Source organism: Synchiropus splendidus, chromosome 7, assembly GCF_027744825.2.
Source record: "Synchiropus splendidus isolate RoL2022-P1 chromosome 7, RoL_Sspl_1.0, whole genome shotgun sequence".
Lineage (NCBI taxonomy): Eukaryota > Metazoa > Chordata > Actinopteri > Syngnathiformes > Callionymidae > Synchiropus > Synchiropus splendidus.
In genome coordinates, this window is record NC_071340.1 from 7,099,708 (window position 1) to 7,169,503 (window position 69,796).

Below are 69,796 nucleotides of genomic sequence, written 5' to 3' on the forward strand. Positions count from 1 at the left end.
TTGAAACTTAATCTGGGTAAATGGTGCTTAAATGTTTAAATCACATTTACAGGCTGTCAACTGATCTGATGTTCTTCACATGGTCACCCTTCGTTTGAATGAAAATAAATTGATGGCAAATGAGAAAGAATTCTGCACGCGCACACAAAAAAAAGTTGAGCGCTGCAACTGGATTGTAGCGCCTCCAAGTGGCCAGTTTGTGTGGCTGCCTGACCAAACAATAAAAAAGACAGAAGCATTGCTGAGGCCATCAGGAGGATTAATGCACATAAGATCAGAAGAGGAATGATTTCCAGCCAATTGTCTTAGTGCGTCCGACGAAGGAAGGCGGTCAGATTTATATCAGGAAACAGTCTGAGTCGGCAGATTGAAGCTCTAACAGGCGCCAAAGATCATCTCTGCAGCAGATGCTTCCATATATCATCGTCCTCATCATCATTAACATCATTGCCATCATTAACATCATCATAATCAGGCAGAGGAGACGACTATGATGTTTTAACAGCGAGTGTTTGTGCACAAGCAAGGAAGCGAGGGCTTAAGATGGCACTGTTTGTTTTGTAGCCAAACTGTCCTAATGTTGCACATCATCTCCTCCAATTCTGAAGTGGTGTCACTGACCAGGTGGTTTTACTGACCACTGTGCGGATGACACCTGATGTTGAGACTGTAAACCACATGTCAGAGGGGCATTTTAACCCCAGAATGTTTTCATTTGAATGAATGTAGTTTTGACAGTGATTGTTTTTCTGATCTATTCATTGTCAGTTGTTGGGACACAGGGATAACAGTACCATCAAGGACAACTCCCTTTTCCCTGCCCTGCAGCCCTGGGATCCTGAAACATTATCAAGTCAGAGTGGAGAGGAAACCCATCGACATACACCTGCACATTGAAATTGTTTGGAAGACAAAGAATCTGCTGGAAAACTGAAGAGAATAGAGGCATGTTGGTGAGCAAACACAGCAGATTTTACATTCACACAGTGTAAGCATTTTGTCATGATCGCTTAATGGTGAAGGGAAAAGCATAGTATTATGCTTTTTAAAAAAAGACTTGTAATGAACATGTGGGGAAATGGAGGAGCCAGTGTGAATGCCTATATATGGCATACACGGAAGACTTGATGTAACTTCAAGAGTTGTATATATCTCGTTATTACAATGGAATCTAAGCATGTACTGATTCATTAATCGACATTGACTCATCTAAAAATTAAATTCATGAAAAGCAACAGAGGGGACAGACGTTTCTAAAGCTCACATGCAATTTGCAGAGAAAAACAAGAACAATGACCCCATCTAGTGCTCAATAGATGAAACTCCAACCCTAATGTAACCAAGCTGTTAATGTTGTTGTTGTTACAACATTGTTGTTACAGGCCTGTTAAGTAACTACTGGGAGGGATGCAGGGTTGTTTTTTAGCCAAAGATCGTGCCACAATGCAGGGGTTTTGTGGCACAATCTTTGGCCAAAGCCCACACAAGTTGGGGTCTGATCAGCCTCGGCTGGGTCACCTGGAGGAGGGTGTGTGCTGTTGAAAGACCTGAAACACCTAATGATACATCATTGAAGATGTGTCCAGATGCACCATTAGATGTATTCTCACAACAGTAATCTGTAATAGTGCACAACTATAAACAAAAATGTACGCCACATTGTTTAGTTGTGACATGAACTAATCATGTATTTTTTATGTGTGCATATGCAACCAGGATTACTGTATACTAACAGAAAACAAAAATGTATTAACCAGTGTTTCTTAATTAGAGATTGCTTTGCGAGGGAAAAAAAAAACATCAAACGGTGCATTTAAAAACCTATGTCATCGCCGTTTTGCATTCCAAACCTTCTGTCATAACTTGACTCTACACCTTGTTGCTTCCAAAGGCTGAGTTTTCACAGCAGCTCTAATATCATTCTTTACTTGAAAGAGGTGATGGTGTAATTTTAATTCTCTGCACCGGATACATTTGCTTTCAGATAACAGAACATAAGAGCATTTCAAAGTAACGTAAAATAAAGTTATTCTTATACATGTAGTTTGCCCAAAAGTATACAAATGTTAATATTTCTTTGGTCTAAATTGGAATCTATTAAGTTTACCAAGGTAAATTCGTGTTAGCATGTATTAACACATGTACTATTGTGCTTGGTGTATTTCTTCTCCATTCCGTTTGTGTACATTTCACCTCAGAGGTGTGTACTGTAAAGTTATCAGCAAGCATGTTTGCATATCACCCTGTCACCAGAGCTGTATACGGCAATACATACTGTATATATACCCATGTGACACAGTGACTAACAATTATGAGTGTAACAAAAGTCAACCTCAAGTTCCTCAGTTTCAGAGTGAAAGAATTCCACTCATCGTACACTTGAATAAACTAACGGTCCTTGAGTGTAAGCATCGTGCAAGCAAGTCGTACAACAACTGGCATCATCTCTGCTCCGTGAAGGTAAGCGTCGCTCACCTGACATGACGTCATGCTCTCCGCGGTGCTGAAGGCGTGATGTCAGAGTCCATCCTCATCCTTCTCCGTGCGCTGGCTGGGTGGCCCGGAGGAGAGAGCGGGATCTCCATCTGCAGGAGGCGGAGAAGACTGCAGGCTGCAGCGATCCTTCACCGGAGCACCGGGGAGCTCTTCCACGCAGGAAACCGCTATCCGTGAGGCTGTACCATGTCTGACTTTGACAGCAACCCTTTCGCAGACCCGGACTTCAGCAACCCATTCCAGGTAGCTGATGTGGACATGAACATAACGGGACGGCTCAGAGAGGCCAGTCATACATTAGCATCCTGCTGCCTTGCTGCTGCTGCTAAGAGTTAGCACTGGGAGCTAGCTAGCCGAATGGATCGACGCCTTCATCACATCTTAAACTGAATAATTAATGATGATTTTTTACCACTATTGATGGTTAAAATCGCCCCCGTTGTCAGAGGAAATGATGTTAGCCTGCTAGGTGCCAGCAGTGGCTGTTAACTGTTGTTTATTGCTGACTGCTGGACTGCTAACCTCCGTCTCTGACGCGGTGTGGATCTCTTGCTTTCACTTAGTATCAAGCTTCATGTGTTTTATTGAACAGTAGCTTGGCTTTAGTGGTGGCTTTAATAGACAGTCATTGACGATGTGCAGTTTGTGCACGACTGTCGCAGGGCGCACTTTTACACCGTCATTCTCCAGTCCATTCAATGCACAATGTTATTGTTTTTCTTTGTCGTGAATAGTACTACTGCCGAGTACTTATGGTGCAATGATCCGTTGGTTGGCCCCGTTATAGTCACCAAGTGCTTCATTCCATTCTGAAGGCGTCACCCTCTGTATGAACCTGTGTCATGATGCTTTCACAGTTCACCTCCCAGTCCTCCTGTGATCAGCCCCTACAGTATCTGCTCACTCCCTAGTCAACGCAAAAGTCTGAAGGACAGTAGGGAACCACACTTTATCACTAGCAGAAATGTTGTGACACACTACTACATCTGTTTGAAAACCAGTAAGGAATATGGAAATATGGTGACACACAGGCAATCAGAGGAACGTATATTGTACTATTCTCCATTTTTAATATAGATAAACAAACAATACGAGTGAGCAAAGGTGATCAATGATTCATTGATGTACTGTACTGTATTTTTCTCTCTTTATTACTGCGGTAATCAAAAATCAATTATGTTTACAGAACTTTGCCATATATGTCTACTGCTTAAATTACTGTGTCCGTGTACTGTAATACATACATGAATATACATACATACATACTGAATTTCCCTGGGAGTGGATGGAATCTTATGTCGGAAGCCTTTTGTGAAATGTTAATGTATATCTTTTTTTGTTCTTCTCTTCTCTGCAGGACCCTTCTGTAACACAGGTGACCCGTTCTGCCCCTCCTGGTGGCTTAGAGGAATATAACCCATTCACAGATGCCAGGACGGTAAGAACGTGATGGCGTTGTTGCATATGACCTCATTTGACCTATTACCTGACTTCTATGTTGCTCAGCAGCTCTGTCACTGATGATTTCACTCACAGGTTGTGGCCTGATTGCAGATAGTTTTTTAATCTATATTTTTTCCTGGTGTGCAGGCTGCTCCGGGAAATGCCCCCAAAACTGCCCCGCCACCAACCCAGAATACACAACCTGCCATCATGAAGCCAACAGAAGAGCCACCGGCCTACACACAACAACAGACTCAGGTACAGGTGATTCACAATCTGCAATTTATCACAGTTGTACTTCCTCCGGTGTTGGTTGAATATGTTGAACCAGGCAACTAGATGCTGCTATGGTGAAATGTCCTGCATCACGGAGGTATTTTCTAGATCACATACATTCTCCTGTATAAATGAATGTGTTCTTTGCAATATGCAAGGTTCATTTTTGTGGTTACTCGCAGATTGAACAAGTTCCCTCTCATAGTCTTTGCAGCCAAAGCCCCACCTCCTTGTCAGTCCAAGTGAGAGTCCAATTGCTGGTTATTCTAAAAAATGCTATTGACAGCATCTGTTTTGTTGGGTTGTTGTAGTAACAAATGTCTGCATGAGGAACACATTATTGGCTACTTATTGATAACATCTTCCCTTTGAGGTCCATTTATAGTAGATTCAAAAAGTGTGACTAATATGCCATTAGTCAGGAGTTAACTAATGCCACTCAATGGCATTATGTGATTTCAACTCTGTTATTCTCATTTCAACATGGAAGTTGTTGAGAACGACTTCTGAATATTATGCATGCTTACCATCGGCTCTTGATATATGTATTGTAATTCATGTACAGTAAATAGATTAAACATTCTAAATACAGTTACGGATATCAGTCCTTGTAAATGCATTAAAAGACTAGTAAAATGTATGGTAAGTAATAAGTAATATTTTAGAGTCTGATCATAATGTTCAGTTCTTCCGCTCCTAGTGTGTTCAGGATTCACATAATGTATACTTCCAAAGATATTGAACCAAAACAAACAAATCCATGTCATTTCTTGCTGATCAGTAGCCGTAGTTGGCATCCATCTCATCAAACCACGGCCATAGCTGGGCCTGTTAGCCTCGCTGTGATGGTTGTGGTCCTTCATGCTTCAGTATTGGTGCTTCCATTTCTTTATTTTCTCACAACATTGCTTTACAGAGACCGCAAAAGCTGAAATATTGTGTTGAAGAATCGCACTGTGAGCTACAAGAGGCTTGCATTTACTTTGAGCTCAGCTTGCTAAAAAACACGCCCCATCTCTATCGACCAATCAGCTAACAGCGATGTCACACACCTCCCTTCATCCTTTGTTCTAGAACTATGTTGGAGGACATACAGAAAATCAGGGCTATTGTCCCCGCTCCTCCTGGAAAAACTGATGTGTTTTCACTGTCACCTGGTTCTACCGGAGTGGAACTGGAAAAGCGTCATATGGCTGTCGTGCCATCAAAAAGATTCCATCAACTGCCCAAGTTTTTATTTTTACAGTTAAATAGATTAATAAAGATATGTTATTTATATCAGTGTATGCATCCATTCCAGAGGTCAGTTTTTGGGCCATTTTTCACCCGGTCCCTGTCAATATTTGTCCAATTGCGCCCTCTTGTGTTAGGGATATACCCTGCTGCTCATTCGTGGCTTTGGCAAAGTGTATGTAAAATATTCTGCCCTTTTATGTTTTTGTTAATTTATTCATCATTTTTCTGCTCATCTTATGTAATAAAACCATTCTGAATAAGTATAAATGTATCTTGTCCATTTTCCTCATTGAAGGTTTGCCAAGAAATTAATGTCTCCCCATTGTCATTTTCTTAATACCAAAGTCAAATATCGGCCCAGAATATCGGACTGATACAGGTTATCGGCTTTCCTAAGCCACCAGTATCCCTTAAAATATTATAGATCATTCTGCAGGCTTATAAGAAATGTATCATACTGAATCAATCAATTAACATTGCGACATATATCATATTGTGAGCTGAATAGTATATTGTATCATGAGATCAGTGTATTGCTACAGCCTCTTTTATGCTCAACTTTTTCCAACTTTCTATTAAACTTTTTTAATGTGTGCTTGCTGTGATGCGTCTCATTTTTTTGTTTGTAAGATCTTTGATCATTCTGCTGTTTTCTTTGTACTTTTTCATGGTTTTGTTTCATTCCACTGGCTTAACAGCGCCGGAGTCAGGTACTTCTTTTCACCTGTTACTGTTTCGCTCCTGCCCCTGCTAGCATCCTCTTTAACTCAGCCACTCTCCATATGAGTATGAACATTCTCCCCATCTAACACACGTTTGTAAACTTGAGTGGAAAGCTGTAAATAAGGACATTTTTCATGCAGTGTTTTGATCACTGGCATAATGTTAACATATTTGAATGTCACTGTGTTGCGATGGAGCTGCTAGTCAACGTAAACAGGCGAGACAAAGTGTGCTTTTCCTGCTAATGACCTTCATTTGTGGTTGTTGTAAGGAAAAACAAGTTTTGAACCTTTCAGCTCTGAGAGAGTTTCTGTGCTGCTATACAGGACCAGGCTCGCGCTCAGGCCGAGTTGTTGAGAAGGCAGGAGGAGCTGGAGAAGAAGGCAGCAGAGCTCGACCGCCGGGAGAGAGAGCTCCAGTCCCACAGTGTAGCAGGTACGGTGGAACGCATTGACTGTTGTCATTTAAAAGTGGAATCCTGAAGAAAGCAACTATCTGAGTATATTTCTGTCTGCGATGAGTTTGCTTCAAGCGATTATTTCTATTCATCTCATTCCCCTCTCAGGGCGCAAAAACAACTGGCCGCCTCTGCCGGAGAAATTCCCCGTGGGCCCATGTTTCTATCACGACATTGCAGTCGACATCCCAGTAGAGTTTCAGAAGACTGTGAAAATTATGTACAGTATCTGGATGTGTGAGTGGATCCTGCACATTACTGCCCCTATTGGAGATATTACAGATGAAGGACTGCAGATGAAACTTCAATCCGGTTGTTTCTTTTCCAGTTCACGCGGGCACGCTGTTCGTCAACATGTTTGGTTGCCTCGCCTGGTTCTTTGTGGACCCGAATCGCGGTGTAGATTTTGGCCTGGCGCTGCTGTGGTTCCTGCTGTTCACTCCCTGTTCCTTTGTCTGCTGGTACAGACCTTTATATGGAGCGTTCAGGTACAACTGCTTTTGTAACAGCACGTTGTGATTGAGACGGATTTAATGGTCCAGAAGAGGAGTGTTTTTTTTTTACCTTGTTTTCTTTCTCCCCTCCAGAAGCGACAGTTCATTCCGCTTCTTTGTCTTCTTCTTCGTCTATATTTGTCAGTTTGGCGTTCACGTACTACAAACGATCGGCATCATCGGCTGGGGAACCTGGTGAGTCAGTAGGAAAACCACAGATGGTGTTTTCTCTGAGATCTTCACTGACGCTGTCGTGGCTTATTGTCAGCGGTTGGATCGCAGCTTTGACTGGTCTGAACACCAGCATCCCCGTGGGCATCATCATGTTGCTTATCGCAGCTCTGTTCACTGCTCTGTCTGTGGGCTCGCTCATCATGTTTAAGAAGGTAACTCTCTTTTTTTTGTCTTCGGCATTCCACACTAATGACATGTTATGAATTATATATATCATAAATATTTGGGATTTTGGAGAAGAGTGTGACAGGTTTAGGCACCTTGTGGACGCACAAATGAATATTTAAAAACTCAAAGCATATCGAAAGTTATCCAGACAGACAGCGAGAGAGAAGTAAAAAAAAAACGTGGGTCTCCACTCTTACTTTTTCCCGACTGCCAGCATCACTGCCCTTACAGAAGCCCCAAGGTGACTAAAGGTGCACAGCAACTCAAAACTCAACACATACTCCCATCCACCTCACACCATTCAATTGATAAATGACAAACTAATCACAGAAAATACCCACAAACAGGCTCTTCAGTCTCTCCTTCCAAAATAATAAACGTATATTGTTGTAAATTTTACCTGTTTTTAAATGAACTTAAATTATTTATTAATCTTTTTAAACCAAAAAGAACTGCATTTAGGCTCCTACACCATGTTTTGTGTCTTGGTAAACCTTCTAATTCCGCCCCCTCTCTCTGCAGGTGCACGCGCTGTACCGCACCACTGGTGCCAGTTTCGAGAAGGCTCAGCAAGAGTTTGCAACTGGCGTCATGTCTAATAAGACGGTTCAGACCGCAGCTGCCAATGCCGCAGCCAACGCCGCCACCAACGCTGCCCGAGGAGCCTTCAAACCTCACCCATGATCGTGACCGCTCACTCAGACATCATGCCAAAGTAGGAGACGGACAACTATGGCAGCGCTGGTTCTGACAGACATCCAGACCCGGGGGAGGCGAGTCAAACACCTGCGTTCTCTCATGAGAAAATATCTGTTGTAGCCGTCATACTAACAATATCTACGCATATCTTGTTGAATAACAAGTTAAAGAATATTTTAAAAAGCTCTAAATAGAGATAACTACTTTTCAGTTTTAACTTTTTACTCGACCAATATCAAAAATAAGGAAATGCATACACAATAAATAAGCCTGAAATAAATATCTTTATATTTATTGTGCTGTTTAGTGCTAAATCAGTGATATTTCTTTGAAAAAAAATGACAGACTAATATCAATATGATTAAGCATTGTGCCTTGAGGACTGATAGTTTTAATCTATGAATTTGGCTATCAGCTTATTATTCATAAAACAATTAACCATTGAATAAAAATAAAATGTGATATAAACAATTACTCCCTCATTAAATTCCAAGAAAATGAATGATTAAAAGCATGGCACTAGAAACAGCAACAGATATTTTCATCCAAAAAGAGTGTGGACGTGTCCTCAGAGGATGTGCTGAACCTGCTGCTCCTGTAGAGGTGGATGGTTTCAGGGACCAGCGCGGCTGTACTTGTTCGTCTTCACTTCGCTTCATCCACCAACCCCCAGTGAGGTGACTGCTCTCATCATTCGTCTCGGTGACTCCGGGTTTGGTCCCATGTGTGTAAGATTCCTCTCTCCACCTCCATCTCTGTCCACCCCAGGAGTGAGTATTTCAAAGTGGTTGATGATCAGCATTAGTGAGATGGGAGCTCTCAAATATCTGCATGTCCCACCGGCTGTTTGGCTTGTCCATGGTTTTACTTCATTACGTCCTGAAAAATGCCTTTTCAGATCCTCGTGTGGCGACACAGACACGCTCGTATTTTCTACCAGGCTGTCTTGCTGTTTGTTTTTAATCATCTAATGCTGCTATCCATCCGACGACCACTCTCCTCGCTCGCTGACGTATTCGACTCAGTCATAAACTTGTACTGTGTGACAGGATGGACAAACCTAGACTAGAGTTCACCTTTTTTTTTTGGAGCAATATTTTCAAAGTTCTTGGTGAATGGATGAAATATTACGAGGGATTATAATCCTAGAAGTGAGCAAGTCTGTGGTTGGTTGCTGGTAGGTCTGGGATGGTAGCAACCTGGGACGTGTGGTCAGGAGAGGCAAGTGAGGCTGTAGCCCACTTGTTGTCATGCGCTGGAGAATGTAAAATGAAAAATGTAAGTGTATGTTTACCAGAAATTAGTTTCTATTTAACTTACAATAGTTTGGGATTTTTTTGTCTCGTACGTTAACAATCGTATGATGGCTGTGAAGTGAGACGTGCACTTCTCCTGCCTCATGCTAGGGGGCAGAATGAGTGATAGCAGATGATGACCTGTTAGCTGGTGTGCAGCCAAACATTCATCTGTTTCTGTCTGATGAAGTTGAGTCAATGAACCTGACCACATGTCACTGGGAACAACCATCTAGTCATTAAAGTGGATCCATGAAACACACTGGTGTGATCTGGAGGAGCCCATTGTAGCTCATGTATCATCATCATCATATCTATGACTGGTGTCGCACGTTCCAACTATCAGCTTACCTCATTTATTTTGAAGGCATCTGCCGAACAGTTGATCCCAAGATGGCACGGCCCTGAGCTGCTCCTGAGCAGGTCCGCCCACCTAGCGAAACACTCATTTCAGCTCAGCAAGTCATGTGACATTGAACCTGAGTAGCGTTGCTGCCAGGATCAACTTCGTCTGAGCACCGATACAGTACAAGTCTATGACCACAAACCAAGCTGCAGTTAGTTGGCGATGCCACTTGCCTTTTTTCTGACCTGGACAGTGAGGTCAAACCTCACTGGCTAAATGTCTGTTTACCGAAAAACAAGTGTTGTTTTCATGTTACACTGATGACATCACCAACACGAAACACATCCCACACGTGTTTAGATCCTGTGATTCATGGCATACTAGCACGCCGTTGCTGCTAACTATATGGACGTGTATGGCAATTGTTTTGAAGCGCCTCCTGGTGGTGAAATGCTGCGTGGAGACGTGCATGAGCGATGACCCGCGACGGCTACTTCTGTGATCATTACGGAGTGTTAGTCCTGCAAGTGTTACCAAGGTATTTATCTTCAAGGAATTAGGCCTAACAACAGTATTCTCATGTTATATTGCACATCTCCTGTTGATTTTGTGTTTCTATTTATGCTGTAAGTTAATTTCACTGTTTTGGTTTGTATTTTGGATATGAATGTAGCTGCAGTGTTTTAAAGGGGCCATGGAATGAAAATGGTTTGTTTAATATTGAGATTTGCTTCCTGTTTTTTTTTTGTATTGTTTTGTTTTGAACTGTTTTTTTTTTTCATGCCAATTCTTTTCATAAACTCGGTATGAATCAGGCAATTAAATATTTTGTTATACTAATTAAAATTATTATTTTTGGTTTTTCAAATAGTCAAATATTTTAGAATATTGAGCTTCACCTAAACATGTTTTGCTCCAATGCTCAAGGTCACGACGTGTTCTATGACCCCTTTAAACAGAAAGTGTTGGTTTGTGTGGACTGTGTGAATGAAAACTTCCTCAAGTGTTACTCTACTGTGCAGAAGCTGTGAGAAAGTTACCAAAAGTCTGTTGTAGATTCTCATCTTGCTTTGTGACGTGATCACCCACTGTTTTTTTTTTTGTTTTTTGTTTTTTTTTGTAACTTTCTTCATCTCTCAAACTCCTCTGACGGTTCCACGTAGCTTTAGTTGTGGACAGTTTGTTCTATAAAGCGAAAACCTTTGTTAGTAATCGCTTGGTGTTATCGACGAGCTAAACTGTCGCTATTTTTTTTTCTTCGGTTTATGATTGGTGACTGTGTTATTCCAGTGAATTAGAGACAGAATATCCACGCTTGTACATTTTGTAAAGAATTTGATCCCGAGTTATCAATCAAGTGTAAAAAGAGAAAACATGTACTGCACTCCTGTCTGGCCTTTGTCGCATGTGAAATAGTTTTGAGTTTTGTATATTTATGGTATTAACATGAAATAAAATTTGAGAGAAACTTTGGCATTTTTACATTCATTGGTCACTCAGTTCTGTTCCACAGTTGTCTAGTTCTTCTGTTTGCTGCAACAGGTTATCTGTGCAGAGCAGGGAGTTGATGGACAGCACCAGTTTGACAGAATTGTTTTATGAAATAAACCGCACAACCACCACCTGTAGTCCAAGCCAGAATGTTAAAATGGTTTTAATATCAAACACATACTTTCTCTCCACATACAGAACATGAACCGCGATGTGCCATGAACGCTGTTACTCTTGTTAATGTAACAAAAACAGCTAACTACAACAACTTACACCCATCAACATACTACAGCTCCACTATTGCACTTTATCTACAATGGCTGACAGAGGACACCTTTTTCATCTTAAAGATCAAAACTTTTAGCTCTAAATATTAAACACAACACGAACTTCTGTCTTTCTCGGTTTCTCTTTACACGTGTGGCAACAGAGAGAGGCTCTGAAAGTTATTAAGCTGCAACAACCTCTTTTACGAGAGGAATTCCCTTTGAAGCAAATCATCCCTAATGTGTCCCACATTTGGCGTTACCCCGAGCTGCTGGCCAACGATTTGTGTCATCACACGTGCGCGTGCGCCCGCTGATTTAGTGGGCACAGCTGCTGACGCTGAGGGGCTCCCGCGTGTTTACGGCCACAAACATTGACTTCGTAGCGACTTTTTAGCGTTTCATTCCGCAGGCCAGTTTTAAGGCAGGTAAGAAAACCGCTACAAGGAAACAAACCACAGACAACATTAGCATTGAGGCTTGTGAAAAAAAACCTGTTCAAAGAAATGACTTGTACTTCTACTGTGAGTTCTAAAGTCTACCCAAAACCTGTTTCAGTCCAGGTTGAAATTGTCTCTTGATGATGATGGACAGGCAAAATGTCAACTATGTTGAAGGCAAGCTGCAGGAAACCAAGTCCCTGGAACTGGCTTGAACAATGTGATGAACTCAGAGAAGGCAGATGAGACTCTTCCCCTCCTCTATCTCCTCCTGCACTTTGTCGCTGGAGGTGGCGATTTCGGCCTGGGCGGACAGTACGGCGCAGAGGAACGTGGCCAGAGTTCCTCCGATGGCCGTGTAGAAGGCCCAGCCCAGCGTGCACTGAGCTGGTCTGAATGGCGAGGCCTCCTTGCCGCAATAGCTGATGACCTTGTCTGACCCCCAGCCGCCCGGGTACAGCATGAGACCCACCATCAGCAGGAGACCTGGAGGAGGAACCGACAGGAGAGGTAAACATCTCAGCAGCTGGTGACTCAGGAGGGAACAGGCAGATCTGAAGTGGTGATGATAGAAGAAACCACTTTCCACCCCCTCACTAGTGAGGTCATGTAATCACATGCTACGTTGCAGACAACAAACCTGAATTGTTGGAGCATGACTCAGGTCCCAGCAGGATGGTGGGATGTTGCAATATTTTGTCAGTGGATGGAGAGATTTATGGACCATGTCTGCTTGTGAGTACACATTAGATGAGCAGGGCTTGCTCTCTCACCTGCGATGGCTTGCATCAGGCCGCAGATGTTGAATAAACTTTTCTTCAAGATGCTCTGGAAGCACAAGCTAAAGATGGAGATGCAGGCCACAATCCCCAGCACCAGGGTGCCCGCTGCAAGGAACAGCATGGCTGCCTGCCAGAAGCCGCTGGCCACTTCCGCAAAAGTCCCGGCGTAAGGTCCGCAGCTGACCCCGGCCGCCCTGCTGCCCACACGCAGGCAACGGCTGTAGAGGCCCAGAGACGGCCGGTACTCTCCCGGGTCCCCTCCTGTCCTGCTGGAACTGGAGTCGGGGCGCGGGGACCCCAGCAGCCAGTCGGGGCTCATGAAGGCGATGAGCTCAGCGAACGCCACGACGATGCTGAGCAGCGTCCAGAGCATGGAGCGGCACGTCACGATCACATGACACATGGTTGATGGTTCACCAAGGCTCTCCAGTCGACGTTTGGAGACAGCTACAACGCACCGAAACAGCTTCCCTCAGCCATGACCTCACCTGCAGACACACACGTTCAGGAGTTAGCTTTACACACTTTTGGAGACGCTTCACAAGAGCAACCCCCAATGAAGTGAACATGAGCAACACTCCATCAAGCAACAGCCCTGCGATGCCAACAATGATTCATGGGGGGAGACGCTGTGACGATGATGATGGTCCAGCCGCTAAACAACTCCAGCTTAAAGTCACTACAAGTCTCAGAATATCGACACTCACTCAGCAGTATGACCAACAACACACGCATAAGCAGCCTGTGTGGAGCTCAGACAGCAACTTCTCTCATAGCCTGCCGTTGTGTTTTCAACTATTTGTTATTTCTTTCGAGCACAAATGTGACAAGGCCGAACAAGGAGATGATGCTAGGTTAGAGGAACGTTAGCGTCATTAAACTTTGACTCATTCTGTCGAGTCATGATGGGTAACATGTTAGGAGCACTAGCATCAGCTGCATGCACCAGTGTTGGGACTAATAAAGGCGTCCTAACATCAGCTACAACTTTTAAAATCAAATGTCAAATGAGGTCACAGTTACCATGACATCCTAAAAGCTAAATGATCAAGGAAGGGTTTCTCAGAAATACTGCGATATCACAAGCCACTAGAATTACAGACACTGGATGGGAAGATGTAGCTCCTGTGTTCAGAGGTCAACATCATCTCCGTCTGCCTCGGAGAAGAATGAGCTCAGCACCAGAGGAGCTCGACAGTCACCCGGACGTCTGTCGTCTTTGAGGAAACAAGGGCTGCTGACATCTTTGTACTGTCACACATCTTGTGTGACAGTACAAAGATGTGCCTGGAATTATTCCATTTAATGAATGACAAACAACTATAAAAACAAATTAAAAGTAAAGTACTGTAATATTTTGACTTATTGACATTTAAGTACCCATTTTGTTGTGCAGCTAAATTAGTTTCAAGCTAACAAATAGTTAGCACGCTAGCTTCTAGGGTTGCTAGGAGGTTTAAGAGGCCAGATGACTAGAATAGTGTCAAACAGGTTTGCCAGCGTCAGGAGTGCTGTGGCTGACTGGGTGTCGCCACAGACTTCAGCTGGCGTCCCTTGAGCTGCGATTACACTTCACCAAGTCTCTGCTGTGATGTCCACAAATGAGCAGCTCTGACTCTTCAAACCACTGGCTGACTTTAAACACACCTTTGTCAGGACTGTCAGAAGAAAATGCATGTCATCTTCTTCGTCTCTTACTGGAAATCCTTTCTCCCAAACCTCACAGGGCTCAGAGTATGTTGTTACACTTGAAACAGTCAGTGTTAATTCAGGGAGTTGATTTAAAGAGATACTGTTTTCAAGTTTATGAGACTGATATTTACCCTCACGTGAGCCTGTTATTACAAGAAGAATGAAAGGAAAACTGAAGTTAAAGCGAAGGCTTTCTTGTTCCGGCTCTGGAAAAGGCTAAAAAGTAATTGCAACAACGATAAAGTGAAAGTCTGCCACCACACGTAGCATCGAATCACATGAACCAGCGCACAGGCCCATGATAATGGCTGTTAGAATAAGTCTCTGCAGATGTGTTTAAGAAAGGCGTTTTCAAAGTTCCAAGTCAGAGTGAATTAAGAGGAGATTGATGGAGCTGGTGAAGGAGGTGTTACTCCCGTCGAGGTTATGCAAGGACTCAAGTCGTTCTTTGGTTTTCACAAGCATTTATTTCCAATAATGCCGTCAGAACTACAAAAACACGTAGAACCGACATTAACACACAAAACTGAAAACAGTCTCATGACGTACAGACAACACCAACAAAACCAAAAAAAAAACCTCATTGGCCTCATGAAACACTCAACAGGGTAAAGCACTTTTGCAGTCATCCACACAGGTCTTCGCTGTCCTCGTGTTTCACTGACTCTGCGGTGTTCACTCTCTCTCAGTCCCCCCCCCCGCAACGCGACCAAGCAGAACAGAAAAAACATAGGAAGTCAGAAAATATTTTAAAAATACATTAAAACTTCCTGCTTTTCTAATGGCAGCTTCAGGAGGTTTGAAGGTTTGAGGGAAGAGGAAGCAGAGGACAGGGTGAGATGGAGGAAGATGATCCACCCCTGAAGGGAGAAGCCGAAAGGAAAAGAAGAAGAGCCCTGGATGATAAGCCAATCAGGCGGCTCTGTCGAAGCTCAATCCCATCTTGCTCTGGCACCCACTAAAGCTGTGGCACAGTGGGTCATCAGCAACGCAGGTGCCTCGCTCTGCTGCAGGCTTCTCTTGAGACTAGCATTAGGATGACGGTGACGTTGGTACAGGTCTGTCTGATCCAGGACCAGAACGCATTGCGATTGTCTGCATGGGTCATCTCGAACTGCCGTTGCCTAGCTGCATGCAGTTTGTTCAGCACTGTTTATACATGACTAAACATGGATAAATATTTGTGTTAAAAATGCAACTGAAACATGAAGTCAGGATGGCAGAGCCTCAAAGAAGACTATAGCAGTCTCTTCCAGGCTCTTTTAGGATGACAGAACTTCCTGTTTGATATCTGCAAAACAATAAATCCCAAGGCAAATACTTCCACTTAATCTTACAATTTTAAAGCTTCTCGTTCATAAAGTGAAGATCAAAGAGAGGACACTGTTCTCCCTCTTTGCTGCTGTTGTCAGAGGTGTACCAGATCTTTGTTTGTGGAGGTGTCCAGATAAACTCGCTTCATTGCACACCGTGCGACATCACAGACCCGAGCGCCAGAGTGTCTGTGATGCTGCAGGAGATTTCCTAGAAGATGATATTTATCTTGGTCTAGCATTTAATCTCAACCTGCTCGTGCCCACACTCCTTGGGCTTCAGTTTAGGGTTACATGTGGGAGCTGCAGCTCTGACGCTCCAACACAAACACTGCACTGAATCAAAGAGTCTGACAAGGAAAGCAGCCGACCACATCAACCATAAAACAGGCAGAGGTAAGGCACATTTCCCAAAGTGGCCCTGCGGGAATCTGGGGGCTTCTTTGATACCACACCTGCACATAGGTGAGGCTGATATCATGTTGGAAATCATTTATAAAAATCATTAATAAAGAGCAAAGCAGCAAGTCACGGAATGGCTTTGGATGGCCAGATCTTTATTTATAAAGCAGCTTTGCATGAAAACAGAACCAAGGCCAAAGCAAGTGATGACGCAGAGAGCAGCACAGGCCTGAGTGGAGTGAAACCAAGAGCCCCTCGTCTGCCACAAATAAGATGTTCAAAGATAAAAGCAATAGTAAGATGAGACACACTCAAAATGAGTCAGAGTCAGACTAAGAAGATGAGTCTCAAGTCAAAGAAAAACAAATCTTCCAGACCACTGCTTCCACCAAATAAAGCCTTTGATAGCAGGACGAAGCTTCACCACAAGTTTGGTTTGGGACGATAAAAGCCAACTGACCATCGAAAGGATTTGATCAGAGAAACAAAAAAGACTACGAGCTTTCTAATCCAATGAAAGCATATTCATCAAATTCCTAACAAAAGGAAGTACTGAGGAACATGTTCTTTCTGCTCTTACACATTCATCTGAACTGAAAAATGGCATGGTATAAATTAGGTGCGGCCACAGATGTGAACCACAACATCGTGACTGATCTGCTCGCGCTCAGCTGCAGCTGTGGTCCATGAAACCAGCCACAGAACTGGTGATGAGACACCACCCACCAGCACCACCCTCACCACACCATTACATAAGCGACTTCAGCTGAAGTACTGAGTCCAAATAAACCTGACACCAAGTCATCCCTCCCCGGTGGTGGTGGTTCCACCTGATGGGGTTCCTTCACGCGCCTTGAGACTCCAAGCCAGGAAGCACATTACACACTGTTGCTTCAGAGAAAGTAGCCAAGCTTTCCTTGAGAATATGTGAAGAGCTGTGATGCTTCTAAATGGTGTGTGACGGTAGCAGTCAGAACTGGGCAGGACAAAACCTATCCCGCTTTTCATTAAAGAATGTGGGCAGCTGGAGGGGATGAGAGTCAGGAAATAAAGCAGCACAGCATGGATACAAAACACACACACATTTCTGGGAAATGACATCACAGGCCCTAACTTTTCTTTTTTTCTGGCCAACCTCTTATCAATGACAAAAAAAGTGTCCTGTAAATTTCTGCTGATTCTTTGAGGTGAAATTCTGCCCGACGACGCCAGCAGAAGAGCAGCTTAAAACAGGAAAGAAGAAACATAGGAAGACAAACGTGTGTGTGCCTGTGTGTGTACCTTTATCGTACTTTGTGGGGATCTATTCTTGACAAAACACTATCCTTGTGGGGACAACAGGTTGGATCCCAACCTCAATTTAAGGGTGAAATGGTTCAGAGTCCAGGTTCATGTTAGCCATTTGTTTTGGATGGTTAGGTTTTGGGGGAGAGGCTGGGGAAACGGTTATGGCAATGGACACAAGGATAGAAATACAAGTGTGTGTTTGTCTGAGCGTGCTTGTTTAGCTATACCTGTGGGGACCAATTTTTAGAAACACACCTCCTTGTTGGGACTGAATGCTATTTTTGGGGCCTTTTTGCGGGGTGCCAAAACGGGGCTAGATATACTTAGTGTATGGTGAATATAGTTTTTCAATGAATTCATCGCCAGTGAAAATGACTTGCTCATGTTCTAGCACAGTTATGGACTTCTGCTGTGTGTCGTATTGTGCTGTCGAAGCGTACAGTGAAGATATAGCTGGCCAAAGTGATTAGCCACAATGCTAATAATTGCGCTAGTCATGTTAGCCAACATATTGTAGCAAAACACAGTGTTTGTACCAGACTTGTAAGGTAATCTTTGTGTTTACTGTTGGTCTTGGGTGTTATCAAATGCACTTATTTTTGAGGTGCTAACAAACGCATAAGTGTCCATTACTCATTTTATTGTGTTGTATCACAGTATAGTGTAGATATAGCCAGCAAAACGCATTAGCTCTCACATTAGCTAATGGACGCTAGCATTTATCACACAGAAATAATAGTTGTATATGTCATTAGCAGTGTTTATGGTCCTTCTGGTTTGGACAAATGTAACATGCTATACCTCATGTTCTATCTGTAGATCCTGCCTCGCCTCACTGGCCGCATGACAGAGTTCCATCTCTGATGTTGAATGATACAGTAGATGCTTCTAGTGTCCCTTTGCAAGTATAAGCTGGACAGTGTTGTGTATATTGCCACCTGTGATGACATTTTTCGCTGTTTCACTTCGGTCTTTCCTCATAAACAAACATGGGATGGGGGGTGAGACCGGAGACCCAGCTTTACGACAGCTTGCAATTACACTCATTAACCAGCGGCGCCACCAAAAGCAAATATTATCAAACTACACACAGCCGCTTTAAGGTTTGGTTCAGAGTCCTGGTTAACGGTAGCCACTTGTTTTTCACGGTTAGGTTTATGGTGAGAGGCTGGGGAAAAGTCAATGAAATGTCCCTCAAAACACAAAAACATGATGCGTGTGTGTGTGTGTGTTTCCTTCCTTCCTGTACGTGCAGTGGTGAGTTTCCGTTCGAGAGTTGTTTGGTGTTGATATGGAGGTGCACGTCCATGCATCAGTGAAGTGTATAAGGGTGGAGTAGTTAGTGAACAAACATGTGCTTCGCTGTTAGTGTGTCTGTGCGATGTGTGTATGAATTTGGTGTTTTGACCCATTGGTGGAGAATAGAACCACATCATCTGCAAACGCTATAATGAGTTGGGTTAAGAGCTGCATCCAACTGTCATTTTTGACCCAATGAGTCTTTATCAACAGCTAACTCAGGAGAAACGCACACATTGATTCTGCCGGAATAGTAGACACAAAGATATTCAGCATCTCATCACCTCTGAATGTCCCACCTCTGAGGCCTGGAGTAGATCATGTGACACTCCAGTGATTCATCGTTGTCACAAAGAACCACACAGCATCTGAAGACTCCGCAGCACAAACATGTGAGTCATGACAGAATGACTCTTTGCCACAAGTTGGGTCTCATAAATGCTACAACAGGCTGATTGATGGCAGCTGTCCTGTGTGTGTGTGTTCATACATACTGACGCGCCTATAGAACGTGCTTCTCCTTTGATGTTGTTGGCTGAACTTCCATGTTCATAAACAGTATGTCTGTTTTCCTCCAATGGTGGTGGCATCACTGCCTGAACCAGTCATCAATGATCCACACTTAGTGCAGCACTAACACGGTGTTTAAGTCCAACAAACACAAAGCAAACAGGTAGGAGGACTCACTCACCCACAAAGTAATAGCATCAAAACGCATGACTTCCCTAGAGAGGGAGGTATGAGCCAAGCTCGTTTGTGTTTTCCGCGGGCCCTTGCCAAAAAAAAGCCCAAATTAAATGGGCCCACCTCATCTGCCGCGACCGAGCTCAACAAAAGAAACACAAAGGGAGCCGACACTGGCCCCTCGCTCACTTGTGGGCTCTCAAAGGACCAGCTACCGCGGGGCTCAGAATGTTCTCCTTCACTCTCAAAGACGGGCCGCCGTGGCCCCTATCCAGTGTGTGCAGCAGCCCGGCCCCTCTCTGACTCAGAGGCGGCCCCCTCACTTTCTGACGCACAAAGCCCCCCAGTGACCCTCACATTTCACTTACACAAAGACAAACACGACAAGAGCACGCTGTACTCTCTCCAACTTCTTCAGCCCTTCTGAGAGTCTTTTCTCTCCAAGGATTCCAGGAGGGCCTCCTCACCAGTCGAGAACCAGGCTTGTGTTCTTGTTGGGTGGAGGAGGAATTCATTTGGAGTTAGTCACGATAGAGTGCTGCATCCAAAATCTCTCCCAATTACTTCTACCGTGAAGTCTTTATGAGGCGAACTTGAGCATTAGAAAGTTGTCAGGGAGCAGCAGATGTGGGCCAATAAACAAGGCCTGAATATGATTCACTTGTCAGCGTTTGTTCCCAGAATGGAACTTCCATTTTATAACGCTACAATTGCTACAATCTAATGCAGCAAAAAAAAAATGCTGAGTAACTCTCACACCACATCTTTCATTCAAGTTGGTCTGATTCTATGGACTAAAAACATGATTCAAAAGAAAACCTCAGACATTGAAAAGCTCAAGTACCAGGCGCCAATCTCAACCGCAGTATGGAGGTGATGAACAACCAATAATGAATTGGATGCTGATTATAAGCATAATTCTCCGCCACTTCATAAGAGACACTCGAAGCACAAACACGCAACAGTAGGGCCGCACAGATCGATCAGCCGGTCGATTAATCGGCATTCGGCCGATACAGGCATTTATGACGTCATCATGATGGGCCTATAAAATGGCAAATATAAGCCAATTTTGTTTTTATTTATTTAATTCATTATGTAATAACATTACCCATCATACATGATAAAGGCCATCTCATCGAACTTGTTGCAACGCTGCAGTCCCACCTGCAGAGTAGTCATGCAGCTGCAGACATTAGAGCCAGCCAGCCACGATGGCAGTTGTTTGGCAATCCTTCTCCATCAAGAAAAATTATGACATGATCAACGTGTGCACTCACGGATTCAGGCGCAGCGTTATAAACAAGCCACTTGGCCACAAATCACTGCGCCAAATTCGAGTGCTATCAAGAGGCTAACGGACAAATGCTAACCGGAGCTAACTCCAGGCAAAACCAACACTAACAGAGTTTATTATATTGGAGAGCAGCAGCTCTGTTGTTGAAGACTGGAGCGTTACCAGCAACTAATAGCGCACCTCAGACACTCCCATGTAGTCGAAGAAAAGAGGAGAAGCCTGTCAGGTTATAATGCAACACTCCGGGATTTAGCAAGTGAAGTTTACATAGTAGGTTTGATCTGGGTTTGAAACATATTTATTTTGTATGAAGCACTTCACTTTTTTTATTTGTTTGTTCTTAATTTGCTTAAAAAGTTGCAATATTTTTATTACAGCGTTGTTTAGTATTATTGTTATTTAGTTTGTTCATGTAATTAATCTTAAAAAAAGACCTATGTGTGTGATTTAGTTGAGGAGAAAAAAAGTTTTTTAAAAAATCAGTAAAAATCAGCATCGGCCTGTTGCGACTTTCCAAAAAATCGGCAGGCGATATCGGCCAAAAAAGTGCTGATTGGTGCAGCCCCACACGACAGCCTGTGGAGCAGCGCTGCTTGAACATTGTGATGCAGTGGTTTTGGCTGCATTCTAATGAATGATACTTTGAGCCGACTTCATGAACTTAACACTCCTTCTGGCTGCGATAAATGACTTGGCAGGCCAGGCCTGGCCCCTGGGCCCTGAGTTGGACACACACCTTGCAAAACATCTCAGCTGAAGAAGGACTGCTGATGTCACCAAGCGTCTGCTGTCGAACCGTACTCCTGGAGCAACAGGTTAACACTCGCTCACAGGCAGGTTGTCAGATGTGATTCAGGGAGACAGGTCAGGGCAATCGCTCCGCAGTCGCCATGAAATATTTCCTGGAATCCCTCTGAGCGTTGAAGATACTGATTTGTGGTCAGACATTCTCGGAGGATTCTGATGGATGGATGTTGACTTCTTCCTTTCATCAGTGGGACACAGTCTGCCCTTGAACTCGGGAGAGAATAAACACTGAATCCTTCCCAGGTTTTGTTTAGTTTGTGATGAAGTACCACTTCCCCCCTCACACGAGCAGAGCTGCCTGGGTGGTTCGGGTGGAGGGGCCTCCTCCCTGCGCTCCAAGGACTTGGAGCAGCACAGGAGTGTGGTGTGGCTGCAAATAGGCATATTCAAACCTTTACCTCAATGTGATAAATAACAGCTGCAGTTATTTGCTGTAACACTGCAGTGCCATTATGCATGTTATTAGCAGCAACGCAGCTTTAACATGTCCAATTTGATCAAGTTCTCACTATTATTATCCAGTCTTATAGCTGCAGTAATTGTTTCAGCGCCACCTGTCACTGAGATTCACACCTTCATCTGCTCACTTCCTCCACCGCAGGGGTTCGACATGCAACCCAGAAGCAACACTGACAGTCAAGTGAATCATGGCTCTTCTGTGACAGCAGACTCGACAGCGCGTTTATGAGTCATACGGCCAACAATAACTAACGGGTTAACTAACGGTTTGATGCAGCACACGCGCGCTCTGGGAGAATTCTGAACAAATGCATCTTAAAATGACGTCACTGGCATATGTCGTGTTTTTATAAACAAATGACGGGATGTTTACATTCATTTATTTCTATTTTCAACATTATGACGACAAATGCGACACATGTTTTCCTGACCTCTACAACAATCTGTTTACTGGACGCCACTTTCAAATAAGTTGAATGACTTGAAACACCTGCACGTGCTTTTGTTGGCGAGTTACTTGCGACAATGAATGACTCGTGCGCGGCGGCGAGGTAAATATTGAAGTTTACTCACATCAGCGCCGACGCTCCTCTCGGCTCCTCGTCTCAGAAGAGCGCTTCTTCTCTGGAGCTCATTCACTCCAGAAGTTGTCACTCCTTCCCTTCCCTCCACTTACACTTCCCACTTGCAGCTGACGTCTCTTTTCTCCTCCCCCTCGCCCCCCTCTCCCAGCCCCCACTGCCACTGCCGAACGCACGGGGAAATTAACACCAGTTAACATCTGTATTTTACATTAATTCGTCCAGTTCAGGGAGCTTAAAAGCTGAATATCAGCCACTGGGACACACAATATTAGCATCCAGCAATCCATAATATTTGTCGCTTAAAAATAGAAAACTAATAAATACTTTAGTTTCACTGCCATGCCTGACTATTATTAACTCTTATTAGCAGTTGCAATTGCATGACCTAAATGTAAGCCCCAGAGAAGTTATTGAATGCCATAACGTTCACACAAAACTCGAACTTCGTTATTGTAGCAATTTTAACGGAAAATGGACGACATATGTTTGAGAAGTCGAAATACCTGCAAATGCTGCCCTCTGTTGAGCAAAATATCGAATTGCATAACATTTATTTATTTATTTCAATCGTCAGGAGTGAATAAATCGCGGGCAGGAAAATCATTAACCTTTGTAGTGATATATATGGTATAATGGATTCAGAATTAATGACATTTTTTCTATAGACTGCGACATCGTAGAACTCGCCTGCGTTGTTTCCAAGAGCCGTCGTTGTTTGTTTACTCATGAACCCAATAATGTGCGCTTTAAACCATCGTGGCTACAGTTCGCATAAACCGACACTAGATGGAGGCAGAGAGTCAATCTCGGAATTCAACACGGTTCCGTTTTCTTTTTAATAGTCATGATACATATCGTATTCGGGTTTTAATGACTGCACCTTAACTCATACAAAAAATAACGGCATTTGTCACTATGCCTGGTCAGCATAAGTAGTCGTTAGTCGCTTGATGCAGCAAATAAAATAATAAATAAATAATACAATAAAAATAAAGAGGCGTTATTTCAAGCCCATACAACTATACTATTTCAGTGTAGTTTGAGGCATGGAATATTAGCGGAGATAAGATTAATTCTGATGATTTCTGCTCTTTTAATGTTTTTTGTTTTTTTTTTTTCTTTCAGATTGTCTGTATTAGGTTTATGATACAGTCCTATACAATACTTCCTTGAAGATTGTAAGTGACAGTAAGCTCTCAGTCATAACACCTGATGTTAATAAGAAGCTGAATGGTGAAATTATCAGCGAACTTTGGTGCAGACAATTGAACAACTGACTGAAATGTGATTTTTCATCGTTTTCTGCCTTCAATATCCAAACATCACAAGCATGATGAGTTTCAGGACCCACAAAACACAGCTCTCCCAGCCCTGAACCCAAAATGTAAACTTTCCCAAATGTGGCAGTAAGAAGAGCTCAGTGGAGTGGAAACTTCAGCGTCACCGCGTCGTCCTCTTATCTCCACTTCTCAAACTCTCGTACATCATTCTGACAGGGGACCACTTATGTGGGTTTATTGGCTCTGAAAAGAGGTTGTTTGTTTCGGCAAGTAGTGAACACACTCTCTGAGGAGGGAGGAACGTGATCGTGTTTGTGAACGTCCAGCAGCCAGTGAGTGGCTCAATCCAAAACACATCTACACTGGAACACACACAAGCACGCCAAACCAACCGCCACCACTCATAGTATACTGTACGCAATAAAGCACACACTACTGAACACAGCTGAAAAATGCCACCATTGTTTTAGTCTGTACCGCAGCTATGTGGCACGAAAGGCAGGAACACCCTGGAGAAGACTTTGTCACAGGAAGAATAGCGTCTGGCAACCATTCTATCCTACTCCATCTACAGACAATTTAAAATCAAACTCCTGACTCCAGACAAACAGATTGAGAGCCTCACGCTGAAATTTAACCCACAACCATATTGCTGTGAGGCTTCAACACTAGCAGCAACTCCGTCACATTTGTGCCAGAATGCACACTGCTCAACACGGACATGAAATACATTACAAGCCAGAGAAACAGCATCGCACAGAACCACACCAAAGTGTATGGACTGGCTGCTACTCAGCCAAGCGCATGTACACCACGACACCCACCCCAAAATACACACTACGCTAAAGTGTTCACCTCAACATCAAAACAGAAACATATTAAAATAAACACACAACTCCACCCCTGAATCCTGATGACCGGACCACGTGATGTGGTTATGGGTCACAACTATCTTCAACTCAACACACAGTAACAGACAAATCGTTCACATCTTGTCACACATGATGTGTCACGTCAACATCAGTAGTGTCCGTTCAGGATCAAGGGCGTTTCTGTGTGACCGCCACAACCTTGGCGGTGTTGCTGTCCCCCTGTCAGCTGATCCCCGCTCACTCTAATGGGGACCCAGTTTGTCCTGCTCAGTGGGTTTTGCCTCAATGAATCACGCGGTGTTGTGGACAAAGATAAAAGATAACACTAACAGGAAGTGATGTTGATGAAATAAACTGTCCGCCTCTACAGGGAAACTTTTTTTAGTAAGTGAGGTCAGCGGGAGGCCAATAACCTTAGATTAGCCAACACTTGAATTTCCGCTCTTGAAGGAGGAAAAATCCAAATAGATACACACAAACAAAACCTTAACACTCAGGGTATGTACCAGCGATCTACACTGTCAAGTCTGATCATTGAACGGAGATCATTGAACAGCTCCTCGGTCTGTGAGAGACAACAGGGGAGTCAACGGCTGTGTGATGACACTCGACACCTCACACTGACATTTCCGATGACGCCAGAGTTCCGGCTGATTGTTTACGAAACCCTGACTTACACATTCATCTGCTTAGAAACTCCCTGTTACAAACATGTGAGGCCTGTGGTGATGCAGCACACCCACTTCCCACACAATTAGAGGACCTCCACTCCAAAACAACAAGCTAACATGTTGCGTAACATGACCAGAAGGTCAGCTGAGATCAGATGATACCACCAGAAAACACAAACACTCTTCTTAACCCAAAACAGGACTTTGGGAATCTGGTTCAAAAAACTCCCTTGTTGTCTCAATTTCAAATTATGTTTATGACTGTCACCTCTCTGTGCAAGCAAGTCCAGCTGCCACCTGCTGTCGTTTTGAGCTCATTGTCATCAACTAAAAAACTACAAAACAAAAAAAAAACGAAACTAAAAAATCGAATTATATGGACAAACAAATTGAATGAAATGTTTAAGTAAATCTCGCCTCGTCCATGGACATAAAGTTCCATTGACATTATGCATTCCACAAGTGTCATTGCACTGTACACTACAGACCACAGACTGAAAATGAGCAGTGAAACACTTCCTTTCAGTACTGCCCCTCACACCAGTGGTTGCACATCACGCGCCGTTCATTCTTCAGTGTTGTGTGCATTCCATTGTCGTGTCTCTCCGTTTAGTAGTATACAGGTATAAGTCAATACCCATGGTTCTTCTTTTGTCAGTATTATCCACCTGATCTTTGTCTCTTCTCAATAATAATAATAATAATAAGAAGAAGAAGAAGAAGAAGAAGAAGAAGAAGAAGAAGAAGAGGAAGAAGAAGAAGAAGAAGAAAAAGAAGAAGAATGTACTCCATATTCCACCCCATGTATTATTCTGAGAGCCTTTTGTAAGTAGAAGCAGGCGTCTCATATTATTCTCATTTAATAAAGAATTGCGATGTATACGTTTGAGGAATGAGTCCAGGATAGTTATATGAATACAAATCTTAACAATTTGGGAAAGGATTCTTTTGTTACAAATTATGTCGCAATTGAATTGCCTAGTTCAAAGGAAGCGTTGCAGTGCATTCCCTGCCACGCTGACTCAGCCGCCTCTCCCCGGCTGACTTTTAATTGATTCAATTCTGAACGTCCTTCCGGCAACTGTCTGTAGTTTTCCACCAGCACTTTCTTCAAATCACCATCTGAGTTTGAAAGTTGCAGTACTTTCCTTCGCAGGTCCCGTCATGTTGACATTCCTGACGTTCCTTAGGCATGTCCGGAAGATGGTGAAACTCTGGGGAAAGGTGTCTGAGCAACACTCAATTAATCAGATTATATTGCTGTATCTCCTCTCGCATATGAGGGTGACGGAGTATATATATGTAAATATATACTGTCAAGAACATTGTTGAGAGTCACCTCAGAGGCACTGAAGAGGCTCAAAAACATGCTCCAGGCACAACATTGTCAACATTGTTGGCCACTCTTGTGCTTGCTAAATTTTCCTTTAAGTTATAGAGAGAGATGACGCAAAATGATCGATCACAGTGAAAGGTATCACAGTGCTGACAGGCAAAGATGCGCTGTATGAGGACACACAGTCTGAAGAACCGGCGAGACTTAACCCATTAATTTGACACCAAAGCTGACTATCATCTTTCATCAGGTGTCAGAGAGATTAAAGCCTCCTCTTCCAATGACTGCTTTGACTCATGATCTTTGTTGGTGAACATAGGCAGGACCACGTTGCGAGATTGGCTTGAAGTGAGCCTCTACTGAACACGCTGGCTTGATGCTAGTGATCCTACAACACATTAGATTTGTTGAATATCCATGTGCGACTCTACATTTAGTGACAAGACGGACCAATAGACCACCATACATACCTCTTGTGAAAAACATCTCGGATGTCTCTATTAGGATGAGCCTTCTGTTCAACCCCTTTAAGGTCATAAGGAACATGCTGTTTCCTGCTACGCTACCTTCTTATGTCATCCTCGAGAGCGTCCCAGAGGACAGCTGGACTATTGAGAAAAGCCCGCCCGAGTCCACCTTGCTCAACATGCTCGATGCGTTGCCCGAGAACCTTTCCATTGCTGTCAAGAACCTCCTGGCTGCCCATGGATTACCTGAAAATCTCGACCCCTTCATCAAGGTGGGTGAGAAGCTGGAGAAGCTGATGCTGCAGTTGGAGAGACTCTGGATCAGCCACTGTCCATTTCCCACTTCCTCCTTTCAAGGCTCAAAAACTGAGTCAATGCTACTGGTAGACCACTGGCTTTTGTACCTGGCACTCTTTCGGATTGTGCGGGAAAAGTTCCTGCAGAATTTGAACCAATCTGGTAAGGCCATTTGCATTCCCTGGCAGTTCTATCTTTATTTCATGTTACTTGTGTGTCCCATTTGCTATATATATATATATATATATATATACATATATATATATATATATACATATATATCACTAATCGAACAATCGATAAATATTAGCAGCCGTTGAAAATATCAGGAGTGCTGCGTAGGTTTGTCCTCTTGCTTGTTGCGGACAACATGCAGGTTCTAGGTTTTCATCATTCCAAAACGTGTTTATTAGTTTTGGTGCTTGGCAGACTCATGTATTCACAGCAGAGGCAGCAGAAGAGGTAAAGAAGGTCATGTCTGTGAAGCCGTCAGTTGTTTGCTTCATAGTGAGAGTCCAACACTGTAGAGCCAGGTGGCAGATGCAGAAAAGTTCATTGCAGGAAAGCCAAAAAGTAAAAACAAAAGAGCAGAGTCGAGAAGCCTTTTCATCCAGTGTGGCGTCTTTGTCAATCCCATGATTGTTTAAGGGGGTTACATGAACCCTCTTGTTCTGCACCCCCTGATGTCAGGAGACCCGTAGTCTGAGTGGTAGTCTTCAGTAAAACAATTCATTGTTTTTAAAACTCACTTAAAAAGACAATATTCATTCACAGCAACGCATTTTCTAGTACTCTGTCCAACCTGCTCAACTTTCCTGGAGGAGCAGATCAAACTTTTCCTCACCTGGGATAAAAGAATCATGTTTAAAACACTCAAAAAGTAAACAAGACTTTCAGACAAAAAACACATGGGTGGCCTTTTATGACACAAAACCCAACGTGATGTCATTATCTGCCAACAGACCTTTTATCAAACTTGAAGTGATCATCTTTCATCATGTGTCAAAGTGACCAAAGCCACCTCCAGATGTTTGTTAGTCAACATAGGCAGGACCACTTTGCTGGACTGGACTGAAATGAGGCTGTCTTCTCTCCAGCCTCTTGCCTCTCCAGCGATCCTCTAACACACAACTTTCATGAAAGATCTCTGTGTTAGGCTCCACCCAGGAAGGACGGGTCCAACTCCCTTGAGACATTCGCGACAACGGATCTCAAGTAAAACATCATCCCAGGTGTCGCTAATAAAATGAGCTTCCTGTTCTACCCGTTAAAGGCCATCAGGAACATGCTGCCTGCGTCTGTAGACCTTAACAGGTTTCCAGAGGAAAACTGGGCGATCGAGAAAAGTTGGACTGAATCTGCTTTGTTCGATTCATTGCCAGCAAAGGCTTCCACTGCTCTTAAGAATCTCCTGGCTGCCCATGGATTACCTGAAAATCTCGAGCCCTTCATCGAGGTGGGTGAGAAGCTGGAGAAGCTCATGCAGGAATTGGAGAGACTCTGGGTCGACCACTGTCCTTTTCCCAATTCTTATCCTCAACTGGCTGTTGAGAACTTGCAGCCCACTCAAGGTTCCAAGAGTGAGCCTGCGCTATACCACTGGCTGGTGTACATAGCGCTTTTCCGTACTGTGTGGGAGAAGATCCAGCAGAATTTGAAGAGATATGGTGAGCCAATCCTTATTTATCTTCTTTAATATAAGATGTCATTGAACAGAGTCACTTTAAGGCCCATTTATGCTCAATGGTATGAAACGATCCGGATAAAGACTGGCCCTTCCGACCGTGCTCTACGTTCATTTTATTCGTATTTCTGCGCGTTTCCACAAAGTGTCCGGATACAGACCAAACGTAGCAGTACCACAGGAAACAGTGGGGGCAGTGTTGCCTTTACCACCCAATACGAACTCTAGTGAGACATGATGAAGACATAACAATGGCGGAAATTCTCTGGCCTCACCATCCACGGCCAGGAGGTTTGTCTTTAGTACAAGAGGTCCACAAATCATTTGTGAGCCAGGTCCTGACCGGCGGAGCGCACATGCCATTCCTGAAGTTGGGACTTTAGCTCTCTTGTAAACACTTAAGACACTTGGAAGTGAATGAGCACAGTGTGTGTTCTGTCAATGATGTTTTGGGGTTTAGTTGTAGGTGTCTGAGACGGTCAGTGAGAATGAGTGAGCAGGCCTGATTGTTCTACTATTTCTAATAAGATCCAATAACATCTGTGGGATGTAGCAAATTCATGGATCAGATGTTGCCAAGGCGTCTAGATGCCTGCACTGCATGAAGCATCTTCTCATCCTCTGTGCCATCCTAGGTGTGCTTAATATCCTGTATAGATTATTTTATTTTAACAATAATTACATTTTAAGTTATTGTTGAGATGGTAAGTAATCCTTGAAAAACCAGGAAGAGATTACAAGGAAGTAGCAGGATGTGCCTTGACCTTCTGTTTCTCCCTGGCAGGTGACCTTCCACCCCACTGGAACGACATGAGTTTCGACCTGGTGAAAGTTTGTCCAGTTAGTCCAGAGTCCACTGAATACAAGCATCTCACGTATAGGCTGAAGCACCAGGGCTTCACTCGAAGGCCCATCTCTGTAGGTCTGACACAATAGCTGCACAATAGACACTATAGTTTTCAAACTAGTGGCAATCCATTCATTCTTTCATCACCTGCCACTTCAATATCATTTTATGATGTCAGTATGTATCAGTCAGACAACACTAGACTAGAGGATTTGTGAATTTTTTCCTTTTTCATTTGCGTAGTTAACTATGTCCCTTAGATACACCAAGTAATTCTATATATCACGGTTCATATATTTGATGTCTTCACTATGATGTGAGTAGTCAAAAAGATAAAGAACACTCAGGGAGAAGATGTGTCCAAACATTCGACCCACATGGAAACAGTTGTGAAGACCTAAATCAGTAGGGATGAGAATTATAGATGCAACTATAACCACACGTCACTGTTGCAACTCAACAGATCGAGCGGGTGCAGAACAAGACGTTGTGGAAGAGCTACCAGCTGAAGAAGAAAGAGCTGGAGGAGAAGAACTACAGTCAGAGCAATGAGAAGATTCTGTTTCACGGCACCAAGGCCAACTTCATCCCCAATATAAACAGGCGAGGCTTCAATAGGAGCTATGCTGGGATGCAAGGTCTGGCTCCTGTCTGCCAACATGGATGGGTTTTCACAGTCAACAACTCCACTTTTTGTTCTCAGGTGCCAAATATGGAAAGGGCTCATACTTTTCAGTTAATCCCAATTACGCCCGAGAATTCTGCGGACCGGACGAAAATGGCGTCAAGCGCATGTATATTGTGCGAGTCCTGGTGGGCGCCTTCACTCTGGGGAGAGCTGACATCATCGCTCCACCTCCCACCAATCATGAGGCAGGAGACCTGTTCGACAGCGTGGTGGACACGCTGGAAAGACCTACCATGTATATAACCTTCAATGACATTCAGGCGTATCCTGAGTACCTGATTAGCTTCATGTGATGGTGGCTGAAGATCTGCAGTCCTCTCCTCTTTCTTCCCATATTTGGAGTGCACTAGAGATAGACACGCGATAGATGCTGTTACTGTTTTGTAATTTACTGTCCTTCAAATCAAAGAATGGGGACAGCAATTTCATTTTTGTAACCACAAAGTTCTGTTGAAATAAAACTGAACCGCTCTGTGGCTTGTCCTGTCTGGCATGCTAGTCAACCTCTAATGGTATGACAGTCGCACTGGACTGGTATTGGAACGGCAGGCTGTAGAAGAATCAGGGTGTGACCTCTGTGGGAAAGTGCGGTGCCTCTTACATGTCTGGTGACATGTCAACTGACATTGTGCTGCTGAGCTTGGGTGTCACCGTCTGCTTGAATACTTTCAATTCTTCAGCTCCTGGATTCATGTTGCTAACTGCTCACACATTACACATCAAATGTTAGCAATCTATTGTTGAGCCAGGTATTTGCCAAGTCAGCCTTGAGTCAGCGGCACAGGTGTGGAAGGAGTGGGCATACCTTCACCTTCTGCTATTCATTCAAGGATTCAGTGGCTCATCCCCTCATTACAAGAAGTCACAAAAGTTAAGATAAATATAATCTGCGGCACATCATGCCCACCCACATCATTTTACTTGAAGGGTTTAGTTTCCTTATAACCCCGATGCACTGGTTTCTTTATGCTTCATTGCTTTGCATTACTTTATCTCTAAATGTGTCCTCGGATTCTACATCCTGAGGACAGTTTTAAGATCACTGTGAACGGTTTTATGGAACATGTCATGTTCAAATATCGTGCAATATTTGACTTGCGTGAAACATGTGAACTTGATGTGGCATTAAAACCAGCAGATGCAGAAGAAGACCGTGCCTCATTGTGGCGGGATTTTCTTTACAGCTTGCTCAATAAAAAACAGTGACTGTCATCAGAAAATGACTCTCGATCCAGACAGAGCTGAGATGGCCTTTGAAAGTATGGCTGTTCGGCATGAGATTAACATTTGCATCATTTTATGCAACCAAACAGCTTCGACCTCTGCTGCACTGCTTACTGAATATGGTTTAAGAGTCATTTCTGACTACAACATGTTTGTTAAATACAGTCAGGATGGACGAGACAAGAAATAACCTTGAGGAATAGTTCCATCACAAGTTCTGATTTTACACAAAAATCTGCTTTCTTGCTGAGTGAGCTGGCAAGTGGCGTACTTGAACTGGCGCACATTTGATTTGATCTCTTTACCTACATGAGAGCAGCAAGCTTGCCCGCGGCTGCCGTCAAACCATATCCTGTTGAGTCATCGCATTTGTGAGATGCTGGGATTTCTGCTCAGTCAGAGACAATCTTGGATTACAATTTCTTTAATCCAGTGAGGAAACAAGGGAATCCCCTCAGTACAGGTCTACTTCTCCTCCTGTTGACTGTTTGAACCCGCCATGTTTCCTGCCAGAGATGACTCACTGTAGTGGAATGAAGTCAGGGAGGGGCGAGAGGGGTGGGGGGAATGGATACAGGCAGCTCATTCAACATTCACAGACTTGAGATTGTATTCACAGGGCAGTTTAGACACTCGCTGTTTCATCGGTTAGTCCCAAACTCTGCTTCAGTCATCTACTAAGTCAAAAAGAAATGGCAAGAAAGAAACTTGTGTGTCTGGCCTGAGCAATAGTGTTCAATAAGGAGTGGAATGTCGACAAAGCCGGTTTCCCACAAGACCATCTGACATCACTGATGTGCCGTCATCTGAAGTTCAAATGTCAGTGACCACTCAACAACAATAAGACCTGGGTGTTTGCGGTGAGGATGGTGAGGAGGACCCACTAGAATGGGGGACATCTAGAATCTCTCTACATACATTGGCTGGATTGCTCAGGGGAGAAGCCAGTGAAGAAGGCTAGCTCTGTCATAGGAAAGAAACAGGGCTGCCATGAGAAGAGCGGGATGGCGAGAACAACCAGGGGCAAAATGGAGATTATCCTGTCCAGCCAACCACAGCCTCTCTATGGTGAGGAGCGGCTGATGACGCAAGAATACCTTCAGACATTCACTCAAGTATGCAACCTTCATGGGAAACATTCAACAAGTGCAGTTACACTTATAGTGCCACTGCATCCAAACATGTCAAACCAACTTGGTGTTTTTTTTCATCCTGTGTCAACTGTTCCCTTATGTGCTGCCATTATCACGTCGTATTGTACATTTTAATTTTGTATCGAATGTTTTTGCTTAAAAACAAATCACCCATGAAAACCTGTTTGTTTAATTTAAACATTTTTTTTTGCACAAGACACTTGAGCAAGGTTGCGTGTGTATTGACAAACATTTTCAGGGATGACCAGTTTATAAATAGAGCATGACACACCGGTGGGTTGTGTGAGTGTTTGTGTGGTGAGCGTGTATGCGTGCGAGGGCTTCATGTGGTTTGTGTGCGTGCCTGGTGTGTCAGTATTGTGAAGGATGTGATGTTGTTGAGGATGTTATCACTTTGTGGCTCAACCTCAATAAGAGATAGAGTTACAACAACAGTCAGCTGACCCACTGACACAACAAGACAACACGTGATACTAATCTATTGTGGTGCTAAACGGTGTGTCGATAAAATGGCCTTCCATTTAATGACAGCCAAGAACTGCCTTTGATCTGAACACAAAGAAGGAAACGCACAATTATGTTCAGATAAAAGTGTTAGGTTATGAGTCAGCAGTCATGTTTGTTTTAAGACAGAAAAAAAAGTGTGGAGCGGAAAAAGGAAGGGGACTTTTTATCAGCCGTTTTATCAGAGAGGTTTGTGGTTTAGATAAGTACAGATAATGTTTGGTGAGCTTTGTGTATGTGTGACGGCGTATGACACCAGAAGCACCGACATGAGAACGTAAGTGGTTATACATTTTTGTGGTCATATAATTGGACAAAAAAGACAAGTATTTTTCCGCCATCGCTAAGGATGTCTTCTGCCAAAAAGGCAGAAAGCATGAGTCCGACAAGTTTGAACTTGACATTGAGATGGTTGAATTCACGTCATTTTAACCAGCGGAGGAGCGCCATAAAGGCCCATTTATGCTTTCATACTGAACAAATCCAGATACGAACAGAGCCTTCTGTCTGTGCTCATTTCGTCCATATGTCTTTTGTCCATAAGCCCATGACATTGACAAGGTGCAGCTGCAGTGTAACACTAAAGTTTGGGGAAAGGGTAGGAGGATCTACTCTACTTAAAGACACTCCTTAACCTTTTTCGAGCTTAACCTATTTCATTCATAATTTACAAACAAAATTCCTGAAACAAATTCACATTTCTCCGAATTGTGTGGAATGGCTGATTAAAGTAAGTGACCCAAAACAATGATGTAAAGGTTTGCAACTATGTTTTTTTCTGTGTGATGTCTGTGATGCACCAACAGTAGGACAAGGAAATTGGGTTCTTCAGTGCTTATGTTTTTGTCGCCATGTCCAGGCCTCTACTGTAGTATAGGGTTTCCACACTTCTAGGCCGATGGTTTTTGGCTTTGCCGCCGTCACCAGTAATCATTCAAAGGGCATCAATTTAAATTTGATGATATCAAATGTGGCTTTTGGTTTGATCTATGTTCTATGTTTGTAGACCCCTTCTGCTTCCTAGGAACCACCATCACTGAGGACCTCAAATGGGAGCTGACCGTCAGGTCCCACATCAGGAAGGCCCAGCAGAGAATGTTCTTCTTGCGGCAGCTACGAAAACTACGACTGCCGACGAAGTTGCTGGTGGAGTTCTACACAGCCATCATCCAGTCCATCCTCACCTCCTCCATCACTGTGTGGTACAACAGCTCCACCTCCAGGGACAAGAGCATGTCCAGGTCTCATCCTGGACACGTACTCATGTCCTCTTCCCTCTGGCAGGAGGCTACAGTCGATCCAGACCAGAACCTCCCCATCACAGGAGCAGCTTCTTCCCCTTGGCCGTCAGACTGTTGAATTCGTGAACAGCCTTTGTTGTTTATTTTATTTTATTTTATTTTTTCTGTCAGCACTTTATTCCAAAACACTTTCCTTGGTGGGCTCCCCACTGACCACACCATGGCAATAAATAAAATTCTGATTCTGATTCTGATTCTATGGCTGGTTGCCGTCTTCCACGTAGGGCAGCGCCTGCCAGGTGCCTTGGCTCTCAGGCCGTTTCCCTATCTGGTTCAATCCTCTTTGTGCACAACAGGATTTGACGCACCGACCTTCAACGGCACTCTAAGATAACCAGCTGTCGTGATGGAACCCGTCTATGCAGACGCTCGATCAAAGTCACATCAAAGCTTATCTATCAAGTATGTGAAACTACTAACAGGCAGAAACAAAATGGTCCATTACAACCAAACTGGTTTGTTGCTTTGTTATCTCTTTGAGTGGGAGGAGGCAAAGCCCTGTCTTGGTATGCCCATGTAAAGGAATGCCAGCAGCTAAGCAGATACCCTAATCGCTGAGGCACCTCCAGCTACCTGTGGTGAGACCAGCTGCAGCAGGAAAAAAACAGCTTGGGTTGAATCAGTCGCTGTAAACACAGCATGTGTCCTTCTGTTGATACTTGGCTGAACAGCCTGCTGGTCCTGCTCACGGTGTCTTGGCTGCAGACTTCATGTCTGATGACGTATTGCTGCCAACTGTCATGAGCAGGGCGTGGTTTATTTGCACACCCTGAATTCTCTTCATTTCACATAATAAAATTATTTCTTCAATAAAAAAAATAGGTTTACTTTGCTTTTGGCCTCAGATTGTTTCTCCTCATTTCAACCATTCCATGTCTGTACTGTATATGAAAGGTCAGCTAAGATGAGCCGTGTCACCAAACATATCTTACAGAATAGCTTCTGTCACATGCGTCTCTGTGGCAACAGCTATGTTGTCAATAACAACATTCAGTCTTCCCTACTTGCCCTGCGGAGGCAATAAAAACTTACAAGTACAGTGAAAGTGTGCGGTATTACCACAATGGCTGCGAGGCGACTCATATGATGTCATAGATGTGAAGCTATATCACACAGCTGACGATTCATCATTAAAAAAAACAAATTAGATGAATGGATTTCCAGACTGCTGAATGCTTACTCATCATTATGTTCTCTCCTGACATGACTCAACACAAATCCTATTCCTGTGACCAGCTATAGCACTGATTCTGGAAGCTGATTAATATGAAAAACTGTGTATATACAGTTGTGAAATGTATTTGTTTGGCGAGAACAAAGTTCTTCCTGAACTGCACACCTTTGCAATATGAATGTCCCAAATAATAATAGGTTGTATTCATTATTTCATTTTACCTGTTTTGCATTTTTAAGCTGTTAGTCGTCTTGTTGTACTGGCACATTTACAATGATCCTCCTCAGACACATGTTAGGGTTTGCCCAGTATGGGGGAATCCCAGGGACAGGCCCAGGACTCGCTGGGCTCTGAATAGACCTGGGAACTCCTCCGTTTTCTCCAGAGAGAGAGGGACATCTGTACATGTTGCCCTCAATAAGTGACCTTCTTTAAAGTATGAGAAAATGGATTGTTGGACCATCAATAGTTTTAGCAAGATCCAAAAATCTGACATGCAAAAATATACAGTTGAATTAAAGCCATATCCATTCCAATTCACACTTTGTAAATATACATACAAATACGAATACAAACATGCCTCTGAGCTCAACGTGCAGAGTTCTCTGCGGTGCTTTGCCAGAGAAGCTGGCGTCCCCAATCCCAGCCATTTGAATCTGTGTTTTTCAAATGCTCATTTGGTTGATGCTAGTGATGCATCCATGCGTCATATGAATGCGTTTCTGAGCAAAGCTGAGTGGCGAAATGTGATCTCAACTATGATGAAATCCGTCATACAGTGCAGGAACAGAAACCTCTCCTCGTCATAGATGAAGGACCTACAGTATATCACTGCCTGTTAATTCTCTGATCCACCGATCGAAACCTGCCCCTCAGAAGAATCCAGACATGCAGGAAACATCAGTGTTCACACGAACGGATGTTTCGATTCGTGCTGGAGAGCAATTAAACTGCAACAAGAACTTTCTTCCGCGCCAGGGTCATTCACGCTGGCTGTAAATCAAGAATCTTTAAAGGTCTCTGTGCCAGCATGAAATTCTCGAGACACTTTACAGTGCAATCATTAAGCATTTCCGTTTTCAATGTCAAATAATGGTTCAGTTGAAAGCCATCAGCCATCATATCGTGGCTGTGAATTGAGATCAACTATGACAGCACTCAGAATAGAAACCAAAGGGCTATTTAGTTATGTTTCCGTTGTAGACTTTTAAGTAATACATTTGGGCTTTGTTTGATGATACGTTCTTATTAAATCACACCAATTTCTTGAAATTCGGTCCAAAAAAAGAAATGCACAGCCATAAAGTTCATTCAAATATGTTTATTAAAGTCGACTTCAATAAATAGCAAATAACAAATAAATAACATAAATAACAATCCAACATTGTCAGTTTGGGCCTAATAAAAGTGATTTCTTTTCTGTGTAAAACGTCCACTTTGTTCGGCGGCTAGGTGCAGTAACAGTCATGGTGTGTCTCATTCACACTCGTGTAGATTCAAGTTTTGTCAAGTTCAAGTATCGTCCTCGGGTCTTCAAGTGTCCGCAGCGCCTCTGCTCTCAGCGGGGACGAGCGAGTGCTCAAGCCGGCACCTGGGGTTCCATCGGGCTGCGTCATTGCGAGCGCTCCGCTGCTTTTCAGGAAGCTTTTCTGAATCCGTGTTCACCTCGTGAACCCGGTTCTTCAGGATAGAGTTTATCGTTTCCAGTCCTTGGTCTTTTACTTGTCGCCGCCCAGCCTGTGGTAGACCAGCAGAGCCACCATGTAGCTGTTCCCGGCGCTCTGCTCGAACCCCCGGGTGCTCTCTGCCTCCGGCCCGGCTCTGACGCAGGCGGTGCCCGGCGCCACTGACTCGACGGCCGTTGCAGCCGGCGAAGCGGGCGCGCTGACTTGTTCCGCGGCATTCTGGAAGGAGAAGCCCTGGCAGTCGGAAGCCGGACTCTCGGCGTGGCTCAGCGGCGCCTCGGCACAAGCATCCTCGGTGTAGATCTGCCACAGAACCACCAGGCACAGGATGATCAGCCAGCGCTTGGCTTGGTTCTTCTCCGGTGGTGGCAGGTGCATGCGGACTTTAGCCGGGTACATGACCCGAGTGCAGCGCTTCTTCGGTCGGACGGGCACGTAGGAGCTCACCGCGGTGGCATGAGTCGGTATCCGCTCGAAGGTGAAGACCTCTGGCTCCGTACTGCGAGTCGCCATCCCGGGGAAGGCAAATCTCTCCTGGCGAACAGTCATCGTCACACTGTTTGTCCGTGAATACATTGTCTTTCTCTTCGTTTCGTCTGTGCTGCGAGCTGGTCAGAAATGACTTCAGCAGCTGTGCGTCCCGGTTTTATACTTTCAAATTTAGGCTGCTCGTCTTTCCTGGTTCCGCCTTCCACCGCTGGCCACTCCCCGGTGATCACCTATTGCTCAAGAAGGAAAAGAACAAAGCAATATTTGCTCGATTCTCCTGGGAGAAACCTGCGCGGGGTCTCATGATGACAGCCGGGGCCTCGTGGAGTCACCGTCGATTATATACTGGAGAAGTGTTATGTTCAACTGTGAGCGTCAGCATCTGATATAACTCAGGAAACGAGTCTGGAGATGTTCACAATAACGAAATTCAACAGGTTTTAACATAGAGTCAGGCGTTAAATCTAATGTCCTGTGGGGCCACATTCGTTCGGGGCCGTCTGATAAAGAGAGGGTGAATTGCACAATGCTATTTATTATTACTGTTAAAATTATACAACTGTAATATACATGTCATTTATCATGACGGGACATGTCAGGGGAAAATACAAACTCATAACGATATTGTCAGAAGATTGTAATAGAGACTTGAGTATGAAGTCTTATTTAATATGGTCAAAAACTAAAATGTAAATGTATCCTTTTATCCAGAGATTTTTAATCCAAAACAATTGGTGGGAGAAGAAATCATAAAAACTTAAATATAAAAATTAAATATAAAAAAAAAGAAATATAAAAAAGATCTAGATGTAAAAAAAAATATGTGTGTTTTAATGAAGAAAAAAAAAACAATGATAATTTGACAAATGTACAGGGTATCACAGATGTGGAACATCTGTCTTTTTAAATAAAATGTTTTTTTTTTTGTTTAGTTTTTTTCTGTCCAATGTGTGAAAATCTTTTCAACCAGAAAGCTTGAAAGTAAAACACATTCTCATGGTCTCAGTAGGAGCACATGTGCTGCCGCAAATAAGTTTACAGTAAATACATAAGTCGTTTGCTGGAAAATTTTAAAACCTGATGCGTGAATGTTTGTGTCAGTGAAAAATATGACACATTTGTGACAAACTAGTAAAATTGATGAGAGAGGCTGTTTTTCCATTTGTGAGCCTTGTGACATGTACACGTTTCTATTTTTAACTTCAATCACAGAATCCTGGTGGTTTCCAGAATTTTCATTTTTCACCTTGAATCACAATGACTGTGAACTGACAGGATGTTACATATGCAAAAGCCCACGCTTTTGAAATGGAGAAGATGGATTTCCTATGTGGCGCAGCTTAGTCACACTGATGTTTGATGCAGGTCTCCTCAACAACTACATGTTTGTTTTAAAAGTCCCAAAACTGTGACAGATGCAGCTAAATAAACAGAAAGCATGACTGCATAAATATGGCGGAAATATTTACCAGTGGTTTTGGTTTTTGTGGTTTTTGCTGTACAGTTCATCTCTTGAGTCAAAGCCTGATCAGACACCTGCTGAAATGATGTCATCAAAAACCCGCACGAGGAAATGCTGAGGGTTCCAGGTGAAGAGCTGGCGAGGAGAGCAAGATTTTAATGCCTTGACTGAAGCCTTGCGAGAGAAAAGAGCGGAAAACCCCTAACACAGAGCCTGTTTGATAAAAGATACCATCTCTCCCACTTATCAGTAATATACCAGTTGAAGCAATGGTTTCTTTATTTTCTGTGTATGTTCATAATTTATCCATAATACTTTCATTTGAAACAATTCATGCTTTGTGTGGACAAAACATCATGAAAACACACACAACTTTTTTTAACTGGGGATCTACTTTTCATGATCATATGAACCAACCTTACCAAACTTACATGCACAGGCTGCTACACTATCAAACCAAAACACACACTGAAGCACATGTTGCTGCGGTAGCAAGACCACTCACTGCCACGTTTCCACACTGAAGTACACAATAACAACCAAACTCGGAACACGAACGCCTGCACCATTGTCTTATTAATATCTTCAATGATGATGTACAATTGAAGGGAAGTGAAATGGTAAACTATGTGTAACTGGGAGGCGCCGCTGGGTCTAAATTGTGTTTTTCCATTTCAACAGGAACTAAAAAGAGACGATAAATGAGTTGACAGGTTTCCTGTTGCAACAAAGTCTAAAAAAAAGTCAAAGAAAAAAAAAAGACAACAAAGGCTGCAGTTCTGGTTTTCTCTGGAACTCTGAGCTCCTCACTGAAACTGCTGAACAAACTGAGAGAACCCCTTGCGAGACGGTCACATGGCTCTGTCGTTGTGGGTCACGTCAATGATGATCAAAAGGTCTATTGAGAGTCTGAGCTGGATGGGTGCCCTGTGAACGGGCGTACGTGCGGAAAGGGGCACAATCCGTTTGGTGAGGACCAGGTCACACTGTCATGGTCACAGGACATGGACCCAGAAGAGACTGGCTTAGATGGACTTATTAGTCATATGTGTTTTTGAAGTCGGTCCTCAGGTCGTGGTCAAAATACTGGAAGACACATCATGGTTGAGCACAAACCAAACAGATGAATCATTCCAACACGGCCCCCTCTCTGGCTCTCATCCTGCGCCAAAGTCCACAACTGGTCTCATCCGGAGGCGCAGCTCTCTCGCTGACCATAAGTGTTATGTCACTCAGCCGACCACCACTGGCGGGTTTTCATTCCAGTAACTGCTGGACTCAGCGGCGGAAAGTTTGTTTTTACGTCATGCTGACTCCAGAATCCCTGCAGACGGATGAAAAGAAAATTCCTAGACTAAAAGTCACATGACCCGGACTGTGCAAAAATCCAGATGTTGAGAAAGAGAACCGGGTCAGATTGTGGAAAGGTTCGAATGGAAGTTGCAAATCTCGTAACTGTGGCGTCATTGTCTGATGAAGGTTTACACGATCTAAGTACTCTAAATGCCGGGGGCCTGAGACTCATGAATGGAGCAGAATGTGGCCAAAGAGTTTTAACTCTTGGTTGAGTGCGAAACTGCATTGATATTCCTGTTGCACTAGTTTTGTTAAACACAAAATATGTGTTCAGGTCCAGTGCTGAGGTGTGGTTTCATGTGACTGAGTGTTTCTCATCTTCAGGTGAACTTTCTCCTGTAGCAGATCAACTTCAAGAGTCATATGATCTTCACTTGTATTATTAATAATGCATCAAACAACAAAGGATCTAAACTTAGCTCTGACGCATGCACGCCGTCCTTCATCCTGGTTCATTCACTTTTCTGTGTTACAGAGGATCATGTTGCTCTGTGTCTCCCTTTGTGCTGAAGGAGACGAAGCAACAGGAGGCCAAGACATATGTCACAGCAGAAAAGTCAACAAGTCGGTCAAGCTTCAAGTCGGTGAAAGTGTCATCTGTAATAGTTGAGCAACAATGACAGGGAATTTCTATTGGGTTTCCCAGCATCCATTAAACCGCCTTCCTCTGAATCATTCCTCTCTTGTAGGACAGTTTGGGATCAACAGTTTAAGAATCTTTCCCCTCATCCCTGGGCATGTCCCAAGAGAGGTTGCCACAGCAAGTCAGCCTCCTCTACCCTGACTGATCTCGTCCATCCTCCTTGTGTCCAAACCATCAGTTCACGCTAACTTCACCATGTGGGACCTTGAAAACTGCATTTCAGAGGCACATCTGCTATGTAGGTTTTAAATGAGTGTCAAAGACTCTTGCCATGTGCATTTCAAGCTTTTGTGGCCGCGTCGATGGAGGTACAGGCCTGGATTCAGCCCCACGGCCTTGACTTTAGCTAAATACCTGAACAGCCATGTCACTGTTATACCTACTTCAACAGCCAAGTTTCATGCAGTTAGAAACTGAAGCAAGTCCAGACTAGTTCTCTCAGTAGGACAGAGAACAAAACCGTCTGCAAATCAAATGCCATGATTCATTATTGAGATGACTACTCTTCATTCTTACTTTCATCCACCAGAAGACAGGGTGGAGGCCATTAAAACCAATACAAATGTGTTTCGACAAACTCTCTGAGTTTTTGTATTAGACTCTTTCAAGTGTTTCCGGACAATAGATTCCGATCATCACCAGGTGTTAGTGTTTCTTCCTCAACAGACAGGCAGCAGGAAGTTGAGCAGTCTAACCAGCAAACAGAAAAAATGACGGTGATCTTGTGACCATGACCAGCGTTGCAGCACAGAGGTGCTAAATTCTACACCACTCAGATGTTCATTCAGCTCACACCAAGCCCACTGGATGTGGGCATCAGCACACTTCACAGTCACAGCCACTGGACCTAAGGTTCAAGTACAGGACCAGATTCAGTCTTTAACTGAATTTCAAGTTAGCAGGCATCTGACACACATCGCGGAAACCTAAAGAAAAAAAAAACTTCTCAACTCTTCATGGAGGACCTTTGTACTGTTTGGATGTGCTCTTCCATGAAGCTGCGAGGTCATTCAGAACCACAAACTCAGGTTGTTCAGAGGACAATGATTTAGTCTGCTGGCCCAAAAACTGGAAGACGAGAACCATGACGGACATCTTTTAATGGAGTCACCTAATGACGGATGTGTGTGTTCCCAACAGTTTATTTCTCTGTTGGAAAATCCGGACTGTCCAGTTTCAATCTGATACTACAACCTAATGCCAGCATAACTGCCACAATGAGCAATAGAAGATGGAATGTGACGCTGCAGAGTCCAGCACTTCCTCAATACTAAGAACTTTCTGAGAAAACGTCATTCCTCCACAGCAGTTACAGTTAAAGGAGAACAATCTGGAATCCATAGTGGTGAGAATGCTGTGAATGAATGTCGACACTCACTCACACAACAGCTCACTCTCAGCACTGACGTGATGTCTCTTAACAGGTTTCATTTTAGTCACTGCCAGCGACAGACCAGTCCGACTTTAAGGAGTCTCTTTGTCTATATAAGGATCTCTCAGAATGGTGACATCAACGCTAGTGGCCATCTCTTCTTACTCATAACCTCAATGATTAATTTAGAGGCATTTTACGCATCCAGCAAGACTGTATTCATGCTCTTTTCTTTATGGTAAATTTGGACATTTTCAATGTAACTTTTTCCCGTTGTGTTTTTCTTTTTTTTGTTTGGTGTTCTTGAAAAGAAGAATTAAGAAGAAAATACATAAATAAAAATGAAAAATCTATGTGGTTTTTAATTTATAGCTATTTAGGTTTGGTCTACTGCGGTTATATGAAATTGCCACCACTCCTTTGAAACATTCATCATGTCGCATATAAGAGTCTCAGTCACTACCTACAAATTTTGTTTAGCTAGTGCAGCTATCTATTGTTACAAAGTTTAACGGGCTTGAATTCAGAGTCTATGAGACAAGCACCCAGGCAGATTTGTGTGTATTTATTTATTTTGTCCAATGATCTCTCTCTTGTTGTGATGCATGTAACTTAACCGAGCATTGAACAGCAGGTCTAAACCAAAGAATCGGTCGAAAGTAGACCCTGGACCAGGGCAGGTGTTATAGCAGTGGAAACAGTCTGGAAGTCATAAATTGCACACAAACACAAGGGGTCACATAGATTCTATTGCTAGTGTTTGGCTCTCACACGTGTGCAAACAAAACCATTCAATGAGCTGCTCCTCCTTTACATTCCAGGACAGGCACAGGCACACGCCATTTCTCACTCAGTAACAGAAGCCAGGAGAAAAGATATAGTCGTGTCAGAGTGTATTTTCGTACCGTGTGGGCCGAGGAGAGGGACTACCTCCCTGACTGCTGAGTCATCGTTTCAGTTCAACACAGACATTCCCAAGAATACACACATGCTTCCCACACCGCCTTAGGAAACACCCCATGCCAGGCTGCTGGAGGTGAAGCGGCTCATGAACCTAAGAATTTGGCTGCCAGAACTGGGATTCGAACCCACGCCTCCAATTACTTTCACTCATCTTTTCTTTCTTGCCAATCCCAACTTTAACTCAGTGTATTGCCCGGCTTTACTTTTCTCACACTCTGGTCCCAGAATGATACAAGGGATAACAGAAAAACAAACAACTTTATTGCAATTCGTACGACAAAGCAAAGGCCTGCAATGTCACTGTCTATACATTTACATATTTACAGACCGTTTCTTCAACATCATTTGGCTGAAGAACGCACCAAAGTCTCTCACTCACAGCAAAGCTTCATCAGTGACCATCAGCATAGAGCGAGCGTCACCAGCCAGCTCTGACAAGCCAGAGTTTGACAATCTGAGGTTGGTCCTCCGTCAGGCCACGACACACTCCAGCTGACCTTCTGCACCTCCGGACACAGTCTGGGTCCTCCAGGTGTGATCCTGCATCCAGCCGAACTCTGAGCTCTGGCAGGACTCACTCTCCAGGGCGGCAACGTCTGGGCACTCTGAATGAAGGCACCAATTATAAACAATTACAAAACATTCCAAATGTGTTTGATGCTGTTGAGACTGAGAGGTGTGTTTACCAGTGCAGGTGCTTGTTTCCTCTGTGTAGATCTGCAGGAACACCAGCGCCGAGAGAAAGAGGAGCCATCGCACGGCGGGATCGGGGTCCTGCTTCAGGGGGCGTGGCTTGCTCTGAGACGCAGGGTACAGAACCCTGCGAGGTCTGCGGCTCCGAACAGAAACACTCTGGATGCATTTGGGCAACATGACACTGTCGGTGGTCTCCAACGGGCCCAAGGCGACTGGCACCATGCTGCAGTCACTCATGGTGGATACAGTTATTACTACTGATCACCTCAGACTTCCCCTCTCACGCCTTCCAGCCAACAGCAATTCTCCGTCTTCGGACCTGTCTTCTTCTTCTGTGTCCTTCTGATCTATATTTAGCACACAATTTTTTTTTCACCTCAGCCAACCCTCCAGCCCCCTGTTGTTCCCAACTCTGCACAGCATCTGGTTAAATACCTGCAGAGTAGGTGTGGTCAGCGCGCCTCCGGCCAGAAAGCTGACACCCACCTCTTGAATGATTGTTGTTGGATGTAAAATTAGCTGGAGATGCACACGCACAGTCAACCTGCCTCATCTTCCACAGCTGCAGGGAAATCTCCAAGAAGCTGCACGCCATCACAAACCTTTCATCACTTCACCGCAGAAGACATTATGGACTGATCTCCTAATTGGTGCTGTGGGAGGGCTGAACCTGGAAATACTATTTGAAGAGCTCGGAATTCCTGCTCAAACGTTCATGTTGTTTTGCTTTGATGAAATAATAATACCAGATGAAGGCCTCATTTCGGTGAATTACCTGATACGTATTTAGAAACTGACAGAGTTGGGGTTTCTAATTGATTTGTAACGTTCTTATCTTATCTTGTTCTTATCGTATCTTATATCCATAAACCGTATGCATGATGTTTTATTATGTGACGTATATAGATATTGACAGCGATTTATTCAGAGATGTATCAGTTATTTATTCACATTTGAATTGACATTCATCCAAGTATTAATCAATACATTTATTTGAGTATAGTATTTATAAATGTTTTCAATGTATCCACATTATGTTTGCATCAAAATGTATTTCATTGTGACAGTACTCTACTCTGTTTGTTCACATTTTTACACATGAATCTATGTCAAACATTCAACAAGATTTTGTTATGGATGAATTTATGAACATTTTAAACCGCATATTTTTTAGGGGTCAATCCAGTACACGATTGAATTAAAAAATATATATTTATCTATTCATATACAAATTCAGCCAGTTGAACTAGATACACATTTTATCAATGATAAGACCTCTTACTTTGATGTTTTTTCCATGTATATATCATAGTTACCTCCATCAAGTTAATGTCTTAGCCGCCATTAATCTGCCTGTCTATGACCAAAATACCGCGAAAACGTAGCATCAGATTTCAATGAAACTGAAGGAAATGATATTCATAATGGGTGTGAGCCTTTCGACTGAAGCACTGGCATCTTGCCAAAATTGTGGCACAAACTCGACTCACTTGCTTGGATTCTGTTGAGTTGTTCCGGAATGTGACTGCCACCTACTGGGCCATTGAGGTCATTTGAATTTAACCATGATGATATAAACCAGGGTGACCAGCTCTGACGCATTGCCACGGGACTCACACAAATGAGGCTTGTTCGCATTGCCATTGCTAGCCGAGTGACTTCATATGTGATACATGAAACGGCAACGTGAAGTGACAGTTTCACACTTCTTCAAGTCTTTTAATGTATAATATTACAGTTACGTCTGCATTTATCAGTTAACTTACCCCTTGCTGTTCCGTTCACCTGCCCTTGTTTATGTTATTTTTACATCTGAACACACACTCATCATGTATTTAGTGTGGTGGAATCACAGCTCAAAATCCTGTCAAACATAGCACTGTATTAATGCCTCTGTCAGCATTTAAAACCCACTCATACATGGATCAATGTATTATGCCATCTTTCACTATTATTTTTTATAGGGATGCACCGATACCGATACTGGTGTTGGATATCAGTCTGACACTCATACTCATAGAATGGCCACCGATACCACTTTACGGTAGCACACAGTTTTTGAATGTCAGTTGATGACAATTTCGCAAAATGTTAGCACGGAGTGAAACCTGTGTTGTACAAGAAAATCGTACTGAGGAATGTTCAAATAACGCTATATATGGGGGAATAAAAACCTCAAAGTAACGTCATGTGTAAAGACGCAATTACTCTGTACCAGTATCGGTGACTACTCAATTGGAAGTACTCATACACTACTAGTTTTGGGGAAAAAATGGTATTGGTGCATCTATTCACCTGGGTTTTTTACCAACGCATCTCATATTTATTTTTAGATAAATTTCTACTCATGCATATGCATATTTATTTGGTCTCAGCAAAACATCATGTTGTTGTATTTATTTTTCATCTCCATGTTTTCCCCAAATCAGTCACCCTGGTTCTCAGTATTGTCTTGATTTATGCCTCTCGAGGACCTTCTGGAATTAAACGGCTCAAACTGGTGCCACTGTGCCAGAGTGCTAGTGAGAGTCTTTGTGTCTGTCTGTCTGTCTCTACTGTCTCCTCCATACCCCCTACCAACTCACTGATCTCTGTGCGTGAGGACTGAGTTTTATTTTTCCATCGTCTCCTCAGGCTTAGACCACAGATGCTCTCGCTGAAGTTTATGGAATGTTTTCAAGTTGCTTTGACACGCAATATTGGTTGTGCTTGTTCCTTTAGATTTAATTGAACACACAGGCCAAAGCCGTAGGAGCAATTCCTCGCACACAAATACTAATGTTTCAATCCCTCTTCACCGTTGACACACCCTCTCTTTCAAATCAAAGCCTTTTGGATAAGACTGATACAGTGATGAGGGCAAATAAAATTTCCCTTTTCTGTCAAAAAAAAAAAAAAAGCAAGTCCTGTCTTGAGCAAAGTTGCTGTTTACTCCCAGGCAGGTTCATGGGAAGGGCTAGGCACCTCACTGCTGCATGCCATTGTGTTCACCATTGTGTTGCCGCTATGGTGAAACTACAGTAAGTATTGCATGTTTCCAGAGAAAACCTGAACTATGACAGAGATAAGGCTATGACGGAGGCTGATGTGGGTTAAAAGAACATGGCATTGTGGAACCGCAATGGAGTATTTGCCATACAGAGATTTCCTTGAAATTTGATCAGCTTTTCAATCCTGCCGATGTCTTCACTCCAAACCATACAAACCAAGATAAAAGGTGACACCAGTGAGAACCAATATTCTGTGTTTCACTGTGGCTAGTATCTACAGTAGATCCTTCTAGATTTGTACGCTCGACTAGGAAACAAAGGACAGCAGTAACGACAACAAACCCCAGTGTCACAGACAGCAAATTATTTTATGATCATTTTCACTCTCAGTCCAACAACCTGTAATTAATTTAATTTCGATACAAACAGAGGCTGAGCTTATGCTGAACAAGTGGAAATGTTAGTTTGGGCAGAAGCTCCTTCCTCAAAGTTAACTTCCCCTTGAGTCACTTCCCTTCTCAGAACCCGCTTGAGAGTGGAAATAAGTCGAGAAACAATCTAGAATTCAGGTTCGTAAGGATCCTGAATTCTAGATTGTTTCCATGGGTGCGTCTGTTCACACGACTCGACACAGGATCACTGCTGGTGTAGTGTACGGCTCTGATAGCAGACCATGAACGCTGCTCTCGTCTGCTACTGAACTTAACAGACAGCAGTTTCCTTAAAGTTAAGTCCCTTCACTCACTCACCATGGACATGAAACAGCCATGGTTCTTGAGTCATCATGCTATAAGTGTCCTTGTTGTGTAGTGGTGAGGGAGCATGGTCACCATCTGACTCTCAAGGAATGAAAACAATTTGGATACAGTGCTGAATTATTGTTCCATATGATCTATGACTATTGAGGTGTTTGTTCTACAGTGTGTATGAAGTCTGTGTTGGTATTGAAAGGTATTATTTGTTGCTCCACTTTGTGTTTCTCATTTGCTCCCTCAATGTGTCACCCCAAAAGTCAATGACTGCAGATGAGACAAACATCATCAGCGGAGTAAACAGAAATGGTTGTTTGGGTTCATGCATCGACCCCTCAGTTCAACTGTCCTCCCTGTTTAAACACAGCATATTTTTAGAAAACAGACTTGTCGTGAGAGGCAAACCACTCTATTAGGGAGCCTCCTCGTACTCCACACCCTCTGCCTCCCTTGCTATTCATGTCTCTCCCTCCTTCCTGGCCGCAGAGAAAAATAAGATTTGTTACAACTTCCGTGCAAAGAGCACATTAATTATTTTAAAAGGGATGATTTGCTCCGGCTAAAGGGGGTTGATGCAGAGGATAAATATGCAAGCAGAGAGACCAAGTACAGTGAGATCGCCGCAGGCAAAATATTTGTGAGAGGTGGAGGAAGACACACACACACTCACTTACACACACACGTTTGTAAGCGGTCTTTGTGGGGACATTTCATTGACATCACGCTCTCGCCAGCCTCTCACCTAAACCTACCCATCTCAAGAACCCAAGAAATGGTTAACCTCAACCATGACTAAATATAAACCCAATTATCATGTCCCAGTTATTTTTTAAAGTTTTAATCCTCAAATTGAGGTTTAAATGTGTGCAGAACAGCCAACACTTCCTCGAGTTCGTGTGTTTCCAAGAGTTGGTCCTCACATGTATAACTACACTAAAAGACACACAGACAGGCATAAACAAGTTTGTTGTTTTCATGTTTTGTGTGGACATTTTGTGAACTTTTTCACCAGCCTCTCACCCTAAATCTAACCATCTAAAATAAATGGGTAGCCTTGACCAGGACCTACAACAAACTTAAATTCAATTATCATGACCCAATGAATGACCAGCGACTGACAAAGCTGCTGGCGAACCTCAGAGCTAGTAAGAAATCTCTATGCATTATCTTGTTCAACCAAGTGGACGGTGTGTCAGTAACCAAAGTTGATGTTATTTTGTTCAATACATTTACAGCTCCATCTCCTAACGCCTGCAAATTTGCCTATCCCAGGACGGTAGTGTAAGGAAGCGTAAGGTGACTCAATTTGAAAATGGTTAAGGTTAGAGCGGGAGAGTCATTCTAGCCAATCAGAAGCCAGAAGTACCTTCCGCTACTAACCTGGGATTCGCAAGCACGACCCCTGCCTTGCTCACAACCCGACTGGTCCCAATGTATTGTGCAGCGATCAGTGCGTATCATTCATTTATTCATTTATTGCTATGGTCAGCAGAGATCCCACCAACTAGGAAAGCGCTTTGGCTGACGGCTGAGGGGAAGAAGCTGTTCCTGTGACGGGGGTCTGGATCGACCGTAGCCTCCTGCTAGAGGAAGAGGACACCAGCCACTCCACCTCCGTCCTGTAAGCCGACTGATGGTGGTGTCATCCGCAAACTTGATCAGCTTCACGGACAGGTGGCTGGAGGTGCAGCAGTTAGTGTACAGAGAGAAGAGCCATGGAGAGGGAACACAGCCCCCACGTTGAGGGTCCGAGTGTCGGAGACAGTTGTCCCCAGCCGCACACTCCGGCTGGTCAGGAAGTGTGTAATCCATCTGCAGAGGCAGTCAGGCACGTTGAGCTGGCGAAGCTTGTCTTCAAGCAGAGCTGGGAGAGCTGAAGTCTACAAACAGGATCCTGGCATAGGTTCCTGGGGAGTCCAGATGCTGCAGAATGAAATGAAGGGCCTGGTTCACTGCATCGTCCACAGATCTGTTGGGTCTGTAGGCAAACTGCATTGAGTCCAGGGGTGGAGCAGTGATGGATTTCAGGTGAGAGAGAACCAGGCGCTCAAAGGACTTCATGACCACAGACGTCAGTGCCACCAGTCTGTAATCATTCAGTCCTGTGATCCTGGCCTTCTTGGGAACAGGAATGATAGTGGAGGACTTAAAGCAGGCAGGAACATGACAGGACACCAAGGAAGCGTTGAAGATGTCCGTGAACACTGGAGCCAGCTGGCTCAATGCAAGCACAACGCTTCAGGATGGCAGGGGAAACTCTGACCCGCGGCCTTCCGAAGGCTCAGCTTCCTGAACTGAGTGACCACGTCCTGCTCCATGATGTCAAGAGAAGGAGGGGGGAGGGGAGGGGATGGCTCATCAGTGACTGTGTTCGTCTTTGCTGTCTCAGTGACATCGTTCGTCTTTGTTGTGTCACTAAGAGACAGCATAGTCCTTTGCTGTAAAGTGGAACATGGGGCTGGAGAGACCACAGAGGTGTTGGGGCAAAATGGCTGCTCGAAGCGACAGTAAAAGTTGTTCAAGTCCTCTCCACACTGCAGCCAAGTCGGTGGCTGAGAACTGCTGCGTAAGTTTATCAGAGTATGCGGCCTTAGCTTTCTTCAGCTCCCTCTGAAACCGATACTTCACCTCTTTGTAGCACTTCCTGTCCCCACTCTTGCGAGCTGCCTCCTTCTCCCGTCTAATCTGGCTGAGTTTAGCTGTGAACCAAGGTTTGTCATTAGCACAACTCACCTTGGTGCGTGTTGGAACTATGCACTCTTCACAGTAGCTGATCCATGAAGTCACAGTGTCTGTATACTCATCCAGATTGTTGGTCGCAGCCCTGAACACCTCCCAGTCTGTGGTCTCCATACAAACCTGCAGCTCCTCTTTAGCTTCACTTGTCCAGATCCTCATGCTCCTCACAACAGGCTTTGCCAGCTTCAGCTTCTGCTTGTATGTGGGAACAAGATGAACCATCAAGTGCTCAGAAAGTCTCAGTGCAGCTCGAGGGAGGGCAGTAACAAAATAAAAAATGAACAAAACACGTTTTTCCATTTTTCATTTTCAAAAACGATTCCATAAAACAAATAACATTTTTCATACAGTGAATTTTGAAAAAGAGTGAAAAAGTGAAAAACATAATAAGGCTGCACATTTAAATGGAATATTTGGACTGATGGACTGATTCAAAGCAGAAGAACACCATGTGGTGCATTCAGTGTATCTGTACAACACATTTTCAGATTCTCTTTAAATACAAGCATCACCCCAACAAAGAATTTGAGCCTTTTAAATATAGAGCAAAAATATAAGTGGCTAAACAAACTGACGGAACACATCACACGCAGAGGTAAAGGTACAAATACAACGAGCATTCTCATCCCCACTTTTTGACATTACAAGGAATGTGGACATGAACCACTCTACTTGACCCAAACAAAATCACCATGTCATTAAAAAAAAAATCATATTAAACCAAATATTTAAGACAAATTCATTTCATGTTCCCTTTTCTCTTTATTAGAGCACTTGTTGGACAGCTACCTGCTCATTTCACAACCTGTTCACTGTGGACGTGAGAAATGAAGAAAACCCAAATCTTATCTAAGATGTGAAATATCCTGAATTATCAAGAAACCCTAAAGGTGTGTTAGGCGTGGAGATCCCTGTCCATCCGGTGTTACACAATCGTCATGTGTCACACGCTGTTATCAGCTATCACTGGCTCTTGGCAGCTTCTGAAAGAGGAAAGATCCCTGCGTGTCTGAGTAAGAATTAATAGCAGTGGGTGGCACACTTAGGTGTGTCTAACCAAATCATACCGAGAAAAAAATATGATTATGTTTTCAGCAATCGTTTTCTTCAGTTATAGTGATTAATTTGTGAAATGAAGAAGGCAGTGTTGGATTGTCAGCCGTACTGGAGGAAGGTGAGTGACAGCGGGCGTGTGTAGTGGCAGGTATGCTATTAAACTCTTGTGTATGACAACAGCAGACACACCTTAGTAACCAGCATTATCTCCATGGAGACCACCATTGAGAGCCACTGCTTGAACCCTGTCATTCAGTCGCGTCTCCTCAAGTTTTCCATCACTAAATCCAAAGGGAGCAGAGGAGCATTATGAACAAGGGATCATGATGGAGATTCACTCATCCGTTACTTCCTCTAACTCGTGACCAGTCTCAGGGAGGTGGGTTTCACTCCAGAAACTCGGGATGGAATCACAGCACACGTGGACAAACAACAGCTCAGACAATTGAGTCTGGAGTCTCAGGCCGGATTTGAACCTGAGACCTAAACAGGTAGCAACTATGACTGAACTGAAACGAAAGAAATGTACATTATTGTTATACTTTAGTCTTCATTCAGGTTTCACTCTCCAGGTTCGGTCGCCAATGGAAGGCGCCAACAACGACAGTATGGGACACTCGGTGTTCACAATGTTCACTGACCTCGTTCAGAACAAAGAATCCCTCCAGAAACGCTCATGCTTTCTGTCACCAACAATCGAAGAGCTGCAAAGCTCGGACAGCTTCCCAGACTCCCCTGTTCCCTGTGAGAGAGCAAGAGTGCCAGCTATCAGTATTGGGCGATGGCACCATCTAGCGGCGGCGGAGAGAGACTCAATTTAAGGGTGAAATTCGAATTAGAAACCTTACCTCCAAGTCTCTTTTGCATATTTTTGAAAGTTGCAACTCCGCAAAGTGGTGTTTAATAAACAAAAAAACTGCAACTATGGCATCTTTTTAAAATCTTTCCGACTGCATTGTGTGAGTCTAGTTCTCAAACCAGCACTCTTTGCATAAGCAAAGTGCTTAAAAAATGAATTCCCCCTACCTTCTCAAATTCTAGAGGAAAAGAGATGTGCTCTGACTAGTGTGCCAACAAAACTACAGCTCACATGGAATGGATGTAGAACAGATGTGGACATGTTTCTGTCCATGGGTCGGAGTGGTGCCGTTTGAATTATTCTAAAACCATGTGTGCAGAATGAACTTCAGTAAACACCGAAGGGCCATCACTTTTGAGCTCCGATCGTGTCACAGAATGGACGTAAAACACCAGCAAGATGAACATCTGTACAAAATGTGTTTATTCGGTTTCAGGAGCAAAACATCATTAAAACACTTAAATAGATAAAATTTTTTATTTTACATTAAGACCAGTAATAATCTAAATGCGTAACAGACCATCGGATATAAAACATTCCATCATAAATATTGCACTCTGGTCTGTTAAAAACTTTTAAGTGGATTGGCTCTTGAAGTCTGAACCGAGAGTAGGTTTACAGCGCTGCCTGCCTTGGGCAGCCGGAATTTAGTACGTTTGCTACAAACGAAAGGACGCACGAGATGAATCCCATCAAGGCCGTCCAACACTCGCAGAACACTGGCCGATATTCAGGAGATCGATGCTGTGACCAGACGCAGCCGCACGGCCTCCTTCCTCACCCACAGCAGTGGAACGGCAGCTGCTCATCTGACAATTGATAAGAGGTCCAAGAATATGTGGCCGAATCAGCTGGAATGAAAAATTCATGAAGAATGAAGTCGCATACCATCTTTGAACGTAACGATGAAGATGATTATGGCGGTCATCGCCACCAGCATCAGCACCACTGTGGTCAGCAGGAAGGCTCGGCATGCCGGCTGGTTGGTCAGTCTGAACAGACACCCGTCCGCTTCGGCGCCAGATGTGGCCGGTGGGCTGGGAAGTCCAACGTCCAGAGAGCAACCTTCTGTCCGTTGGCCAAACCGCAGCTGACCTTCAACTGACCTTGAGTGGAAATAATGAAATGAGTCATTGTCGAAAACTAACAAAAGTCAGAGCAGGGCCTTCCTACTAGTTGAACACTTCACTAGAGAGGTGCTCCGTCGATATGCTCATGAGATATCGGAGCCCAACCTGCCAACCTGCTTCTTTTGATGTGCAGGAGTGGCTTAGCTCAGGAAAAGCCCTTCACCTTATCTCAGTGCACAGAGTCAGAGTACAACTTGTCTGTCTACAGTATTGTTTTTTAGAAAGTGGGTCATGATATGTGAGTACAGGACCTTAGTTTTACATCCGTAGTCCCCTTAGACTGAAGACAACTCTGGTCTGTCGCTCATTCTCACATTGCAGCCTTCCCCCTCAGTCATGAAAAACTGGAGGGACGCAGGTTCACCACCAACCTCCAGAGGGCAAGCCATCTTTTAACAATTGCAATAAGCCAAGAGTCATCCTGACCTGACAACTTCAAAACCTAGTGACTGACACCAGGATTTATTCAGTCAAATCATGCTGTACGTCAGCCACTTCAGTGGGCCTGCACATGAGAGGGTGAGCAGCACGTGGTGAGCAAACGTCAGCCTGACCTTTTGATCTGCAACCTGCCCTTGTTGCGCAGGAAGCGGATGCTGTAGACTCTCTGCATGGCGGTCGGCAGGCATGACAGCACGTCCGGGTCAGTCGTCAGCTTGGGCAGGCCAAGGATGGGCAGGGGCGTGAGGCTGCGGCACAGTGGGCACTGGATGGCGTCTGGTGCGGCCGACTTGACGTTGATGCGTGCCAGGCACTCCAGGCAGAAGGTGTGCTTGCACTGCAGCATCTTAGGACAGCGGAAGATGTTGTTAAACTGGCTGAAGCAGATGGAGCACTCCAGGTCGGGCCCAGTGGGGTCAGCAGGGCGTAGGCGGTCAGGGGACAGACACATGTCGGGGGATGAGCCGACGATGGACACTATACAATGAGGTGGAGCGGGGGATTCATCAGCATGTGATGTGTGAAGTGTGACCTGCAGGTCAGAGTCAGTCATAGTGTTCTTTGGTGTCTGACCTCCTGCTTCATCACTCACAGCCAGGGAGCCTGTGTGGAAGGTGGAGGTGGGTGGACTGTAGGGAAGAATGTATATACCCGGGGCCGGACATTGAGGTGAACTTGGTAAAGAAGCAAGTGCGTTCAGACTGGATGTCTCCTCTGGATTCATGGCTGCAGACTGGAAAGACTCAAAGATTTAACAGCCGGTTCAGTCATGCAAGCCAGGCAAAGCAGGGCGATGTGCTTCAGCAACCGGTAAATCTGCAGGAGAAAATGACATGCATTACGATTTAAACCACTGACATGAACTCTGTCAACTATGATGGAACAGATTTAGAACTGTTGCATTTAACGTGACCTTTGGAATGAGAACACAACACATTTTAAAAGTTGACACTAACCTCAAGAGGTAAATATTAGCATCGTTTTAACTGAAACCTTTCTTCAATGAAGCTTTTTTTCCCCTCAAACTATTACTAAAATTCAGACAAATTTAGTCACTCTTACCTGCAAAATGTAGTTTATTTCTTCCGATTGCCCTCTGAATCCAGTCCGACCCGAACCACCTGCTCAGGCTCTGGACTCGCCCAGGTGAAATGTGTAATGCTAATTAAGGATATCGGCGGGACAGAGATTTCCCACAGACTTTCAACCGCTCATCTGAGCCACCCGCAGTCACGAATAAATATATTCTCAATGATGTCGTGCAAGTATCTAGATTGTTAGAATGTGACATAGAATAAAGTAGAATTCAAATTCATGACAGACTTATTGAAAATACCTCTATAGCGCCACTCCTCGGTCCATTCACTCCACTGCGATATGAGCTATCTGGCTTGTACGTGGTTTTCTCCTTACACAGTGCTACTAAGGCTCCACACCTTTAGATCATGAGGACTTCGCTTGTGTGACACTCGCCTACAGAGTGTCAAACCAACCGACACAGACAGCAGGTTCGATGGTGGCTAGGATCGATTGAGCAAGCCCCCACATTATTATTTTAAATTGTCATTCAATATATTGTCAAACTTTTAAATGACCGGGATAATTTAAGAGCTTTTTTTGGAATTTGAAATCTCACTGAATGGTAGTGAAATTCAAATCACCTTAAAAGGACAGTAGGTGGCAGTAGAGTTCTAGAATTCACTGGCACAATATGTAGGAACTTCAGAACCCCACCAAGATTTAAGATTTTCCTTGTTCCACGATCAATAATATCGTAATTTAGATCATTCGTTTCTGCTTTAATTTACACAGTTAGGCAGCAGCGATGACACAGAGATCTGCCATGGTTGGTCAGGAAACACTCCACAGTTCACAACACCTGTCACTACCATTTGACTTCCACATTCTGCATTTTCCCATTTGGAGATTGAGTTTTCCTTCACCTTAGCTTGTATTGCACATCCCCTCTAATCACACCGATGCCACTTATCCTTTGTCACATTTATAAATCTCAATGGTCGTTTTTCCTCCTTCTGCCCATTACTTTGATTTGTAAGGTTCATGCAACATGTTCCCCGTTTTACAGGCCTCGCTACTGTCCGACAGAGCTTCCCTTTCACTCCATCTGCAACTGACTCAGACACTCCCTCGTACAGCGCTTAGCATTTGTTATATCAGAGTGATGCCATGTTTTGAAAGTGAAACAGCAATTGAAACAAGCTTCTTACATGGGACTACGCAAAACAAGTATCCTGAAGAATTCACACAAAAGGTAGTGTAAGAATGATGGCATTTATTTTAGAAAACATACAGCTTGTCAGCAAAGGTGGGTCAGCAGAGTTGTGAGTGTAATACTGTTCATCGTCAATCGTAGCTGGGGAAACAGTCAAAACTGAGTGTTGCTGTACTGTAACATTAAAAGGTAAACGTGTAGCAGGGTTTAGCGATTCCCAAATGGACTTTTTTTTAGAAGCATTTGCGGTGGACGATGGCTGGGCCGGACTCATCGTACTCCTGCTTGCTGATCCACATCTGCTGGAAGGTGGAGAGGGAGGCCAGGATGGAGCCGCCAATCCAGACGGAGTACTTCCTCTCTGGGGGAGCAATGATCTGGAGGCACATGCAGAACTCAAGTGAGATACACGCTGGACATAGCTAATAGAAGATCCGATGATGGTTGGCTCAACTACTGCAGGCATCAATGATAAAGTACCTTAATTTTCATGGTGGGTGGAGCCAGAGCAGTGATCTCCTTCTGCATTCTGTCTGCAATGCCGGGGTACATGGTGGTGCCACCAGACAGCACAGTGTTGGCATACAGGTCCTTACGGATGTCCACGTCACACTTCATGATGCTGTTATACGTCGTCTCGTGGACTCCAGCTGCCTCCATACCTGAGGACATGGAATCAAACGGTCAGCACGTTTCCAACCCGCAGCAATGTGCTCCTGTGGTGGTGGTCAGCATGCATCTTTATGGACAGCCATAATCTAAGTCTCACCCAGGAAGGAGGGCTGGAAAAGAGCCTCGGGGCAGCGGAAACGCTCATTGCCGATGGTGATGACCTGGCCGTCAGGAAGCTCATAGCTCTTCTCCAGAGAGGAAGAGCTGGCAGCAGTTTCCATCTCCTGCTCAAAGTCCAGGGCAACGTAGCTGAGCTTCTCCTTGATGTCACGCACGATCTCACGTTCAGCTGTCGAGTGAGAACAACATTGAAGATTTCCAAAAGAGGATAGAGAGCTTGAGTTTATCAGGACACACACCAGTGGTGGTGAAGCTGTAGCCCCTCTCAGTGAGGATCTTCATCAGGTAGTCAGTCAGATCTCTGCCGGCCAGATCCAGACGCAGGATGGCGTGAGGAAGAGCGTAGCCCTCGTAGATTGGCACTGTGTGGCTGACACCGTCACCAGAGTCCATCACGATACCTGCCAGAAATGTTCATCAGTCAAGAACACGGCTGCAAGATGAGAATCACACATGATCCGAGCATACTCACCTGTGGTACGACCGGAAGCGTACAGAGACAAGACAGCCTGGATGGCCACGTACATGGCGGGACAGTTGAAGGTCTCAAACATGATCTGTGTGAGGAGATATTCACAATTACTATTTTAATTGAAGATTGTGGTCAGTTTGACTGAGCCAGATTCACACTCAAACTCACCTGTGTCATCTTCTCTCTGTTGGCCTTGGGGTTGAGGGGGGCTTCGGTCAGCAGGACTGGATGTTCCTCGGGCGCAACACGGAGCTCATTGTAGAAGGTGTGATGCCAGATCTGAGGACACAAGATGAGTCATGAAGAAGCACTAACACCGATGTTGTCCACTCTCCAGAGCAAGCCTCCTTACCTTCTCCATATCATCCCAGTTGGTGACGATTCCGTGCTCGATGGGGTACTTGAGTGTGAGGATACCCCTCTTGCTCTGAGCTTCATCTCCCACGTAGCTGTCCTTCTGTCCCATGCCAACCATCACACCCTGGAAACAAACCAACCTTGTTGAGTAACAACGCAGCTGTCAGCAAAACAGGTTTTCAACAGCGCCTGTGGTACCTGGTGTCTGGGGCGGCCCACGATGGAGGGGAACACAGCCCGGGGGGCATCGTCTCCGGCAAATCCGGCTTTGCACATGCCGGAGCCGTTGTCGACAACAAGGGCAGCGATATCGTCGTCCATTTCTTGAGAACATAAAGTAACAAAATAGTTTACACAACCGAGCTCAAATATGTATTCACAAAATCATTGTAAATATTTACTCAATAAGAAGAGCGCATGACAGCAGGATCCTATGTGAACCATTCACTCACTCCTTACCATTGTGTACGTATAAAAGGGAAAAGGTATGAGAAGGCTGTCAAAGCAACCACTGCGACTAATCATAGCGAGGATCTAGCAGCCACAGCAACCCGGTGTCATTGTGAAATGCTCCAGGGAGCGTATTGTTGGGGTGTGACTGCCCGGAGGAATGTTCGCCAAGTCACGTCACAAACAGCCACTACTGGCGCGTCAAGCAGGAAACCAAGGTCGAAAAAAAAAGACATTCAAATTACATTCAGCATGGAAACATTTTAGTTTTCGAATTGGCAGATCCAGGTGATCCAAGATTTCAAATCACAACAGCATAAAAAGCCGCGAAAACACAAAAATAACGTGTGAATATAAACTAAAGAGCGATACACAGCGAACCAAATCGTTCCCAGCTTATCGCTGTCTTAAATGTTGCATTTTAAAAACTGAACAACGAGTAACAGTTTAAGTTTAAAAGGTTAATTTTTTACCTGTGCAGCTTAGTTTCAAGGAGTAGCCTCGCTGGTGTTCGTCCCCCAGGTGTGTTCAGGTGCAGCACTGAAGGCGACTTATGTGCGTTTCCTGGCAGAGTGATGCCCCATGTCCATATAAGGAAAAGTTCTTCAATAGTGCAGTCTGATTGGTTCAGGTCAAGCGAACAGGTTCATTAAACAAGAGCGGTGATTGGCCAAGAAGGGGATTTGCCTAAGTGGAGGACAAGTCGGAAGTCCTGAAGCCATTTTTAAAAAATTCCAAAACTGAGGAAGAGGCGGTGATGTATGACTGTAATTCACGTCGCAAAGATATCTGGATCACCTTTTAAGTTTCTTTCCCCGTTCAACCCAAGACCTATTTACAAATCCTGATTTTATTCCGTTTTCGTGAATACTAAATATTGTTTTAAAAAATGCACAAGTTTTTTTTTTTCTGTTTTGATGAATCACTTCAGACAGACCAAATGCACAATAACAAAACTATGATTCATCCCCAAATAATGTTATGCAAGCCAAATATCGATTGGCTGATTATAAATACTGATATTGATAAGTGATTTGAACATTTTTATTGATAATGGTGATTTGAATGTGAGCTCATGTTTACGGTTTTATAAACCGTCAGCACTGTCTCGTCTTAATATGACAATCTCACATAGAAACCTAGTAAATTTGGTGTGGCGAGTTCCGTTCCATTCAAATATATTGATGTGTGCTGTCATGTTTAGAAAAATCCGCCTCTCGACTGATTGATGGTTGGTTTATTGATACTTACAGCCTTCAAGTTTCAAAGTTGAAACATTTTCTCTGCTGGTGAATCTCATACTACAGTCTTAGCCAACAACCAGTTTTGTTACATTTTATTGAAAGTGTTTGTTTATGTTTTAATTCAAAGAAATTGTAGTTTTGTTTTACTCATTCTCTTAAGTGTTCCATATTTCCACCCCTCCTTTGCCACGTAGTCTGCAAATTCCATGTTTGAATTGACTTGTTGTGTGACACATTTTACAAGTGCCTATTTTTACCTCGACAGAATGATCCAAAATTTGTCAGCTTCTTTGCGATCATGTTTAAAAACGCTTCTGTTTTTGTTAACATGCGTGTGATAAATCTGTCTCTTGACCCACCTGCTGGCCAGTGAGACAGCTTGCCAGCTAACCATCCCAGTTAAACAGAAATTTTCTTCTGCAACCACACGCTCAAGTCATTCCACTTTTGACCCACATTTCCTGGCAGTTAGTCCTACTGCATTCCGTTCATCTTAATCAAAAACGCATGCCAGCTATTCTCTGCCTCGATATGGAGTGGTGTCATGTCACTAACCAAATCTTTTAGGACTGGCCGTCATTCCTTCCAATCGTAGCTTTAGATAATCTTTCTGGCCGACCAGTTCGGACAGCAGTCCAAGCGTGAGAAGAACATGATCATGGGAGTGCGTTCATCATCTCCACCAAAAACTGGAGTCAGCAGATGCAAGTAAGAGCATGAGTCAGCCTGCAACTGAACTGCTTTATATTTTCTTTCTTCAGAACGACAGACCAATTTGGCATCCGTACGAGACTAGAGGTACCGCTGGGCTCCCAGGGTCTTGATCTAAGCTGATGTTGAGCTCTGCTGTTAAAGCTGGAGTACTCAGCCAAGCATGCGCACGTCAAAAGTGGCGTGCATTTCATGGAAGATGAGCAAATCTATTCTCTTTCCTACATGTATCTCATCAGCCAGAAACCAGACCAGTTTCACTGATAGTTGAAATGGTTCAGTTTTAAAGGCCAGTAATCTGATGAACCACACTGAAGACATGGTTTTATAACGGCTTTTATTTTTGATAACAGTATTTACAACTAACAGTGTATCTGTGGGCTGGCTATGTGGGAATGAACTTTTGAGAGCAAAATATTGCACATAGCTAGGTATAGTTGAAACACACACATCGTTCAGTGATAATACTGTTTATTGTGACCTTGATCACCAAAAGCAGAAATTGCCGTTGGGGGGAAGTCAGACCAGATCTGTCGCTGAACATTAAAATGTAAACATGTAGATGGCAACGTGGTGTGTTCGGAGGTTTGTGTCCTTGACTAGTGAGCTTCAGAAGACTTTTTTAGAAGCATTTGCGGTGGACGATGGCTGGGCCGGACTCATCGTACTCCTGCTTGCTGATCCACATCTGCTGGAAGGTGGAGAGGGAGGCCAGGATGGAGCCGCCGATCCAGACGGAGTACTTCCTCTCTGGGGGAGCAATGATCTGGAGGCAGATGCAGAACTCAAGTGAGATACACGCAGGACAAAGCTAATAGAAGATCTGATGATGGTGTTAACATGCAGGTTGGCTGAACTACTGCAGGCATCAATAATAAAGTACCTTAATTTTCATGGTGGGTGGAGCCAGAGCAGTGATCTCCTTCTGCATTCTGTCTGCAATGCCGGGGTACATGGTGGTGCCACCAGACAGCACAGTGTTGGCATACAGGTCCTTACGGATGTCCACGTCACACTTCATGATGCTGTTGTACGTCGTCTCGTGGACTCCAGCTGCCTCCATACCTGAGGACATGGAATCAAACAGTCAGCACGTTTCCAACCCGCAGCAATGTGCTCCTGTGGTGGTGGTCAGCATGCATCTTTATGGACAGCCATAATCTAAGTCTCACCCAGGAAGGAGGGCTGGAAAAGAGCCTCGGGGCAGCGGAAACGCTCATTGCCGATGGTGATGACCTGTCCGTCAGGAAGCTCGTAGCTCTTCTCCAGAGAGGAAGAGCTGGCAGCAGTTTCCATCTCCTGCTCAAAGTCCAGGGCAACGTAGCTGAGCTTCTCCTTGATGTCACGCACGATCTCACGTTCAGCTGTCGAGTGAGAACAACATTGAAGATTTCCAAAAGAGGATAGAGAGCTTGAGTTTATCAGGACACACACCAGTGGTGGTGAAGCTGTAGCCCCTCTCAGTGAGGATCTTCATCAGGTAGTCAGTCAGATCTCTGCCGGCCAGATCCAGACGCAGGATGGCGTGAGGAAGAGCGTAGCCCTCGTAGATTGGCACTGTGTGGCTGACACCGTCACCAGAGTCCATCACGATACCTGCCAGAAATGTTCATCAGTCAAGAACACGGCTGCAAGATGAGAATCACACATGATCCGAGCACACTCACCTGTGGTACGACCGGAAGCGTACAGAGACAAGACAGCCTGGATGGCCACGTACATGGCGGGACAGTTGAAGGTCTCAAACATGATCTGTGTGAGGAGATATTCACAATCACCATTTTGATTGAAGATTGTGGTCAGTTTGACTGAGCCAGAGTCACACTCAAACTCACCTGTGTCATCTTCTCTCTGTTGGCCTTGGGGTTGAGGGGGGCTTCGGTCAGCAGGACTGGATGTTCCTCGGGCGCAACACGGAGCTCATTGTAGAAGGTGTGATGCCAGATCTGAGGACACAAGATGAGTCATGAAGCAGCGCTGACACCGATGTTGTCCACTCTCCAGAGCAAGCCTCCTTACCTTCTCCATATCATCCCAGTTGGTGACGATTCCGTGCTCGATGGGGTACTTGAGTGTGAGGATACCCCTCTTGCTCTGAGCTTCATCTCCCACGTAGCTGTCCTTCTGTCCCATTCCAACCATCACACCCTGGAAACAAACCAACCTTGTTGAGTAACAACGCAGCTGTCAGCAAAACAGGTTTTCAACAGCGCCTGTGGTACCTGGTGTCTGGGGCGGCCCACGATGGAGGGGAACACAGCCCGGGGGGCATCGTCTCCGGCAAATCCGGCTTTGCACATGCCGGAGCCGTTGTCGACAACAAGGGCAGCGATATCGTCGTCCATGTCTGATGCATGATGGGAATAAGAGCAAAAAAACAAGAAGTTGTAATTTCCAGGTCAGTTCTACTGACATGAGGAACACAAAAAGCATTCAATATGGCGTCTGTAACACTTTCTAGCACTGGTGCAGTTGACTTTTCAGGTGTGGTCACCTGAAGTTGTCAAACCAGATAAACTTTACTCATGTGACCTTTTGCTTCCATTGCTCCGGGATGTTGCGACAAGATCAGGCATGACAGGAGCTGCGCTGCTTGACTTGTAACACTTGTTAGTGATGTGATGCTACGTGTCAAAGGGAAAAGCCTTATAAGGCAACACAAGAAATGGAGCGATGTATTGCATGGATTAACTGTGTGTGCAAGGTGTTCACTGCAGACGCTCCAATCCGAATCGACTCACCATCAGGTCCAACAGAAATAATTTGGCAATGATACAGCATGCAGAAGGTTGAGCTATGACTCTCAGAGGATGTGCAATCATGCGCAATCTCATAATCATCTCAGGTGTGTCAAGCCGGAAATGATGATGTAATGATGATGTCATCAAAGGTCTTTCTGTGAAAGGCGTGTTAGGATCATTTTGTAATCTGCCTTTAATATAAAGTGCCCACTCTAATGCGCTGTCACCTTTCTTCTGGTCAAGTGTAAGGGGAGGGTGTGGACTGTCAGAACAAATACCACACATTGACCACCTTATTTGGTTGCTGATAAGGAACTTGATGAACCAGCACTAACATGAATTAACTGGACTGGAAACAAAAGTTTTTACCCATGCATCAGTGTTGAACTTAATAACTGCTCAGTCATTCAGTCAGATAAAATAAGTGCACTTGTTAACATGAATAATCCTGGCCTATAGAGAACATTATAGCAGAGCTGATGTCCATACACCCATGTTTGACCAAGTACTTCAAAATATTTTACGCATTCTTTAGTTGAATAAAAGCGGAAAAACAATTTGCCATCTGCTGCTGCACTCTGGAATCAAGGATGTGAGCATCAGGAAATTCCTTCCTTTCTACATGTTAAAGAGCCAACAAAAGCTTCTCAAGAAGTTTGATCTTTCATCAACTTGTCATAATAAAAGTCTGTCATAAAATGTAAATGGTAATTAAAACAACTCATAATTAACTTTTCTTGCCATCATGTGCTGTCCCAAACCGAAGTAAAGTGGCCGCAATTTGCGCAAGGAATGGAAGTTGATGCTGTCAGCACTCACCTGTGCAAGTATTTTTCGGGTGTGTCTAGAGGAGAAGTCTGGCAGGTGTTGCTCTTCTGCAGGTGAGGTCAGTGAATGCAGCTTGAGGAAAAGAACTGCGCCGGTTTTAAAGTCAACGTACAGGTCTGCCAGCTGCAGTTCTCCAAAAAAGGAAACGTTCTTTAGTCGAGCGTTTCGATTGGTCCAGGTGAACAAGCAACGGGTGTCAGACTTTTGACTGGTGGAGACAGGTATCTGTTAGTGTGGAGGAGGGGGGTCGCGCGTAGAGGACCTGCAGGGCTTTTGACAAAAATCTGACTATCAAGCCCGATTGGCTGGTCAGACCGGAGCCGCGAGTTTGTTTTACATTTAAAAAAGGTAGAACACAGCTTTCGGCTCGATTCAAATTTTAACATACTTCCCCGCAGCACCAGTCACCTGTTGCGTCACTTCACAAACAAGGATTTAACTGTACTTAACTGTACAGAGTGATTGAATGTGTTTAGTGCATGCTAGTTGCTGTTCAGGAAGTGTGGTTCATGTTTATAAATGTTTTCTTACTTTTTTCTTAAGGTTTGATACCCTTGGAGAATATTTCTAAACAGGACAAACAGGACTTGAACAACTTTTACTGTCGCTTCGAGCAGCCATTTTGCCCCAACACCTCTGTGGTCTCTCCAGCCCCATGTTCCACTTTACAGCAAAGGACTGTGCTGTCTCTTAGTGACACAACAAAGACGAACAATGTCACTGAGACAGCAAAGTCGATCGCAGTCACTGATGAGCCACCCTCTCCCCTCACCCCTCTTTCTCTTGACATCATGGAGCAGGACGTGCTCACTCAGTTCAGGAAGCTGAACCTTCGGAAGGCTGCGGGTCCGGACAGAGTTTCCCCTGCCATCCTGAAGCATTGTGCTGCTGAGCTGGCTCCAGTGTTCACGGACATCTTCAATGCATCCTTGGTATCCTGTCATGTTCCTGCCTGCTTTAAGTCCTCCACTATCATCCCTGTTCCCAAGAAGGCCAGGATCACAGGACTGAATGACTACAGACCAGTGGCGTTGACGTCTGTGGTCATGAAGTCCTTTGAGCACCTGGTCCTCTCTCACCTGAAATCCATCACTGCTCCACCCCTGGACTCAATGCAGTTTGCCTACAGAGCCAACAGATCTGTGGACGATGCATTGAACCAGGCCCTTCGTTTCATTCTGCAGCATCTAGACTCCCCAGGAACCTATGCCAGGATCCTATTTGTGGACTTCAGCGCAACGTGCCTGACTCCCTCTGCAGATGGATTACAGCTTTCCTGACCTGCCGGAGTCAGTGCGTGCGGCTGGGGACGACCCTCAACATCTGGTCTCCTCAGGGCTGTGTTCTCTCTCCATGGCTCTTCTCTTGTACACCAACTGCTGCACCTCCAGCCACAAGTCCGTGAAGCTGACGCTACGGATGACACCACCATCATCGGGCTCATCTCAGATGTAGATGAGTCAGCTTACAGGAGGGAGGTGGAGCGGCTGGTGTCCTGGTGCAGCCACAACAACCTGGAGCTCAACGCTCAGAAGACAGTGGAGATGGTCATAGACTTCAGGAGAGTAACAGCTCCTCTGTCCCCTCTCATGTTGGCTGGTTTAGCCATTCCTATTGTGGACTCCTTCTGCTTCCTGGGAACCACCATCACTGAGGACCTCAAATGGGAGCCAACCATCAGGTCCCTCATCAGGAAGGCCCATCAGAGAACGTTCTTCTTGAGGTAGCTACGAAAACTACGACTGCCGACGAAGTTGCTGGTGGAGTTCTACACGGCCATCATCCAGTCCATCCTCACCTCCCTTATCACCGTCTGGTACAACAGCGCCACCTCCAGGGACAAGAGCAGACTGCACCGCAGTGTACTTTCTGCTGAGAAGGTGATCGGTTGCAGCCTGCCACCTCTTCAGGACCTGTATGTCTCCAGGATCCAGAGATGTGCAGGTCGGATCAGAGCCGACCCTTCTCATTCTGGACATGGACTGTTTGTCCCTCTTCCCTCGGGCAGGAGGCTGCGGTCCATCCAGACCAGAACCTCCCGTCACAGGAACAGCTTCTTCCCCTCAGCTGTCATATTGATGAAATGGTCATCAGCCTTTGTTATTTTATTTTATTTTATTTTTGACAGCACTTTATTCCAAATCATTTCCTAGTTGGTGGAAGCCCCACTGACCATGGCAATAAATTTGATTCTGATTGGACCGGCTCGTCCAGGGCAAGGTCGTTGAGCTTCTCCTTGATGTCTCACTCACCTGTGAAGCGCGGGAACCACGGATGGATGGTTATTTTGCAGACTGCCCTGGGGACGTGGCACATACCTGCGGTGGTGAAGATGTAGCCCCTCCTCGCGAGGATCTTCTCCAGCTCGTCAGTCAGGTCGCTGCCAGATACTGTATATCCAAACGCATGACCAAAGCAAAGTTCCCATTGACCGCCAGTGGGTGACACAGTCGCCAGATCACAACACCTGCCCTGACAAAAGAAAGAGGAAAAGTTAACAACCTGCATTAACATTTTATTAGTTGTAATCGTAAACACCACACAACCAGAGGCAGTGAAAGACTGAAGAGGCTGCATGGTGACATGCGGGGTTGGACAGCCAACAGATTTAAGCAACAATCAGCTGAATCCCTTGGCAAACACATTTCTGCCATCTTCTCCCAGTTGACCTTTGGGGAAAATGAAAATTAAGCCCATAAGTTGCAAACTACTGAAACAGTAAAAACAATTAAATTTCCTAGGGGACCTCATTATATACAGGGACTGTTGTGAGGGGCCGTCGATACAAAAGACAGATGAAGCGGAAAACAACCGATGAAATATCAGAAGAAACTGTAAATACAGTTGAAGAAAAAATAAATATGTAAATAAATACAAAAAGTTTGCTCACACACTATAAAATTGTTTTTTTTACTTCATTTCATTTACAGTTTTTGTTTGTTTATTTTTACATTGTAAATTAATAAATATGTGAAGATTACCTATTGAACTTCCAAATACCAGTACTGAAGAGTAATGAGTATTTTGAGGGGTATTGCATTTGGACAAAATGATCGATTCATTTGCCCTTCCTTACACTGTTACTGATGAGTGAGGACCATGTTGTACTGTAGGTCACTATAAGCTCAAAATACTGCAATTGAGTGTGGTCAACCAACTTCATACTAAGTTCATTCCCACTTCATTTCAAGCATATATTGAGCTTTTTTTTCAATTGTTGCTGCCACTGCGAATACTGGTCCGCCTCAAATTATCGGCTCTTAAATCTGGTCCATCTGGCTTTGCAAGCAAAGGTCACCAACCAGGCACGTGCACTGACTGAACTATGAGTGGCTCAGGCACTGGTCCTTTTCTATGCTTGAGAAAAGCATCTCTTTTGCTGGTGCCATTTTACTTTCTTCATTCTTAAGAAAAAATGTACTTTGCCCAAATGTATTTTGGTGTGGTGGATTTATTTGGGTCCTTGTGAGAATTGTTGCGCCCCACCTCCTCACACTGTGCAGTGCGGCGGTATAATAGCTCCTCACCAGCCCCACAGAGTCTTGATACATTTTATCAATATATGTTCCATATATTGTTTGGTTAAAACACACGTTATTGATACTTTGTACACTTTAAAGGTGAAGTTAATGTAACAAAGCGACATGTTGTCACTGACACATGAAAGTTAATTTATTTCAGTGGTTTGATCACTTGTTGGTCATGTTATCAGAATTAATATATGGGGAAATAGTTACAACATTTGTAATTCCAAAAGAGTAGATCCTATGACAACGCTACTGTTATACTACAATACTACTACTAATACTCCCTTCTCTCTGGCTTGAGCTCCTGCAGTTACCAAGGTCAGAGTTCGAGCAAATGGCACTGTTTAGTTGGATCGGGTGAATCAATAAATATTGACACCTGTTGTCGCATTTAAAATGAGACCATAGGATGATGAATTATGACTTCTATTCTGAGGACCTAGATTTATCCAAGGCTCTGGCTGGTGACAACAACATGACAAGCTCTAGTTTATCTTACATTTAAAAACACTAACTCTTCTCTTACTGTACCTGCAGGTGAGTGTGCAGGTGTCGAGCTGCTGGGGTGGGGTCAATGCTGATACCACTTACAGTCCAGGTGCTGCTGATATGGGCGGAACACTGGTGCTTGAGACAGTGAGGGGACTTAGATGAAGTGCTGTTGTCTGGAAGGAGTATTTAAATGTCATCACTTGCTCCATGTGATGACGCACACTCAAAACAATTAACTTCCTATTTCTTATGACCAACAGAAAATCTTGTTATTGTTGCTTTAATTTCACATCTATATAACTGTATTTTTAAGGCTCAGAAGATCAACAGTAGTGCTATCTGACAATTTAGCTTTTTAAGCAGTTTCATCACAGGGCTGTTGTGGGTTCATTTCCACTAAATATTAAAGACAGAAGAACAGAAAAATCCAGGCAAACATAATGTCCAGCTGAACGCTAGACGTGACACATTGAAACACTCGACCGGTGTGAAACACAACACGACATTAACATCCATGTCTTTAGAGTCTTACTTGACTCATCCAAAGTGTAAAACACATTTCTGTGAATGTAAACTGGTCAAATGTCCAATGTTAAATATTGTGAATGTAAAACTGTTCAAGTTTTCCTTTGCGGAGCGAGAATCTTCCTGCCAGTGTCCACACCCTGAGCCTGCGGAGGCACGCCAGTTCCTGTGACACTTGTCTGTCACAGAGACTTTGGGGAAACATTCTGTCTCTCTTCTCCACCAGTCAAAACTCAAGGCTGAGCTGAAGACATTTTACTAGGGGTGGTCCTTCCCGGGTGACGCCTTCCCACGCCCCAAGCTCCCTTCAGGTATGATGCTTCATCCCAGTTGTCCTTGTATGGAGTTGAAACTGCTGGCTAAGTGTAGGAGGGATTCTCCTGTCTGATGTAACAACAGCCGCTTGAATGACCTGTATTTTACATTCATGGAGCCATAAATGGAGTCACACCAAGGTGTCAGTACTATATAGAGGTGAATGCAATATAAATGATTCATCTCCATTTTGCCCTGTGATGGACTGGCGACCTGACCAGGGTGTATTCCTGCCTCTGGCAACTCTGAACAGGACTAACCAACATCTCCATTTTCTAAGGCGGGGACTGTACTTTTCTTTTTTTGT

At 44.2% G+C, this 69,796-nt stretch overlaps 6 protein-coding genes across 10 annotated transcripts; 2 read left to right on the plus strand and 4 right to left on the minus strand.

The window, feature by feature from the left end:
* The first annotated feature begins 2,430 nt into the window (after nt 1-2,430).
* Nucleotides 2,431-11,324, plus strand: scamp1 (secretory carrier membrane protein 1). Of its 2 annotated transcripts, XM_053871585.1 has the most exons (10): nt 2,431-2,739; nt 3,854-3,934; nt 4,087-4,197; nt 6,150-6,161; nt 6,501-6,609; nt 6,740-6,868; nt 6,960-7,119; nt 7,219-7,320; nt 7,394-7,511; nt 8,050-11,324. In XM_053871585.1, the coding sequence occupies exons 1-10, from the start codon at nt 2,683-2,685 to the stop codon at nt 8,209-8,211; spliced, it is 1,041 nt and encodes a 346-aa protein (XP_053727560.1). In that variant the 5' UTR covers nt 2,431-2,682; the 3' UTR covers nt 8,212-11,324. The 2 variants fall into 2 exon arrangements, with proteins under 2 accessions (XP_053727560.1, XP_053727562.1); XM_053871587.1 differs by lacking the exon at nt 6,150-6,161 and having other exon boundaries at nt 2,438-2,739.
* A 178-nt stretch (nt 11,325-11,502) lies between these two features.
* Nucleotides 11,503-22,769, minus strand: LOC128762397 (LHFPL tetraspan subfamily member 2a protein-like). Of its 2 annotated transcripts, none has more exons than XM_053870627.1 (3): nt 22,660-22,769; nt 12,838-13,334; nt 11,503-12,550 (listed from the first exon to the last, which is right to left on the minus strand). In XM_053870627.1, the coding sequence occupies exons 2-3, from the start codon at nt 13,247-13,249 to the stop codon at nt 12,294-12,296; spliced, it is 669 nt and encodes a 222-aa protein (XP_053726602.1). In that variant the 5' UTR covers nt 13,250-13,334; nt 22,660-22,769; the 3' UTR covers nt 11,503-12,293. The 2 variants fall into 2 exon arrangements, with proteins under 2 accessions (XP_053726602.1, XP_053726603.1); XM_053870628.1 differs by lacking the exon at nt 22,660-22,769 and adding an exon at nt 13,870-14,050.
* Nucleotides 22,770-27,188: 4,419 nt separating this feature from the next.
* LOC128762731 (protein mono-ADP-ribosyltransferase PARP15-like) lies at nt 27,189-31,284 on the plus strand. Of its 3 annotated transcripts, none has more exons than XM_053871188.1 (4): nt 27,189-27,755; nt 30,062-30,195; nt 30,588-30,762; nt 30,828-31,284. In XM_053871188.1, the coding sequence occupies exons 1-4, from the start codon at nt 27,206-27,208 to the stop codon at nt 31,103-31,105; spliced, it is 1,137 nt and encodes a 378-aa protein (XP_053727163.1). In that variant the 5' UTR covers nt 27,189-27,205; the 3' UTR covers nt 31,106-31,284. The 3 variants fall into 3 exon arrangements, with proteins under 3 accessions (XP_053727163.1, XP_053727165.1, XP_053727164.1); XM_053871190.1 differs by having other exon boundaries at nt 30,588-30,727; nt 30,828-30,973; XM_053871189.1 differs by lacking the exon at nt 27,189-27,755 and adding an exon at nt 27,963-29,260.
* A 6,191-nt stretch (nt 31,285-37,475) lies between these two features.
* Nucleotides 37,476-38,482, minus strand: ier3 (immediate early response 3). Its single transcript, XM_053871361.1, has one exon. It carries the CDS (start codon nt 38,428-38,430, stop codon nt 37,888-37,890), a length of 543 nt encoding a protein of 180 aa, XP_053727336.1. The 5' UTR covers nt 38,431-38,482; the 3' UTR covers nt 37,476-37,887.
* Nucleotides 38,483-57,080: 18,598 nt separating this feature from the next.
* Nucleotides 57,081-59,686, minus strand: LOC128762375 (actin, cytoplasmic 1-like). Its single transcript, XM_053870594.1, has 9 exons — nt 59,580-59,686; nt 58,855-58,979; nt 58,652-58,780; nt 58,468-58,578; nt 58,300-58,384; nt 58,067-58,228; nt 57,805-57,996; nt 57,516-57,697; nt 57,081-57,412 (listed from the first exon to the last, which is right to left on the minus strand). The coding sequence occupies exons 2-9, from the start codon at nt 58,975-58,977 to the stop codon at nt 57,269-57,271; spliced, it is 1,128 nt and encodes a 375-aa protein (XP_053726569.1). The 5' UTR covers nt 58,978-58,979; nt 59,580-59,686; the 3' UTR covers nt 57,081-57,268.
* A 1,698-nt stretch (nt 59,687-61,384) lies between these two features.
* On the minus strand, nt 61,385-64,762 carry LOC128762343 (actin, cytoplasmic 1-like). Its single transcript, XM_053870541.1, has 9 exons — nt 64,622-64,762; nt 63,284-63,408; nt 63,081-63,209; nt 62,897-63,007; nt 62,729-62,813; nt 62,496-62,657; nt 62,234-62,425; nt 61,945-62,126; nt 61,385-61,827 (listed from the first exon to the last, which is right to left on the minus strand). Exons 2-9 carry the CDS (start codon nt 63,404-63,406, stop codon nt 61,684-61,686), a joined length of 1,128 nt encoding a protein of 375 aa, XP_053726516.1. The 5' UTR covers nt 63,407-63,408; nt 64,622-64,762; the 3' UTR covers nt 61,385-61,683.
* Nucleotides 64,763-69,796: the final 5,034 nt, after the last annotated feature.

Excerpts from the sequence above, each read along its gene's own strand:
- scamp1 (XM_053871585.1), top strand. The coding sequence starts at position 2,683 with ATGTCTGACTTTGACAGCAACCCTTTCGCAGACCCGGACTTCAGCAAC. Across the intron at positions 6,869-6,959 it reads TATGTACAGTATCTGGATGT|TTCACGCGGGCACGCTGTTC; the intron begins GTGAGTGGATCC and ends TTTCTTTTCCAG. Across the intron at positions 7,321-7,393 it reads ATCATCGGCTGGGGAACCTG|CGGTTGGATCGCAGCTTTGA; the intron begins GTGAGTCAGTAG and ends GCTTATTGTCAG.
- LOC128762397 (XM_053870627.1), bottom strand. The coding sequence starts at position 13,249 with ATGTGTCATGTGATCGTGACGTGCCGCTCCATGCTCTGGACGCTGCTC. Across the intron at positions 12,551-12,837 it reads CCTGATGCAAGCCATCGCAG|GTCTCCTGCTGATGGTGGGT; the intron begins GTGAGAGAGCAA and ends TTCCTCCTCCAG.
- LOC128762731 (XM_053871188.1), top strand. The coding sequence starts at position 27,206 with ATGCTAGTGATCCTACAACACATTAGATTTGTTGAATATCCATGTGCG. Across the intron at positions 30,196-30,587 it reads TCACTCGAAGGCCCATCTCT|ATCGAGCGGGTGCAGAACAA; the intron begins GTAGGTCTGACA and ends GCAACTCAACAG. Across the intron at positions 30,763-30,827 it reads GAGCTATGCTGGGATGCAAG|GTGCCAAATATGGAAAGGGC; the intron begins GTCTGGCTCCTG and ends TTTTGTTCTCAG.
- ier3 (XM_053871361.1), bottom strand. The coding sequence starts at position 38,430 with ATGTATTCACGGACAAACAGTGTGACGATGACTGTTCGCCAGGAGAGA.
- LOC128762375 (XM_053870594.1), bottom strand. The coding sequence starts at position 58,977 with ATGGACGACGATATCGCTGCCCTTGTTGTCGACAACGGCTCCGGCATG. Across the intron at positions 57,997-58,066 it reads CTACAGCTTCACCACCACTG|CTGAACGTGAGATCGTGCGT; the intron begins GTGTGTGTCCTG and ends CTCACTCGACAG. Across the intron at positions 57,413-57,515 it reads CACCCACCATGAAAATTAAG|ATCATTGCTCCCCCAGAGAG; the intron begins GTACTTTATCAT and ends ATGTGCCTCCAG.
- LOC128762343 (XM_053870541.1), bottom strand. The coding sequence starts at position 63,406 with ATGGACGACGATATCGCTGCCCTTGTTGTCGACAACGGCTCCGGCATG. Across the intron at positions 62,127-62,233 it reads TTTCCAGCCCTCCTTCCTGG|GTATGGAGGCAGCTGGAGTC; the intron begins GTGAGACTTAGA and ends CCATGTCCTCAG. Across the intron at positions 61,828-61,944 it reads CACCCACCATGAAAATTAAG|ATCATTGCTCCCCCAGAGAG; the intron begins GTACTTTATTAT and ends ATCTGCCTCCAG.